This window comes from Peromyscus eremicus, chromosome 20 (assembly GCF_949786415.1).
Source record: "Peromyscus eremicus chromosome 20, PerEre_H2_v1, whole genome shotgun sequence".
Classification (NCBI taxonomy): Eukaryota; Metazoa; Chordata; class Mammalia; order Rodentia; family Cricetidae; genus Peromyscus; species Peromyscus eremicus.
This window is the reverse complement of record NC_081436.1, coordinates 46,374,471-46,446,559: the sequence shown is the minus strand read 5'-3', so window position 1 is coordinate 46,446,559 and position 72,089 is coordinate 46,374,471. Positions and strand designations below refer to the sequence as shown.

General features: G+C 41.8%; 1 protein-coding gene across 1 annotated transcript; it reads left to right on the top strand.

Moving 5' to 3' along the window:
- Nucleotides 1-14,288: 14,288 nt before the first annotated feature.
- On the top strand, nt 14,289-43,660 carry Mal2 (mal, T cell differentiation protein 2). The gene is made up of 4 exons (XM_059247395.1): nt 14,289-14,435; nt 30,221-30,391; nt 39,389-39,544; nt 41,577-43,660. Exons 1-4 carry the CDS (start codon nt 14,304-14,306, stop codon nt 41,646-41,648), a joined length of 531 nt encoding a protein of 176 aa, XP_059103378.1. The 5' UTR covers nt 14,289-14,303; the 3' UTR covers nt 41,649-43,660.
- The last annotated feature ends 28,429 nt before the right edge of the window (nt 43,661-72,089 follow it).

Genomic DNA, 72,089 nt, shown 5'->3' with positions numbered 1-72,089 from the left:
GAGTAAGTCTGCTCCCTCCAAATTTTGCAAATTTCCACTCTCTATGGTGCTTTCAGTATAGTGTCTTCAACATTCAAGTGACAATTTGTTCTTCACATGTGCATTGTACGTTCACTCTCTGATTAAAACTCATGCTGCCTTATTCTTAAGACATAATTCATGATCATCCGTATTGTGTAATGGAAGGTTCTAGGCAACCAGATCTCCACTTAACTCCTTGGTTTCATCACAGAGACAGAGGATTTCCCTCAGCTTCCACCACCAGGTTTTGGAACGCGCCCTTTCCTGTGTTGGTAGCAACCCTCCCCCTCTATCCTTCAAATTAGCTTCTATTTGTCTTTGGGTCTAAGTCATTTACTGATTAAAGGTTTTCCCAACTTCCCACGTTGAATGAAGATCCTCAGCTAAACATTTGTTTGCTCTCCACATAAAGAACATCTGCCTTTGTCTTCTTGGCAGCTCGGCACACAAACTGTTGATCTGGCCAGTTTTCCAATGTTTAAGCTACACTGAGCCATGAAGCCATTTCTCATTATGTAAGTCTGAAAGCAGAGACCGTGTTCCTCATTTTGCTTACACCTGGACGAGAGGTGCATAAACCAGCTTTAGCAAGTTGGGTAAACTGACTTCTGGCTTTGAATAAGAACCCATAATTCAATGAAGTACAGATGTGAGAGGATACATTGCCAGGTGGGGACAAGGGCTCCACAAACATCCAGTTAAGGAGACATGAGAGGCAAAGGGACTATGTGGATGGTGGATCAAGAACGTAGGTATGACAAGAGTGGAAGGCACGAATTTGGGTGATTAGTGTAGAAGATGGTGTCCTAGCTAGTGTGCTGGTTCACACTCCCAACTCCAGCTCTGAGGAGGCTGAGGCAGGAGGATAAGCTTGAGTTTGAGGCCAGCCTGATCTATCTAGTGAGTTCTAGGCCAGCCTGGTCTACCCAGTAAGTTCTAGGCCAGCCTGGTCTATCTAGTGAGTTCTAGGCCAGCCTGGTCTATCCATTGAGTTCTAGGCCAGCCTGGTCTATCTAGTGAGTTCTAGGCCAGCCTGGTCTATCCACTGAGTTCTAGGCCAACTTGAGCTACACAGACTGACTAATAAAAAAGAAAGAAGGAACTGTCATCAGCACTAGACTACCCCTGGAGTTGCATTTTGTGTGTGACTTTGTAACTGCAGCTAGCTATGTATCTGATCTTTTTTTCTGTAATTTTCTGAGTTTGGTTTTCCACTTTGCCTGCCAAGCCTGTGAATCCCTACAAGCCTTCTTAATAAAATGTATTTCTAGTTAAACCACCTACATTCAACTTCTGTTGCTTGCCAATTTAGAACCCTGACCAACGCCCTTTATAACACTTCCATAATTTAAAGTAAATATTTGTTTCACTGGTGTCTGCTCTCCTGCTAAACTAGAAGGTTGATGAAAAGTAGGCTTCTGTCAATCATATGTGCCAGTATCCCCAGTGCCTGGAGCAGATCGGTCACAAAACAAAATGAATCTGTGAAATAAAAGAACAACTTAAGCCAAACATGATGGTCCAGGCATATAATCTCAGCTACTAGAGAGGTCATGTCAGGAGAATTTCAGTTTCAAATGTGAGCAACAGAGTGAGTTCAAACCCAATCTTGAAAGTTAATGAGACCCTGTCTCAAAACAAAATGTAAAAGAAGAAGAAGAAGAAGAAGAAGAAGAAGAAGAAGAAGAAGAAGAAGAAGAAGAAGAAGAAGAAGAAGTCATTGTTGTGATCACTGGTAATTAGCTCAGTTGTAAAATGCTTCCTAGTGTACATGCAGCCTTATGCTCAATACCCAAACACTACCAATCAATTAATAAATAAATAAATACCCAAAAGAAACCAATACCATGCAAAACACTAGCACACAAAGGGCAATAATTATTATTGGATGGCTGCTATGTAAGACAGAATGTGGAAAGTGTTGGAAAGATGGAAAAGTTTAAATGGAGTCATTGTGGTTGTCAAGCCGGAAGCTAAAGAAGAGATCAAATTTGTATATGCAAAAGCCTAAGGAGGAACTACTCAAGGGAGAGAACAAATGGAGAGATTAATACAGATGTTGGGATGTGGAGGAGGGATGAGACAGTGCAACGTCTTCTATTTGCTGTTTGCATAGGATGTAATAGGCAGGCATCAGAAGCTAGTAAGAGAAAAATGAGGTGTCAAGGCCAGTTATGATGAAGCCAGAGTCACAGAATTATCTAAAATTTACCAGAGAATAGAAAGTGTAGATGACAAACATTGATATCTACAACTTTTAGTATGCATAATTCAAAGGAGCGGCAATAGAGCTTTGTTCTAAATAATGGAAATGAATGAATGGGTTCTATATGAAATACCAAAGGGGAAGGGTTGCAGGAACTTGAAAACTGCCTAGAAATAGGAAGTTCAATAGAACGAAGTGCTTTTTTTTTTTTTTAAGAGAAATTTGAAACCGAATAACTGGGATATAGTAATAGCAAGAGCAGTAGAAGAAACCAAAGGAAAGGTGAAGAGTTAGGAGGAAGTTTACTACAGAACATGCTGGGCTTCAGGCACAAGGTCATTCCAAAGACAGAAGCCTACATTTGAGAGAGACATCGGAGTTTGAGGCAATGAGGGAATGAAGGAACTGATGTCGTTGCACCCCAGGTCAATCCCTTCACACACCACTTTTCTGTCACTTTCTCAGCAGTACCCTAGGCTAAGTACCAGGAAGACAGCAAATGGTTTCATGTGCAGAGGGCTGTGAGAGGTGGCAGTTCACCTTTTCTTTCTTTTTTTTATTTTTTATTTTTTGGATTTAAAAAAAAATTATTCATTTTATATACCAACCACAGATCCCTCTCTCATCCCTCTTCCCGCTCCCCCACAGCTACCCCTTGACTCAACCCCCATCCCCTCCTCCAAAAGGGTAAGTCCTCCCATGAGGAGTCAGCAAAGTCTGGTACATTCAGTTGAGGCCAGACCAACCCCCTCCCTGCTGCATCAAGGCTGTGCAAGGTGTCCCACCATAGGTAATGGGCTCCAGAAAGCCAGCTCATGCACCAGGGATAGATCCTGATCCCACTGCCAAGGGGCTGTCAAACAGGGCAGTTCACCTTTTCAATGGCTGTCAGGTAAAGAGGTATTAACCAATTCAGGGAGCATAACCTATGCTCCAAGTCAAGTCTAGCCACCTTTCCTCAAAAATCCAATTTAAAAAAAAAAGTCAAATTAATAGTGAAAAGTAGAAAAAAGGAGATTCATCCAATTTGACCATATTGCAAAGTAAGGGAAAGACCCACTGAACCCCTCAAGTCTTTTGTTTGGGTCCTGAAGTGAAATTAGAGTTTAAATGGGGGGTCAGGGATAGGTACTTCTAAGCAGCCCCGTCAAGGTGTGGTTTGGACAACCATCAGCCCATTCTTGTCTGGACTTCAGTCTTATCCTGGAAAGTGTTGGAGCTGTGTGAAATCCCTTCCTGGAAAACAAACTACCCCTCTGGCTGGTGCCTTTTCCTTCTCCCAGCGTGGGATTCCTGGGGAAATTCACATTTCTTTGGGGTCCATTGTTTCCACAGTCTGATATCCAGACAGAGAGGCACAGGGGTCTCTTTAGAATTCCACTCCAGCTTTTCTTTGGCAGCTTCTGCCTGACTTTGGTTTAAGGTCACACACCCTTCCCTAGCCTCCTCAGTTTCCCTGACTGCCCTTTACTCACTTCTATTCCAGGCTTCCCTAGTGCCAGTCATGTATAAATTATTTGTGCAAAAATATACTTCTGCAGAGCCAGACATGTTGTTGGGTGGTGGTAATAAGTCTTCCATACTGTTTGTTGATCTTTCTGTTTTACCAATTATTAAGAGGGCAATGAGAACCTTCACTCCAGTTGTGGATTTCTGTACTTCTGTCTCCATTCATAAATACTAATTCTACATCATGTACTTTATAAATTATTATAAAGCAATAAAAATTTGGAAATTCGCAAATAATTCATACATGACTGGCACTCGGGAAGGCTGGAATAGAAGTGAGTAAAGGGCAGTCAGGGAAACTGAGGAGGCTAGGGAAGGGTGTGTGACCTTAAGCCATTTCACTGACTCATTTTAATATTGATAGCTTTCATGGCATTAAAAAATGTTTAGTCCAATAAAGGCGTCACCTGAGCTTTTTAAAATTATCTTCTCATGGTATACTACTTTATATCCTTTTAGTATATATATATATATGGAAAAAGAAAATGTGGCACATATACACAATTGAGTACTACTGAGCAGTTAAAAAAACAATGATATCATGAAATTTGCAGACAAATGGATGGAACTAGAAAATGTGATCCTGAGTGAGGTAACCCAGACTCAGAAGGACAAACATGGTATGTACTCACCATTCATAAGTGGATACTAGATTTAAAGCAAAGGATAACCAGACTGCAACCCACAGCTCCAGAGAAGCTAGCTAACAAGGAGAACCCTAAGAGGGATGCATGGATCACCCTGGGAAGGAGAAATAGATGAGAACTCCATGAACAAACTGGGGGTCAGAGGGGCAATGGAGGGTAGGGGATGGAAAATGAGAACATAAGGGAATGAGATGGTTGAGCTGGAACAGGGACAGAGTGAGAGAGCAAAGAAAGAGATACCATGATAGAGGGAGACATCATGGGAATAGGGAGAAACAGGGTGCTAGGGAAGTTCCCAGGAATCTACAAGGATGACCTCACCTTAGACTACTAACAATAGTGGAGAGGTGCTTGAACTGGCCTTCTCCTATAATCAGATTGGTGAATACCCTAATTCTCATCATACAACCTTTCTCCAGTAATTTATGGAAGCAGATGGAGAGATCCACAACCAAGCACCAGGCTGAGCTACAGGAGTCCAGTCAAAGAGAGGGAAGAGGGATTCTATGAGCAAGGGGCATCAAGATCATGATGAGGAAACATACAGAGACAACCAAATCAAATTAGTGGTAACTCATGAACTGTGGACCAATAGCTGTAGAGCTTCCATGGGACTGGACTAGGACCTCTGCATAGGCGAGACAGTTATTTAGCTTGATCTGCTTAGGGGGCTCCTGGCAGTGGGATCAGGATCCATCTCTGGTGCATGAGTGGGCTTTTGGAGCCTAGTGCCTATGGTGGGACACCTTGCACAGCCTTGGTACAGGGGGAAAGGCTTGGACCTGCCTCAACTGAATGTACCAGGATGGGAAGCCTTGCCTTTGGGGAGATGGGAATGAGGGGTGTGTTTGGGGGGAAAAATGGGGGGACAGGAGAAGGGAGGAGAGGGGATCTGTAGTTGGTATATAAAATGAATAGAAAATTTCTTAATAATGAAAAAAGAAAAAACTGAAAGAAAGAAGAAAAATATTTAATCCAATAAAGGCATCACCTGAGCTTTTTAACAATATCTTCTCATGGCATACTACTTTATACCCCTTATATGTGTGTGTGTGTGTGTGTGTGTGTGTGTGTGTGTGTACATATATACATATATGTGTGTGTGTTGTACACACTATATACATATATGTATATATATATATATATGTGTATATATACATACATACACACAATATGTAGAAGATTGATTTGGTTTTTTTAAAACAAGGCTTTTCTTTGTAGACCTGGCTGTCCCAGAACTCACTCTGTAGACCAGACTGGCTTCAAACTCAGAAATTCACCTGCTTCTGCCTGGGTGCTGAGATTAAAGATGTGCACCACCACTACCCAGCTTTTTAATATCTTTTTATCTTTGTGTTTAAAGTAAGATATTTGTTTGTTGGTTTCTTCTTTGTCTTTGTGTGACTTCTTTTGGACTAATCAAGCATGTTTTGTGAATTCTGTATGGTTCCTTTGCTTATCAGCTATAATTTCTTTCTTTTATGTTATTCCTTCAAAGTTCAGTTAAAGATGATTATCTTTAACTTTTCATAATTTAACTGCATGTACCAGTCAATCAGTCTAAGTGAAACAGAAGGACTTTTGGACACTATTAGTGGTATTTCCATCTCGGGACTTTTGTGATATCATATAGGTCCACTGTACTTCTTATAGCTACCATAAATCTTATAATGTACTATTGTCATGGTTTGATTTAAGCAATTATAAGAAAATACTCTTTAAATTTAAGATACCTTAAGGGAATGGTTCAGATATTTTATAAACTCAGATGAGAAAATGTTTTCCATATTAGCATAAAGACCAGAGCTTAAATCTGTACCATCCACATATGTGGTGGCACACACCTTTAATTCCAGTACTCAGAAGGCAGAAGTAGGCAGATCTCTGTGAGCTTGAGATCACACTGGTCTTCATTGTGAGCTCCAGGCCAGACAGGGCTATAGTGAGAGCCTGTCTCAAAACCAAATTAACAAAAATACAAAAGCAAAAATCTGAATATAGTGATGTGTGTTTATTAGCCATGTTAGAGAGGTGGGAACAGGCTAATCACTGGATTTCATCTGCTGGACAGCCTAGACAAATCAGTGAATCCCAGAAGAACGGAAAGGAGTACTGTGTGATGCTGTCTTCTGGATGTGATGTAGCACTTGTACTCATGAACTATAGAAGCTGTGGCTAGTTGGCTCAAGATTGGACCTATCAATAGTCCATCAAAATGGAAGAGAAGTTCGTGAGGCCCTATGTCTTCCTGAAAAGCTGTTGACAGTCAGTGGCTGCTGTCTTCAATAGTATAGCACTGGTAAGTTGCCCATGCTCCAGGAAGTAATTTCCTACCCATGATCATGCAAGAAGTCAGAGTTAAATTCAACTCAGTGGTCACAAATAATGAATTTAAAAATGAAAATGGAAGAGTAGAAGGGGGAACTGTTGGGAAGACCAGTGGGTATGAGAATGGAACAAGAGACAGTGTTGGGGATGAGTATGGTAAAGGTATATACGTGAATGAAACTATCAAAGAACACACTAAAGTATTTTTTTAATGTTGTCCAAGTTAATACAGAAAAAAAATAAAGTAAAATAAAGTAGAAAGTAATGTCGGAAGACATTTGACATCGGACTCTGGCCTTCACAGGTATTTCTGCATATATACACATACACTTACACATGAATACACACACACATGCACACACACACACACGCACACACACATGCCCCACCAACACACACAACTCAAGGTATCCTGTGTTCCCTCATATGTGCATCCTTTCTAGGCATTTCCTCTGTGTAGAATTAGATTTTTCAGGTGGCCTCAACTTTTTCTACTTGCAAGATTTCATATACCCTTTCTTGTAGTTCATTGCCTGCTCTTGATTATTTTCAATTGTTTCCATACATGAAAATAGCTTTGAAAACACTTGGTTTTAGTGTATAGACTTGTAGGGGAACAATGTTTAATGATGACATTCTGCTCTCTTCTTTCTCAAATTACTACCTATGTACAATCTTTTGCTGTTCTTGACTTTGTTGCTTCTGGATGCAAGGAGATTTCTTTTTTTTTCTTTTTCTTTCTTTCTTTCTTTCTTTCTTTCTTTCTTTCTTTCTTTCTTTTTTTTTTACTGGCTTGCTCCTCATGGCTTCACTCAGCCTGTTTTCTTTCCTTTTTTTTTTTTTTTATTTTGCAATACAGTTCAGTTCTACATATCAGCCATGGATTCCCTTGTTCTCCCCCCTCCTGCCCCCCTCACCTTCCCTTCAGCCCACCCCCCTCCTCTTCCCCACAGCCCACCCCCTATTCCCACCTCCTCCAGGGCAAAGCCTCCCCCGCGGACTGAGATCAACCTGGTAAACTCAGTCCAGGCAGGTCCAGTCCCCTCCTCCCAGGCCAAGCCAAGCGACCCTGCATAGGCCCCAGGTTTCAAACAGCTAACTCATGCAATGAGCACAGGACCCAGTCCCACTGCCTGGGTGCCTCCCAAACAGATCAGGCCAATCAACTGTCTCACCCATTCAGAGGGCCTGATCCAGTTGGGGACCCCTCAGCCATTGGTTCATAATTCATGTGTTTCCATTCGTTTGGCTATTTGTCTCTGTGCTTTATCCAACCTTGGTCTCAACAATTCTCGCTCATATAAACCCTCCTCATTCTCGCTAATTGGACTCCCAGAGCTCCACCCGGGGCCTAGCCATGGATCTCTGCATCCAGATCCCTCAGTCGTTGGATGGGGTTTCTAGCACGACAATTAGGGTGTTTGGCCATACCATCACCAGAGTAGGTCAGTTCGGGCTGTCTCGCGATCATTGCCAGCAGTCTGTTGTGGGGGTATCTTTGTGGATTTCTGTGGGCCTCGCAAGGAGTTTTTTTTCCTGGTTACTTTAAAGATTTTTATCATTGCTTTAAGCAAGTGGATTAGCATGTGACTTGGTTTAGATTTCTTCATGTTTCCAATTTCTCCAGTCTGTTGAGTTTGTTAAGATCTGTGAGTGTAAATTCTTTAAAAATTGGATATCTTTCAGCTATTGTTTCTTTAAATATTCCCCTTCTTCTCCCATCTTCTTTTGCGACCCTGATTACAAAAATATTAAAATGTTTCAACTATACCTTTCACAGAAATGTTGATCATTTTTTCAGTCACTTAGTTACTATGTATATAACATTAGTTTCTGCTTCTACACCTTCAAGTCAAATGATCTCATCTTCTGCAATAGTTAGCCTGCTGTTAATCCTCTACAGAATAGTTTTCATCTGTCCAGTTATAGTCTTCATATCTAATTCAATTTGATTAAATCTTTCTATTTAATGTGTTCCATTTTCTTTTTTAACACATGACATCCATTCATAATAACTATCCTAATGTTCTTCCCACTGGAAAAAATCTATGCTGATTTTTTACCTGTATATGATGGTTAATTATATCCTCATTATATTTCATTATTCCTGCTTCTTCATATGCCTGGCAATTTTTAAATGACTAATGTTCATTGTAAACTTTATCTTGCTGTTTGCTGGGTATTTTTGCATTTTTATAAAACTCCTAAGTGTTGTTCTGTACCACATTTGAGTAAGCTATCCCTTTCCAGGCATTTTTTAAAGGATTTGTGCCAGGTGTGTTGGCTCATACTTATAATCCCTGCACTTGGGAAACTGAGGCAGGAGGATCATGTCATGAGTTTTCTAGCTAACCAGAGCTAGAAAACCTTATCTCAAAAAATAAAGAAAGAAAAAGATTTGTGATGTTGGGCTACATCAGATATTGACCCAACTTAGAATTTGTTCTACTACTGAGGTAAAACTCTGGGTACCCCACCCAGTACTCCATTCATTGGTAATTTGCCCACTACAGAAGATGGAAACATAAACTTTTCTTGGCCCTGTATGAACTTTTGCTCCTTTGAAGTGTTTCTGCCCTGCTTTAAAGAGATATTTCATCTTCATGTGCTAATATGATTAATCTGTACTTCCCTGGATACTTCAGGGACCCCCTTTGTTGGGCCCCCAGTTTTGACTGGTATACAGCTTTTTATTTTTAATATCCCATGAACTCTAGCCCTGTTATTCCCTTAAATGCCAAGCTTCCGTCACCTAAACTCAAGGAGACTGCAGGTCTTTACTAAGAACAGTTCCCTCCTGCACTCTGAAAATCCTTCAAACTCAGAAAACCACAGGACTGCCATCATTACTCTCCTATCTAATCACAATCGTGCGACATGCAAAGCCTAAAACCCACAGTTTCACATAATTTTCTCTTTGATTTTAGTTGGTTCCTCTTTTTCAGCTTAGCAACTGTTGGTCCTCCTGTTTAGAGTAGAAATCAGATGTCGCTGGCTTCTGTAATCAGAAATCTGGAAACAGAGGGAAAGGTTTCAACAGAAGACGTTTATGCAGAAGACCGAGTGGAAAGTAGAAACTGGAAAGTCAAAAAAGAGAAAGGGAAAGTAAAAGATTAATTTTCAGAAGGAAATGTAAAGAAAGAAATGAAAAACTTAGATGGACTTCAAATTTGCCTATGAAAAGAAACAGGAAGCAAGAAAGTAGAGACAAAGAAGCAGAGAGAGAGAATTAAGTGCAGATTTCACTAGGTGGGCTGGCTGTACTTGAACTGGCATTATGCAAGGTGACTCAATGTTAACAACTTCCTGAAATTAGACAGAGAGAGTAGTGAAGAGAAAGGAAGCATGATCCTTCCACTTCTTCCCCAAATAGGGCTCTTTTCAAACCCTCTTACTCTTGAGATTTAAATATTCCTAGCAGAAGTGAGCAGTTCACAGATTGTCTAATGAGCTTGCCATCAACCCTGCTTTAAACTTCCAGCGGTCTGATACACAGGTCACCTTGATACCTGATACTCATCGTTTCCTGGTGCCCCCCACTGTACTTTTGAAATTAATATCCTGTTACACAACTCTAGTGAAGAGATAGGAGACAGTGAACAGCACCTTAGCTCAGCAAGGTAATGGTAAGAGTAAGCCCAATAAGTAATGGGAACACACACAAAGGGACAGGTCCTGTGAAACCTTGGACAGGGGAAAGCTGCCAGCAAGTGCTGCCCCTGTCACCAAAGGGATCTTCTAGGAAAGAGTTTATAGAATGTAGAAGCAGGACAAAAGAAAGGATCTTCTATTGGAAGGAAGAATGTGTGGGAAGGCTGGGGACAGGGCAGTTACTACAAGTGTAAGTGGGTTGGTAGAGCTGGGAGCCGAGAATGTCCATCAGAAGCCTTGTCACAGAGATACTTGCATGCCACGGCATTTGGAATTGGCCCAGAGAGAAGCATGGGGTTCTAGAGTGGTTATAAGTAGAGGGTTGACTGTGGTCAGTTTTGTGTTTGGAAATCATTTGGATGGCCGAATGCAGCACACAAGTGAGGAAGTTAAGACGGACAGGATGTTCAATGTGAGAAGGAGTGTCCTGTGAGGTAGAAAGAAACAGTGAGAACGAGAAGACATCAATACATCATCAGGAGTAAAATCCAGATCTGGTAGCCGTTGTCATTCAGGCCCATCCCTTGGGGACCCGCCCAGCATCTTGATGTCATCTTATGTAAAGCCTCCTTTAAGAGGAAAAAAATCCCCTCCCCCTCCTTCTTCCTCCTCTCTCCCTCTCTCCCTTCACAAGGCTGCATGCACCTCAGCTTTCCTTTCTCTCCTTTTCTCTCTCTCTCTCTCTCTCTCTCTCTCTCTCTCTCTCTCTCTCTCTCCCTCGTTCTCTCTATTCCCTCTACCCTCCCCCTTTAATAATAAAACTTTCCACGTGGATGCTGTGCCTGAGTGGTGTGAGTAACTTTCCACCATGTCCCCTTGGCTGTCGCCTGCATGGCATGTCTCCTTGGCTCAAACCCACCAAGGCCCCTCGCATGCCATTTCACAACAGTAGCTGAATAAAACTTTGGCATGAGAAGGAATTGTGAAGAGAAATACCCAGGTGTTTGTCCTGGATAACTGTATCAACGGCAGTGTTTTCAATGTTCTAGATGTCCCAAAACTCCTTGAACAATAAGAGAAGTCAGAAAGTTCTGAATGGTCTTGATTTGCTTTCATCCATTCAACACTGTTTACTTGTTCTAGGCACAAGGACTAGACCAGGAAAGAAGCCGGAAGCTGGGGAATAATAACCAAGAGAAATGGGGTGGGATAGAGGAATCCATAAGGCCCAACAAAGGCTAGTTACCACAAGTAGTCGCGGTTCCAAGGCCCTTTCAGTAACCCTGGGAAGTGCAATGATAACAGAGAGGGCAGATGGAGAAGTTAGACTGAACACAGGCTGAGAAACATGGAACAATGAAGAGAAAAGAAAAGAAAAAGACAAGGTAGAGAGCAGTGTGTGTAACTAATGCAAGCACTATCAAATTCCCTCCTAAAGGCGCAGGCTGGCTAGAGAAGCCGGAGATGCCAGAAATGGGCCAATCAGAGACTAGAGGCAGGAGAAACTGCTGGAAACCAAGGAATTGGTAAGGAAGGAGACATAGAGGAATAGGAGAGTCCATCAGAAAGTGTGGTGCTCCCCAATTCCTGGTGGCAAAATGACTCCATATGGAGTGGCTCTTTATAAAGACAGCAGAGTGCTGAGAAGCAGGACCGGCGCAGGTGTTACAGAGTGAACACTGAGTGGGGTGAGAAAGAGCATCCCTACAATTCCAGTTTTTTGAGCGGGTGAGGCGACAGTACATGGTTTGAGGCCAGCCTGGGCAAGTGAAGCAAGACTCAGCCACAAAATATTAAAAGAGGGCTAGTGGCAAATGATGAAAAGAAAAAGAAAAAAATAAATAAACATTAATGGTCAAATAAGTGGGGGGGGGCGTTCAGAGACAATCTTCGAGCAAAGTAAGATGTGCTGGGGGGTTGCAGAAATGGAAGAGAAGGGTGACACTATTAAGAAATCAGGGTCAATTTTTATGGAAAAGGAACTGGGAGTGAGGGGAGGGGAAGGATGCTAGAGGTATTGGCATCATGAAGAGGAAACTCTTCTCGATATGGGTAGATGTAGGTAGCAGTCATGAGAAGGGAACCTATTCTAGAAAAGCATTCATTTTTTGAGCAGATGTGCTGTAGTAGAAGGGAGGTGCACATCAGCCTCTCTCATCCTGCTCACCAAACTGGAAACCAAAGTAGATATGGGCAGGAAAAAACAACATGGCAAGGTATGTGCTGGAAAAGATGTAGTCGCAAGCTTTCTCTTCATTAACAACTTTAAAATAAACACATCTGAGACTTTAAATCACGAATGGGTCTGGAAACTTCAAGGTCATTTCAAGTTCATTCACCACAATACTTCCCATATCTTGTCACTGAGCATCTCCATAACGAAGTCTCTGAGGTGGCCCTCACATTTGAACGTAATCTAAGTGCTTCCTAGGCAGCAAATAAAAAATTTCTTGCCAATCAGGGTCTGGGCAGAGACAAGTTCATTGATCAAACAGACCAATGCAGAAAACTTGAGGTTTCCTATTAGACAAACAGCACACACAAAATGCCAGAAAGTGGTGACTAACAGGTGTGGGTGACAGGAGACGCATATAAAAGGTTTCATCCACACCCTCTTTTGTGGCTTTTACCCTGGTGCCACCACCACACCTATGAGTTTCGATCATTAAAATAATAAAGACATAGAGTAAAACCTGCTGACAATCCATGCAGGAAGCAATGCACAGTTCAAGAGCTAAACTTGGTAGCACAGAACAAGACTCAGTTTGGAGAATGTCTGATATTGTTGTGTGTGTGTGTGTGTGTGTGTGTGTGTGTACATATGTATATAGTAGACACACATCTCACATGCATATATTTGATTGTTGTTCTTGTTACTTGACAGGGTCTTCCTGGGTATCCCTAAATGTCCTATTACTGGTAATGCAGCCTATGCTGGCTTTAAACTCAGGGCAATCATCTGGCCTCATCCTATGACATGCTGGTATACCAGGCATGTGCTGCCATGCCCGGGTTAGCTATTGTTTTTTCCGCTTGATCTACGTGTGTGCTGATGTATGTAATTTAACTTATCTTCAGATGATCTTTGAGAAATGTCCCTTCCTTTATCCCACGTACAGAACGTTGACACTGTAATCCAAGAATATAATGGGGATGCACGGAGGTAAATTGAGACAGGGGACTTATACATAGCATCCTGTTTTGTTTTTTGTTTTTTAAATATCTGCGAAGTGTTAGAAGACAGTGGCAAAAGTCCGTGTCTGATGGTGAAATGAAGTGTCTATGTGGAAATCTAATGTGAGTAACATCGTACGTAGACAGAGCAATAATATAGATCTCAAAATTGGAAGAGTAGCTGCCGTCCTATAAGCTGCCTACAGTTTAAAGAGTGCTTCCTGTGCACTGAACTTTTCTGTCCATCATTGGTGGACATCCTCATGAGGGATTTTCCGGAATAGAGCAGGAAAGACTCAAAGCAGCTCTCGGGGGACCCAGTGCCTGGTGGCATGTTTAAAATCCCATTAGCGTCCCCTTTAAAACAGGCACCCCACTTTCCAGGTGTGCCTGGCGACTTGGAGTTCGCCTTCTGAGTCACAGCCTCTGTCTTCCTGCCCAACTGGGGAAAGTGGATGAGAACCGGCTGGGAGACTGGGGTGGGATGGGCCGGTGGGACTCGTTGAACCTTGAGCGCAGGGGCAGCAGGTGATCTGAAGAGCCGAGGAGAGCTGCGGATCTCGCGCCCCCGGAGCGCACCGCACCTGTCCGGGTGACCCTTGCGGGTGCCGGGGCGGAGGCGAGCTCACCTGCGCCCACGTGACGGGGCGGGGCTCTGTCGGCAGCGGGCCCGTGGCCACGCCCTCTCCGCGCTCGGCACGCCCGGGGCCCGCGGACCGGATCGGCGGCGGCGGCGGCGGCGGCGGCGGCGGCCAAGCCCGGGAGGCGGAGGCGGGACGCGCGCGGGAGGCGGTGGCGGCTGTACGCGGAGACGTAGCAGCGGCAGCATGTCGGCCGGTGGAGCGGCAGTCCCGCCGCCCCCGAACCCCGCTGTGTCCTTCCCGGCGCCCCGGGTCACCCTGCCCGCCGGCCCCGATATCCTGCGGACCTACTCGGGAGCCTTCGTCTGCCTGGAGATTGTAAGTGGGGTAGCGTGGAGCACGATCTAGCCCCGGGAGCAGGGACAGGCAGCATCCTTGCCCCCAGCCTGGTCTGGCCCCCTCGGCGCCCTCCTTCAGCCTCCTTCCTCTAGAAGTGGCCTTTTTCCTGCCGACGGTCTCGGGGTCCTCTCCACATTGTGCCGGGGCCTCTTGCCTGGCACCTGTTACGCGGACACCTGCTCGCCCGGCCTGGAATGGAAATGTCCCTTAGAGAGCGAGCCAGCAGGCAAAGGGCCCAAGATTAGGGACTTGGGCAGGAGAGGGGTGGTAGCGCTTGGAGAAGTCTTGGGGAACTCGGCTTTGGACAGGGTCTACGCTTGGCTAGAGGAGGAACCAGCGCCCTGGGCCCCTCCTGTCGCTAACCTGCCATTTTGTTGGGTGGTGCAAAGGTGGACTGATGACTGGGTGGCCAGGAAGCTGCTAGGATGTGGAAAGCCTGGGCGGGAGGCGCCAGGGAAAGGAGGAGAAGGAGGCTGAAACCTGGGTATGGTTTTCACCGGACTCACCCTTGCCGTCGTCAATGCCCTTTGGATTGGGGAAGAACAGGGCAGGGAGAAAAGTGAGATGATAAGTGCAGTTGGCAGTGTGTAATCAAGTGGGTGTGAGGACGGTAGGGGAAAGTGGAAATGCGGGGTGTCGCCTACAGCCCTCGCCTTTGCACCTTGCCCTTTTCCAGTTTACCTGAGAATCCCCAACCTTCCCCGAACACTTTCCTTGGCCCGAGTAAAGTTGGTGTCCCAGGCCTGCCCTGCAAACCTTGTTGAACTAGACACTTGAACTTAACAGCGAAAACAGCGAAAGGAATGCTGTGGAGTTGGGAGCTTTTGAAGCTCCTTGTGGACCAGGGGGGAATGTGTAAATATAAATTGGGCAACTGAGGTTGCATCATGCCCAGAGAATGTCAAATAGAAAGAAATGTTAGCAAGGCAGGGAGGGCCTTTCCTGCAGGCTGGTTTTGTTTGCTCCGTTTAGGGTTTTCATGTCACTCATCCTCTCCTGTGAGTTTGCATAACCTGGATCTGGGTCACTCTGGCTTCCCTTTTGTGCTGTGGAGCTGAAAACCTTGTGAGCGTTGGTTTTCTGCCCCATTATGCTTAGGTAGCCAAGCCACCTTAGGTTTAGCTCAGATTTGAATCTGAAAGAAGAGACCCAAGTGAGTCAGCTGTGGTCAGAGAGTAACTGTGAGGCTGGAAGACCCTGGTGTGGGTTCGGGTTCGAGCCCAGTTCAGCCGTGTAGGAATAAGACTGAGATGAGTCGCAGGCATCCATATAAGAGGAACGGGGAGAGATGGCATTGGACCAGCCTCCTGGCTGTGGATGGACACAACCTTTAACACAGGAAGCTTTGGCGAGAAAGAGTTCACAGATTGTGGGCTCCTTTCCTGCCATGTTCAAGTTCCACATGCTCACTTCCTCTTTCAGGAGTTCTTCCCACGTCTTCACTTACTTCCTACTTATCCTGAAATTTAAAGAAGATCCATATACAGAAACTCACTGCCTAACCTTTGGTTAGAAGTTAGCCCCATCCTCAGCAGCAGTATACATTTAATCTCAAATTTGATATGTTGGTTATATATTTATTCAAATATATTTATACAGTATAATTCGCATACATATACACATGGAATATATATATATACATACATACATGGAATGTATGCATAGAAGTCTTTCCCACCTGTTACCAAATCAAATGGGACTCAGGACCCACCTGTGGATGGGCCACACTTTATGGAACACTGTAGTTCTGAAGGTGAACTAAGAGTCACCAAAGAGGTGACTTATTGAACTCCTCCTAGCTCCCTATCTCCTTTTCCTATCTACCACAGTAGTTAGTTCTCAGCTCTCGCTGTACTTAATAACTTGGCAGCTTCGAAAAGTACTGTTGCCAGCCCAGGCTAATTAAACCAGAATCTCTAGGGGCGCACCCAGAGTCAGCTAATTTTTTTTTAAAGGTTCCCTGGAGATTCTAATACACAGAATAGCTGCAACCCACTGATACAGCCTTCGAGCCAGGCTCTGCCTAACAGAGAAATAAAGAGGTTTTTTTTCTCACAAATGTGAATGTTTTTGCTTGTTAGGATGGATAAGATGATTAGATCCTGGAAATGTGGGGAAGTATCCCACACACTTCAAATAGGCAATGATAGCTTGCTTCCTGCTTTCTCAAACTTCTGCTTCTCTGGCAACTTACTACCCCTGACATGTGCTCAGACTCTTATCAAAATAGAAGAGTCTCTTCCCGAAGCCATTTGGACTTGTACTTTTACGTGTGTGTGTGTGTGTGTGTGTGTGTGTGTGTGTGTGTGTGTGTACATGCATGTGCAGTTCATGTGGGGGTATGTGTGTCATGCCTGTATGTCCAAGTGCATATGTAGGCCAGAGGACAACCTGTCACTCCTCAGGAAACTGTCCACCATTTCTTTTTTTATATTTTGTTTGTTTGTTGAGGGAAGGGGAGGGCATGCTCACTCCACAGTGCTTGTCCAGAGGCTAGAGGATGACTTCCAGGAGTCAGTTCTCTACATCCAGGTGGGTTTCAGGGGTCAAATTCAGGTTCACAGGCCTGAGGTTAGGCCCTGTTCCCCACTGAACCATCTCACTGTCTTGTCAACTCTGTTTTGGCCGTGGAGATCAGGGTGAGAAAGATCTCTTATTGGCCTGTAACTTGCCAAGCAGAATAGGCTGGCTGGCCAGGGATCAGCTTGGCCCTGCCTGTCTAGCCCTGAGATCACACATCACCATACCCAGCTTTTCTTAGGTGAGGCCTGGGGGTTGAAGTCAGGCACTTTTGGAGTAAAGTGAAAAAGCTTTATTGAGTTCTTAGCCCCACATTTTAATTTTTATTTTTATGGCCAAACATCCTTCCAAGTTTAAGTCGGCAGTATCTTTTACCTCTTCCCCCAAACCTCCTGTTACCTCTCCCCATGGGGAGGATCAAAATGTACCAAGGAACCCAGTGACCTCGGGGAAATGAGAAGCCACTTTGAGCCCAAGCAACAGTTCCTTCTTGGCCCCTATCCTTCTGGAATGCTTCGTGATACTGGATCGTAGGATTAAGAAAGCAGCCAGCAGGCAGCCTTGGTGGTCTTCTGCCTAGAATGCCCACTCCAATGATGTGCAGAGAAGAGCTAAGTCCTTCATCTGAAGCACCTTCATCCCTAAGTTTCACAATTGCCCTAGGAATTTTGAGTCCTAAGTCACAGACTCCCACTTCAGAAATTATTCTCCCTGTAAATTAAATGTGAGGATTCCCTAGGCGCAGTCTCAAATACAAAGTGAACTCCAGCCTGGAACCAATTATTTTAGCTTCTGTTGATGTTTCTGGGTATCTCTAAACTCCTTTTTAATTTTGACCTTTCATTGAAATCCATTTATCTCCAAGATGTCTTCCTTCTGTGTCATGTCGTTCTCTGAAGCTATGCAAACTGTGTTCAGTGAGGATGGTTTCGTCTACCAGTAGGAACTTTGCTCAAAGAATTTAATCCCAGTCTCTGGTACTATATGCACTCATGACTCTCTGTTAATAGTGCCTGCCACCAGAACCAAGTAAGGCAGTTCACAACATCTGTTTCATAAGTGGGGACTATTCCAATTTTGCATTCATGATATGGTTTTTGGAGATAGGTATATTCTACCATTGGTTTCCTAACTTGGCAGCCCCTTGGTTTTGGCCCCAGCTATCCTTACCTGATGTATCCTTACCGTATTATCTGTATATAGAATTTAATACAAGGTTCATATTGCGAAACCAAGCATTTTAGCTCAGGCTGAAAACATTAACACCAAAAATTATCATTTTCAGGGTCCATGACAAAGGACCAATATTGGCGAAATTATTAAGGCCACTCCACGTAGTTAAAAGGGAGATTTATTTAATGGCATAACTTACAAATGAAGGTTGCAGGTTCTGTGAAAGACGCAGGGCAGTCCGGCGGTGTTCTCTGGAGAACTCTACTCCGTCTACCTCTAGCATCCCGGTCCAAGCAGGAAGAGAGGCAGTTTTGAATCTCGGGTCTTCAGGGTCCTCTCTTGGCCCCGCCTTGTAGGCGTGACAGTTACTGAAGCCTCAATGGGGATTGGAACTTCCAGATCAAAGCTGGAATGGCTACCCACTACAGACCAATGAGTAAAGGACTTGTTACAAAATTATGAGGACTTCTGTTCAAGTTCCCAGGACTCTTGTGAAGCTGCCCTCTATGGTAGTTTATGTTTGTAGTTACTCCGGTGTGTGATGGGATGCGAAGATAGTAGAATCCCTGGAACCTCGTGGGCCAGAGAACCTCACCTAGGCAGTAGTGAACAAGAAAACAGACCCTGTCTCCAACAGTGGGAACACTGGGGTCCGACACTCAAGGCTGTCCACACTAGCACAGCGCCATACAATGCCCACACTGATTTTCCTGAACAAAACGTTAGCATTTTCAAATTCTCTCAGTGTTTCTGGAGGGAATATTTATCACTACAGACTGTGTACAAAACTGTTTGGATGCCTCATCACCCGAAAGCCTACATAATCTTGTTAACAGGATATACAAAACAAAAAGTTACTTCTATTTGGGGAAGAAAAGCTGTCATGAAATTGAAATACAACCAAAGCATTTTCTGTCCAGGCCTAGCTGTAATAATATCAGGGTATCTCTACTCTTGGACTACACAAGATATTTAGGGTCCTGTTCTCAATGAAATTGTTTTATAAAATGTGTTAAGAAAGATCAAACACAATACCATTAACTGTGGAAAACAATAACGTTGATTTATTCAGTAAATCTCACAGCTTCAGTGTTTAAGAAAACACCTTCAAATTAGTTGTTTAGATTTCTCTTTATGAGAGGAATTCTAGAACACATTTTCCAACTAACTGTAGTGTTCCAGTGCCAGAATCATTTCCCTTTATTTAACATAATAACATATTAAGAAACATACTGTTTATTGAGCCTTCTCTTTATGCCCTGGGAATCTGATAACTAATATGTAGTGCTTGCCTTTAAAAGCAGTTGTGTAGGCCAGGCATGTTGCTGCATGCCTTTCATTTCCACACTCAGAAAGCAGAGGCAGGTGGATCTCTGTGAATCTGAAGCTGGTTGGTTTATGCAGTGAGTTCCAGGACAGCCAGGGAATACTTAAGTAGACCTTGTCTCAAAAAAAAAAAAAAAAAAAAAAGTGTTGCAGGATATAAAAGTCAAGAAGCACTTACAGTTTTGTGAAATGCTAAGGTCAGCTTCTGAAAATACTATCAGAAAGAGAACATTTGGCTACTAGTGAGCTAGGACAGGGAGCTTTAATGGGGTAGTAACATTTGAGGTTCGCCTAAAATGGTAAATGAGACAAAATTCCAGGTGGAAAAGAGAACATATACAAACCTCAGAGATTTAGAAAAGGAAGAAGAAAGAACTCAGTCCATACCATAAAATCTCTAGCAATTGTTAGCATTTGGGCATGACTGATGAGAAGATGGGGAAAAGAGGAAGAGGCTGCTGGCAAAACTGAAGCTGTGGTTGGCTGACAAATAGGTCAGGCTGTGACTCTGTTCTCCATGGAGCACTGCCGAGGACAGCATTAGAGGTGGTCAGACTTGTGTCTTAGACATCTTTCCTGAAATTGGTTTGTAAAACACAGAGATTAAAGTTAAAAGGCCAGGAGATCAGTGTGTGTGTGTGTGTGTGTGTGTGTGTGTGTGTGTGTGTGTGTGTCAGGGGGTCTTACTATTACTATAGTTTAGATAAGATGTGATAAGACCCAGAAATAAAAGCAAGGAAAAGAAGGCTAGAGAAAATAAAGGAGAAAAACCCGAGGCTTCGCCGGTCGACTGATATATGAACTTGGATGCTCTCTCAAGGGATACTAGACGAGGCTGAAGTATAAGATGTATCTGAGAGAAGCACAAGGGGAGGCTAATGGAAAGAGGGGAGGGGGTGGGGGCAAGTGCAGTCATGCAGGGGACTCTGGAAGTTATTTCCAGTTATTTTCAACCAATGTCTTTGAATATAGTATGACTAACATGTAAATGTTCTGGTATATAGCACTTTCTTTCCTTGGCCAGAAAATAGATTTTGATTGCAAAGAGACAGTTTGAAATAGACTGAGAAGGCCTAGCAGCCTATGTGTTTGCCTCTCTAGATGGGTTTTTATCCTGTACGCCTGTACAAAAGACTTTTTTTTCTCCCTCTGTGCCTATGGGTTAACAATCTCTAATCACAGGAAAAGAGCCTTTAACTTCCTGTAAGGGAATGTAAGCCAGTGCCCCTGCCAGAGTTCACTGTTCAGCATTCATGTTCCCTGACTCACAGCCCTGTAGGAAATATGAAATGAATGTAAAGACTTTGAACCAACTTTCTGAAAGGATTGACCTTGAGATGTAAAGGGAAAGGTCAAGGGGAGGAGATTTGGTTTATGCTGCTGTATAAAAATGTGCCTGGTAGTAAGAGCTGTGGACTTGACGTACCTGCTGGCGTGGGACTGAATTAAAAGGGCCTACAGTGATGAGGAACTGGTATCAGGCCAGTGTACTCTGGATGACACACATGCAGAAGTCAGCAAATGCTCTGCTATTGGCTTATAATACTAACGGTGTGTAAGAATATTCTAGAAGAACTGGCAAGTGGAGAGAAGCAGTTTGGAGGCAGAGATGCTCTTTACCACTGCAAATGCTAATATTTTTCCCAGTTACACAGTGTGGCCTGAATTCCTCATGAGCTTGTTTTATAGAAGAGGATTGGCTCCTTTCATAGCAACCCTGTCTGGCATTCTTAACTTATGTTTGAGGACATTCAGAAGGAAGACAGTCAAAAGAAAAGAAGGAGGTAGTGGTCTGTCCAGTTCTTGCCAGAACATTGGCATACAGGCATTTTTAATCTACAGGATAGGGAGTCACCTACATACATGGAAAGGACATTTCAGAAACCAAGGGGATTGACAAATACAAATGCAAAGAGGCCAGAACTTCGTTTCTCTTCTACACTATTTGCTTTCTATTTTAGGGTTTGCATTAGCTATTTAGAAAACTGACAAAGAAGTTTGAGTCAGATGAGGTGAAGGTATAATTTTCTAGCACTGACAAATGGAAGTCAAATGCAAAGTAGAAAGTCAAATTTATTTTGCAATTAACAGACTGTGTTCATAGACAAAGTCTACATAAGCCTTTTCTGCTGTTGCTTCCCAGAATTCATTCTTCCCTAATTCAAACAAAACAAATCTTACTTGCTTGAACTTCTAGATTAGTGCAATCTATAGCCTGTAGCCTGTACCTGGCTTAATCTAGAAGCAATCTGGATGGATGTCAGCACAGTTAGTGAGCAAGATGGCAGGTACCCAGAGGCTATCCTGGTCAAAAGTACTGTTTCAGTACTAATAGGGTGTCTGGGCAAATGGGGAGAAAGAAGAGTGAAAATTGGTGCTGGTGAGGTATGTCTGCAAGAGATGACTGCTTTTCCATTACCTTCTCCCCCAGCATCCAAAGATCTTATAGTAGGTGGTGCTCATTGCTACAGTCACCAGAAAATTGGGGAGGACATGCTTCTACTTGGTAGTCTCCTTACCTGTTTTTGACATCCATCACGTACCAGGAAATGGTCTGGACTTCAGACAGCCATGCATCCCTGGGATGTGAAGTTACACTTCTAGCACTTTGTTTCGAGCCATTCATTGCTCACTGATTGGTTTCTGTTGCTTTGTAGCAGGACACAACTGAACACCTTATGTAGAAAGTACACCCTGGGTTCCCAGTGTTCAGAAAGAAACATTTAAGGAAATGTCACCGTTTCTGACTTCACAGCCCAGTGAGTGATAGGCATGCGAATCTATGATTTCAATCTAGGTGTTGTAAATGGTCAAAAGGATATATGCATCAGTAACCACAGGAACACCGAGGATGGATTCCAGCCAGAGAATTCTGGAAGATGTGCTACCACAGGTGGGCTCTACAGCACTTTGTTGTATGCTAGGCAGATGTATGGACAAGTGCGCCTAGTTCTTTGTGTGTAGAGGATGAGATGATAGGCTAGAATGCAGAGAAAAGGGATTGGGAAAGAAGCATTTCCAGAAAAAAGGAAGTTTGAGGTGGGTAGGACCCAGAATCTCTAGTATGGCTACCACCAGGCACAGCTGTGTTATAAATGAACTTGCATTTTATGGTCTGTCTTGTCAAGGTGTCTACCAGCCAAAGATTGTATCTCTTAACATAAGTATGTTTCCAGTTTTAAAAAACAAAACAAAAAAAAAACCTTTCAGAATATAAATTGTATGTAACATGGAATTAATTATAGATTCTCTCATATGTAGGTGATAAATTCTGGGTATATTAAACATCTTTTATAACTATAATGTTGAACAGGTACCCAGTAAATAACCACCCCCAAAACAGAATCATTTAACAAGTAGGTGAGGGGTTCAGAAGTTCTGGATGAAACTTCACTATGTTACCATTTGGCCAGTTTTCCATGATTTGAAGCAGTCATTTGGAAAGCTGATAGAAATCTAAGTCTAGAATGAACACTACACACTTTAAAGAGGTAGAAAAGCAGCTGGAAGTTTCTCCAATCTTGCCCAGCCCTGAGTTCCCATAGCCATTTATAAAATAATCATTCAGAGGCTTATATTAATTACCAACTGTATGGCCTATGCGGGCTTTTTGCTACCTAGCGCCTTCATCTTAAATTAACCCATTTCTATTAATCAATAATCGCCACGTGTTCCATGGTGTTACCTGCGTCCCGTTACGTGTTGTTCCTTGGATGGTGGTTTGGTATCTCCCCTTACTCTCCTTTCTCCTTCCATTATCTCTCCTGGATTTTCACGCCTGGCTCCATCCTACCCTGCCATAGACCAATGCAGCTTTATTTATTAACCAATCAGAGCAACACATATTCACAGCGTACAGAAAGACATCCCACAGCACTTCCCTTTTTCTGTCTAATAAAAAAGGAAGGTTTTAACTTTAACACATTAAAATTACATATAATAGAACAGTTATCAAGCAAGAGTTACCATTATAATAGCTAGTCTATATTTGGCAAAATTAGGAAATATTCTATAATCTATCCTATTTTTGTGAGTCTAAAGTTATATATCTAATTTATCTTTTATCATGACTAAGGAATATTATAACTATCTAGTCTTCAACTCCATCAAAGACCCCAGAAGGATGTAATATTACCTGAGTAAACAGGAATTACATTGCAAGCAACTTCCATAATTCTAGAAATGGTAGAGACAGCTGGCTGCTTGGACAGTCACCCAAAGTTTTTCTGCAACGTTGCTTGGGTGGGACTAGAGAAACTTCCAGCTACAGAAAAAAGCATATGCTCTGGAACCCAGTGCCAAGTCCAAATCCCACGTCTAACATTTGTTAACTGTGTGACTTTGGCAAAGTTACTAAGAGTTCTTCTGCCCCTCAACTAACTTCCCTGTAAGAGGGGGCTCATAATATCTCTCAGGCTCTGTGAGGATTAAGTTGATAAAAATAAAATTCTTAGAAAAGACTTGGCCATAAAAACCCAATAAATGTTAGCTAATATTTCTGTTATTGTATTGCCTTTGACTTCATATTCAAACTCTGTAAGTCACACTTGGAGACTGTTATTTCCCCACCCCCAAGCTTGTTGGTTCAGTCTTCCTGCAGAAGAGAGATGGCATGGCCAGTTATTTTGATAATCGGATAACACAGAAAATTCTAAATAATTAAGTAGTTTTCTCTGAGAGATATTAGGTCTGGTAATTTGTCTCTTAAGATTGATGTCCTCCTCTGATAAAGTGGGGAGGGGCTTGGTCTTGCCTCAACTGAATGTACCAGGCTTAGCTGTCTGCCCATGGGAGAACTTACCCTGTTGGAGGAGGGGAGGAAGGAAGGAGGGGTGGGGGACAGAGGCAGGAGGGGGGAAGGAGCAGGAGGAGGGATGAGAGTGGGATCTGTGGTTGGTATGTACAATGAATAAAAAAAATTAAAAGAAAAAAGATTGGTGTCTTCTTCTCTATTCTCCTTCCCAACATTAGTGAAAGTCAGTTGTCATAGAAATTAGCCCATTTACTTAAGACAATAGTATGTATGCAAAAATGGAGCTATCAAGTAGGTTGGAAAGTTATTAGTTAAAATGTCAGAGCATGTGTTTAAAAAAAAAAAAAGCTCGTCAGGAAATCAGTGTCTTTTGAAAAGAAAAGAGATATTTGTTGAAATGACTTCGTTGGGAGTGTAGGAGAATCATCCAAATAGGAGATGGGTTGAGATGTCTGTAATCCACACAGCCAGAATTACAAATGTTGTGTCCTTGCCAGGACCATGTTTTCTTGTGGGGCTGTGTGTTTTTACCAGCTGATGGTTTCTAGGGAAAACATGCTTCAACTTCAACTGTGAGGCTTCAGGGTGCTGTGATCTGTAGCTGAATATCCACCCCCTTGGTTTTCTTATGGGAAGAGGGCTCTAGTCAAGCCATAACCTTCTAGTTTACATAGGCCAAATGTAATAGACAAACATTTTCAACCACAGAAATATCTGTTGTTTTAGAAATGAGTAGTGTATTAATTTCTTTTCCCATAGCAGTGATAATAGAATACCTCACTAATGAAACTTAAAGGAGAGAGAATTTACTTTGGCAAAGTTTGAGAGGGTACAGTTCATCATGTCAGGGAAAGCATAGTGGAGTTCACGGCCATGGACGTGTATAACAGGGATTCCTCATATCTCTTCTAACCAGGTAATAGAAGGAGAGCTCAAGTCAGGAAGGGGACTAGGCTATGACCCTCAAAGCATGACCTGTAGTGGCCCACTTCTTCCAGCTAGGCTCCACCTCTAAAAGATTCCACATCCACCCAAGACAGCCTGCAGAACATTGCACATTCAAAGCATAACAAGTAACAAATTAATAACTTCACCTCAGAACGTAATTGAGCACCTGTGCCAGGTAACTATAAAGTTGGGCCAAGAAGATGAGGACAGCCAACTACAAGGAAGCTGACGAATGCTTCTAGAAGGTTTTCTGCTTTATGTTACCTGGGTGTGGAGAAGCCTTTTGTTAGAGTTTGAGGCTTGAAATCTGTGAGCCCTGATGTAGTTGCTTACAGAAATTTTAAGTGGAAGCACATTTTACACATAATTATCATGCTTTTCAGAACACCAGGGAGCCCCAGCGGACAGAGGTAGACATGAGGTCAGAATGTGGACTCAGATCCAAGATGAGAACGTGGGTGCACCGTGGCATTTTTAATACCTTTCTTTGCAGTATGCACACTTGTTGTTGCCAGGATACTTTATCAGTTCGTCTCCCTCAGATTTTAACTGTTTCAGTGGTCCGCTGTTCACTCCTAAGAGCATGAATGACTCTCTCCACTAAACAGGGGCACTGGTGATTATCACTTATTTGGGAAATGTTCCAAGCTTACTGAAGCCCAGAATTGGAATCCAGTATTCCAAGCGCAGGCAGTCTCACCTGAAGCCCTTTTATTAATGTTGAAGCCAGGTTAAGACACTTAGAAGGAAAGGTAACTGCTGTGGGATGGTCTGTATGTCAAGTGTGTTGCTGATTGGTCAGTAAATGAATCACTGATTGGCCATTGGCTAGGCAGAAAGTATAGGCGGGACAAGGAGAAGAATTCTGGGAAGTGGAAGGCGGAGAGAGAGACACTGCCAGCCGCCATCAGGACAAGGAAGATGTAAGGTACCAGTAAGCCATGAGCCATGTGGCAAAGTAAAGATTAATAGAAATGGGCTAAATATAAGAGTAAGAGCTAGACAATAACAGGCCTGAGCTAATGGCCAAGCAGTTTAAATAATGTAAGAGTCTGTGTGTTTATTTTATAAGTGGGCTCTGAGACTGGCGGGACTTGGTGGTGGGAGCTGGAGAGAAATTCTCCAGCAACAGGTAACTTTCATCGAAAGGAAATGGTGAAGAAGGGAAGAGATGCTTGAGTCAAAGCCAGAGTGAACACTACAGCAGCAAGCTATTCTTTTTGTATATGTGAGAAGGGGGGGGGGGGTGTCGAACCCAGGGCTTTGTAGGTGCCAATCAGTGATACTCTTGAAGTGGGGAAAATGGCTATCTAACATGAGTTTAATTGTGCCATCCGCTCATTCACTTAAATGGGAGCTGAATTGCACTCATCCACTGTCATTCAAAGCTAGCCCATGAGCAGAACAAACACATGATGCCTAGGATTGGTGTGTGGGTGGGGTTAATTGAGAAAGAAAGAACCAGCACTCATTCCCTCCTCTCCCTCCCGTTGCCATGCCGCCCACACACCACAGATGAGGCCAATCAGATCACTTCTTCTCTAAGTACCGAGTTTCCTTTTCCAAGCTCCAGGTGCGGGAAAGGCTATAATTTTGAGTTTGACAGAGCAGTTAACCCGTACTCTTTCTTGTACATGTTAGCTGCCCTGCCTAAGCCTGACTTCAAATCTGCCTTGCTGCCCACCTTTCGGGATCCCTCCTGTTACATTACTGTTCCCCTCTCCCACCCCACGGAACTCACTGTGCTCAGCTCTTTTTATAGCACTTGCCACAGTCTGTTCCCGAATCAGATTTAATGGTGTGTATTTCTCCCTTAGTGAGAGCTCTGAAAGCTGGGATCTCACCTGTTTGCTTTTCTTCTTGAATGTTCTTGCTCGGTGTCTAGCAGTAGGTTCAGGGCCCGTCTTTCTGAATTCGGGTTTATTAAATCCTGCTTTTATTCCAAAGGATTATTTAGAGATGTGAACTTACCACAATGCCTGAGTAATATGACTGTGCTTGTCTGTTCAGTTTGCCTGTTCTAATGAATGATGACCAAGTGTTCTTTATTTTTCATTACCCTTGCACAGAGTTGCTCAATAAGTGATGCTTGAATTAATTGATTGTAATGATTTACAATTCATTAGCTGTATTTAAGGTAATATAAGTTATTTGTAGGTAGCAAATAAAAAAAGGCTACTAGAAAGGAGACCCAAGCAAGCAAGAAAAGATCGATGTATTAGAGATATTCTTATTGCCTTCAAATATGCATTAAATGATATAAGAGAGGAGATAATTTGAGGAACAAATTTATTCTAACTCTCATGATCACTGATAAAGCAGCAGTTTTAAATTAACACGCATTAATATTCATTATTTAAATTTATTGTATAAAACATTGGGGGTTGTTAATTTTTTATTTGAAACCAATAGGAATTGAGATATAATACCACAACTATTAGGATACCTGAACTATCATTACACAAGCAGTAATGTATTATGTTTATAGAGTGTTTTTTCTAAGTACATCAAAATATATGGCTGAGCCCTTTGTCTTAAAACTTGAATGTTTTTTTTAATCTTTTGTGATTTGTTCAACTTGGATATTACCTAAGTATATATGAAGCCACATGCCGATGCCTGTTGGCCTTTCAGGTTTGGAGCTCAAACAGCTCTCATATAAGCACTACTCTGTTTGTTCACTAAACAAATACTGAGAACATCCTGTGTTGGGCGGGGGAGGGGGTGGGGGGTGCTCCTACCTGCCTGAGGTATCTTTGAGGCAAGGATGTGAGCAAAGTTTTTGTGTTGCCAAATCTAGCTTAGTCTCTAACTGATAGGAAAGCATTACCATGGAATTAATAAATGACTTGGCTGCAGAAATATAAGTAGTATAGCACCAAGAAGATGTGTTAGTGAAGACAGAGCAAAGCCAAGTTATTCAGTTCCCCTGTATGTCCAGTATGTAACAAATCCCTCCTGGGGTGGGTGTCAGGGGAGAGGGTAGCTGAGAGTGGGTAGAACTTGGCAGAGATTTTTTTTTTTTAAGTTCAAGATAAGATATGAGTTAATGACTCAAGCATACTCCAGTGACGTCCTGGGCCAGTAATGCCAGCCACTCAGACGTGAAAGAGCTTTGTTTTTGAGCTGTGGATTTTTTTTTCCATAATAAAAAAAAATGTGAAGGGCTTGGTGGCATAAGGAAAGGATAAAATGGACTAGTCAGATCACAAAAGGCTACTACTGTGTCCTGCAAAGGCCATGACACTTTTCTTGCTTTCATGGTAAGATGGAGAAAACTGATTACCTTTGCCCCTGTTTCTCCTCCTGTGCTTGGCTTTCTCATGCCATCCTAATTCCCTGTGCCAGAAATCAGGGGATTGCCCTTACTCCCCTTACCTGTCATGTCCTAGGCGGTCAAGTACAGTCATCATCTACTTATGAGTTTCTATCTGACCCGTTACCTCTCTCTGTTCCCCATACCATCATGATGCTGTGCTGTAGCCTTGAGTCCTGCATCCTTCCCTCTCCAGTCCATTCTCACATTCTTGCCAGAAAAACTTCTAAGTGTAGATCTTGAAGCTGCTACTTTCTGTTCAAGTTGAGCATGGCCACCACTGTGGTTGCATGAACTGAATCTCCTTGACTGTCTTCAAGACCCTCCAACCTATTACCACTTGGCTCAGGTGCTCATATCCTGCTGATCTGTGTTCTTTGCCTGTGCTAGGTGCTATCCTGTCTCCTACCTGATCACTACCGAGTCATCTCCTGCTTAGGTTTTTTTCTAAATCATCCCAGCCCAGTCCTGAGGCTTATGACTTCTGGGATAAGTTTCCTGACTGTTCAGATCTGTATCTGGAACGTTTACTTTGTGGAAATATAGAACCCAGTTTCTCCCCCAGCTCTGGCATTGGTTCAGCAGTATTTTCATCACTTGCTTAGCTGTCCGTCTCCTATAATAGACTGGGTTTCATGATGACAGAGGCCAGTGCAGCTTGATTCTATTCATAGCACCTAGCACAGTGTGTGGATAGTTATCGACTATGACATGAATCTAAGGTACAAATTTGATTTCCAGAGCATGGTACATCGTAAATGCTGGTGCCTTGATATTGCTTGCTCTCTTGAACGGCAGTTGCAGCTATGATTGTATGGGTAGGAACTGATGTACAAGTAGACTGTGGTGAAGACAGAACAATGTACACTGTACATGAGAAATTAGAGTGTTACAGCTGTTCTTCTCTCAGAAACTCCCTAGCAAGCAATGAGAGCAGAAAGAGAGGAAATGAAGACCAGGCAGTGTGTATGATGTTGACTGGAATGAAAACCCATCAACAGGGTGGCAGTTAAAGAGGCAGCAGGATTACTGGAGGGTATATGTTAATGGCTGGAGGATACTGCGAGTGTGAGTAAATGTCTGGAGAACATGGCAGTTATGTGTGTATGGGTGAAGAATACTGCAGGTGTATGAGGATGGCTGGAGGATGCTGCAGGTGTGTGAGGTTGGCTGGAGAATACTGCAGGTGTGTGAGGATGACTGGAGGATGCTGCAGGTGTGTGAGGATGACTGGAGGATGCTGCAGGTGTGTGAGGATGGCTGGAGGATACTGCAGGTGTGTGAGGATGACTGGAGGATACTGCAGGTGTGTGAGAATGGCTGGGAAATCCTGCAGCTGGATGTATGTGGCTGGAGAATGCTGCAGGTGTGTGAAGATAGCTGAGGAACCCTGCAGGTGTGTGCAGATGCCTGGAAACCCTGTATTGTGTGCAGATGGCTTGGGAACCCTTCAGGTGTATATAGATAACTAGATAAGATTTGGATGAGGAAGAGAATCCAACATGAAAATCCAGGTTGACCCAAGCTCTCGGTAGAGCTGGTCTTGAGCGGGAAGAACACATCTTGTGTAATAATATGGAAACAATGGTAAATGGGGTAGCAGGGATGAGTACAGGGGCCTAGGGTGGGAAGCGGGAGAGCAAGTTGATGCAAATGTGTTTAACTCAGTGGCACGAAAGTGCTCCAAAGCAAAGCTACTACCCTGTGTTGTTATTGTTTTTCTTTCAGGTGCTTGGGGGACTTGTCTGGATTTTGGTGGCTTCCTCCAATGTTCCTCTACCTCTGCTCCAAGGATGGGTCATGTTTGTGTCTGTGACAGCTTTCTTCTTCTCCCTTCTCTTCCTGGGCTTGTTCCTCTCTGGTATGGTGACTCAGATTGATGCCAACTGGAACTTCCTGGTAAGAGATTTTTATTGTAAGTCTATTGCAAGAAAATGTAAGAAACTTGCAAATATCTCATTGTGTTCAGAAATACCCGAGTCTCTGTTCTTTTTGTTGCTACAAAAAAGAAAAAATAGGGCAGCATGAGGGGCACACTGTGGTGCCCAGGTGTGGTTTGGGAGGACGATGGGACCTCAGTTTGTAAAATTTCCACATTGATAGATCTGAAAAATCACACTGTTACTTTTGTGATTTAGATCATTTTTATTCAAAAAGGATTTCATATCATGCAACAAATGAGTTGCATTATAATTTAACAATAGAACAGATGTCTTTGGAACTGACTCACTGGTGTCTTAAAAATTTCCATTCATTTCTTCTTCTGATGTTTAAATGGGTTTAGTCATACCTTAGTAATAGGGGCATTGATTGCATGACATACCCTCAAACCTGGAGTACTAGCATCTATAGATTCTCAAGTCGTATATGTTTGAATATATGTAAGTAGATATATTTAATTAAATATGCAGATTTAATTTCCATATTACCTACATGCATTGTACTATACAGTTTAAGTCATTTGCAGGTTACTTAGAACACATAAAACAATGTAAATACTGTGCTCATAGTTTGTTTTTTTTAAAGACTTATTCATTTTATTTTATGTGTGAATGTCTTACCTGCATTGTGTGTCTGTGTACTACTGTGTTCATTCCTGGTGTTCCTAGAGGTCAGAAGATGGTTGAGAACCATGAACCATGATGTAGGTGCTGGGAATTGAACCCAGGTCCTCTGCCAGAGCAACAAGTGCTCTTAACCACTGAGCCATCTCTCCAGCCTCTGCACATAGTTTTTATACTGTATTGTTTGGAAAAATGAAGATAAGAGAAGAACATATGCACATGTTTAGTACAGACACATTTTTTTCCTGAATATTTTCAATGTGTGGTTGATTGAATTCACACACAGGGACTGACAGACACAGAGGGCAGACTAGGGACTGACAGACATAGAAGGACAGACACAGGAGGGTGGACTAGGAAATGTACAGACGTAGATGAGGGAGGACTGTCCAAGTTTTTCAGAAAACAAGTACAGCTCCATATTGTTTTCCTAATGTTTTGAAAGAGAATTTTGATAATCAGTTCTTCTCCAAAATGAATTAAAACAGTGAGTCTTGAAGGTATATTGACAACACAGTATTAAACTCGATGTTTACAATAAGGTACCATTCACTGCGATTCACTGACCATATTTTCCCGTGTGTTGTATGGAGACTCACTTCAAAGCCATTCATTATCTGGGACAAATTAGAAAAGGCCCGTGGGGTTGATTCCAATCTATGGTGGACAGGGCTTTATCGACGCTCATAAGGAACCCCCTTCAGGTTCTGAATTATACTTGGGTGTTTTGAAACTTAAGTAGACCGTCATTTGATCTTTATATATTCCTCTTGAGTAAATAGCAACTTCAGGACAAACGTTAAAGGGAAATGTTTTATTCACAAAGCATAAGGAGAGCTATAATTACAAATGTTTACAGCGGTAATAATAAGTGCCTGACCAGATGCCGTTAAAGAATAATGGGGACAATGAGTTTCATCATGCCTAGCTTTGTGTCTGGGTTATAATCACCAAGCAACCATCTTTCCAATTCCTTCAAGACACTGAGGCTTGTAATTCAGAACTTTAATGTTCTGATTCTAGGAGGTTTGCAGAGATAGTGTCTTCCTGCATTTTCTCTAATTTCAATATTTGTTACTCCACCATGTGATAAAGATCCAAGGTCCCCAATTAGAATATTCATCTCCTCTTTCTGAATGCCTGGCTTTCTCATAAGAAGGTCTACCCAGGGGCTGGAGAGATGGCTCAGAGGTTAAGAGCACTGACTGCTCTTCCAGAGGTCCTGAGTTCAATTCCCAGCAACCACATGGTGGCTCACAACCATCTGTAATGAGATCTGGTGCCCTCTTCTGGACTGAAGTCATACATGCTGTATACATAATAAATAAATAAATCTTTAAAAAAAAAAAAAAAGAGTGGATTTTTTAAAAAAAAAAAAAAAAAAAAGAAGGTCTACCCAAGGAATCAGTTGATCCCCAAAGTTACCAATGGAAAACAGGTCTTTAAATATCAGACTCAAAGATGTTATGAGGCGAGTTTGTCCCACTCTGCCCATACTGGTACTTCATGATTCTTTACAGTCACAGCCCATGTTGCTGGCTCTTGCGAAGAGCTGTATCACACACCACCAAACCCTTCTGCTAGGACTTCTGAATCTCCCAATTGATTGCCTAACAACTGAAGTGTTCAATCCTGCAGCAATCAATATTCTTTCTAATTGATTGATATATGTACGTTTTAAATGCTTAAATACTTTTTGGATGTCATTCCTGGTCTTGTGAGACAGATTCTATACTGTATCCCACCCTCCCCCAACCCTGCTTGTATTGAATCGTGGTTTTTGGTACTAAAATGGCCTTATTGGTTTTCCCAACTTTGCATCCCCCCCCACTTGTAGCATTATGTGTGATGATCAAACAATAAGCCATAAGTGTTCTCGTTCTTTTCTTTGTACCACTATATCAAAGTGACTGTTGGAAGGCAGGGCCTGAGGGTGCAAATTCATAACTCAGCACTCCGTAGCGTGAGGCAGGAAGGACTCAAGTCCAAGGCCACTTTGGGCTAACAAAGTAAGACCCCATCTCAAAAAAAAAAAAAAAAAGAGAGACCTTTAATGATTTGTCCCATAGATTATCTGGGAAGATCATCCTGTGTCATTTGTCCATTTGTCAGTTAAGGAAAAGAAATAGGCACAGGCTGAGGAAGTGCTTAGAAACAAAAGTGTCTCAAATTTGTAGATGTTTTAATATTTGGAATATTTGCACAAACTTTACTACTCAAAATCTTTCAACATTTGGAACATTTCACATGTCATAGTTTCAAGTTAATGTTGCCTACCATGGAATAGCTGTGCACAGCGTATGATATTGTGGTTGCCATGGCACAGGTTCATTACATGGTGGGCAGACCTCCCAAGAGCCAGCTCCTTCCTGCCATCATAGAGTTTAGTAAATGCTGTTTAGGTTTAGAATAGATTTCCTTTCCTCATTTTATAAGGCTTTCTTCACGTGGATCCATGTTTTGATCAGGTACCTAGCCTGACGTGGGTTGTAAGGCTCGCTGGGCACTCCCAGGCCAGGAGAGTTTTTGAGTCACGCACATCATGGAGTTATCCTCAGATTGGTACAAGTTCTAATTGTTGCATTCTGGAATTGTTAGACATTAACTGCTAAAAGAAAAAAAAAGACTAATTTTTCCCCTGTGAATAAGTTAATGCTACCCCTGTGCTCCGATTGAGAGAAATAGGAGTACATTTTAGAAATAATATACTCTCTACAAGTATTTGTTGTAGAATACAAGTGTTGACAGTTTTTTTTTTCATTTTTTCCATATTCATTGTATGTGCACGTGGTATGGATGTATGGACACATGTGGGTCCACATGCATATATGTGCCTATGCCTGTGAACCCAAGGTTGATGCCAGGAATCATCCTCGATAACTCTTCCACATTATTCTTTGAGGCAGGGTCTCATTCAAACCAGGGCTCACTGACTGAAGGGCAGGTCTGGGTGCCAGCTTGCTCTACGAATCCCTAGACATCCACCTTCTGGATCTGGGATTATGGGTGGGGCCACCACACCCAACTGGCATTTAAGTAGGATCTTGGGAACCCAAACACTGGTTCTCTTGCTTACCCAGCAAGCTCTTCAAACTCCTAAGCCGTTTCCCCAGCACTTTTTCTAGTTTTTATTAATTGTGATCAAATCCACATTCATAGTACAAGATACATTTGGAATTTTTTCACAGGCTTCCTACATGGGGTATAATTGATATGATGAAAATGTTGAATATAGTACTGTTTCTCCATTATAATCTGAAGAAAGGCGAGAACCTTGTTGAATTTGTGTGGTGCTGGAGATTGACCCTCAGGCCTTCTGCATGCTAGGCAAACTTTCCATCCCTAAGCTACATCTCCAGCCCTTTTTCACTTCTCATCCTGAGGCGGGGCCTTGCTTGCCCAGGCAAGCACTGAACTCGCTTTTGCCTCTGCCTCCCAAGCGGCTAGGATCACAGCGCTGCACCACCTGCCCCGATAGGAAGTCAGTTTTGATTTTGAAATAGCTATGGGGGTGTGGCTTTCTCCTTTCCCCGTATGTGAGAATAACACCACTTTGGTATAACTTTAAAGAAGAAAGTCTATATTTGTGCTTTTTAGAGTAAATATGCTAAGGAAGGATACTGCTTAGAAGAAATAGATTTTTAAATCTCATACAATTAAATAAGTCTGCTTTTACTTTCCACGAGTCTAGTGGGCATACATTTAATCAGATTCCTACTATGAGCATCACTTAATAATTTAATGTCCTGGGCTATATTCCATGCCACTTTGACCTGGATTGTTTTTCCTCCTTTGAGACAGTCTCGCTACATATATAGAGAGCAGACTGTAGCCCAAATTGGTGATCCTCCTTGCTCAGCCTCTGGGTGCTGGTTAGAGTGTGCACTACCAGTACTAAAGCTCAAGCTTTAGTGGCTGTCTTCACTTCTCTGTGCTGCTGTATAACCAGAGTTATAACCATATATATATATATATATATATATATATATATATATATATAAACACATATATAACCATATATATAACCATATATATAACCATATATATAACCATATATATAACCATATATATAACCACATATATAACCAGGGCTCCCCATCGGTGGTACAACAGTTTTCTTTTCTTTTCTTTTCTTTCTTTCTTTCTTTCTTTCTTTTTTTCTTTCTTTCCTTCTTCCTTCCTTTCTTCCTTTCTTCCTTTTTTCCTTCCTGTCTTCCTCCCTCCCTCCCTCCCTCCCTCCCTCCCTTCCTTCCTTCCTCTTGTTCTCCTTTCTCCCTCCTTCTGTCCATCCATCCATCCCCTGCCTCTCTCTCGCTTTCCTTCCTTCCTTTCTTTCTTTCATCCTCCTTCCTCCCTTCTTCCCTCCCTCCCTTCCTTCCTTCCTTCCTTCCTTCCTTCCTTCCTATTCAGTGAATGTTCAGTCATGAGCGAAAGAGTGGAGCACTGGTTCAAGATTAGAATTTTGAAAATGGTCGTGTGGTTTGGTTGAAAAAAAAATTCCAAGCAATGTTTGGGGTTGGAGTTGTCTGATAAAAAACGTGGAGAGGCAGAGCTCTGGGTGCGTCAGTGCTGGCAGGATGTGTTAGGAGAAAGAGCATGTGAGGAGGACTCAGGACAGGGCTGGACCTACCTTGATGAAGCACTGTCAAGGATGGTGGTTTAAAAGGTAGTCCCCAACCAAGGCAGCAGCATTACATGGACTCCTGTCAGAAACAGTCTCAGCCGACCCTCCCCAGACTGCTGACTCCAAAGCTGGGGGATGGAGCTTATTTGTCTGTGCTTGAACACGTTCTTTACATGGTTCTGCTGCATTCCAGAATTTGAGAACCTCCAGTGCAGGGCAAGTGTTCCAAACCATGAGTGAGCCTGTGGAAGACCTTTCATGTGGCTCCCATGTATAACTGGAATTGGAATAACACAACCAGGGTGGCCAGTGTCAATGTGTAGCTCTCTAGTGGTCAGGATGCACAGGCCTGTGCAAAATGGTCAAGAAGTGGAAACATTAAAAGAAACTGAAGTAATCTCAAATAACAGGCTCTAAGAAGGATCTAGAAAAGGATATTTTGTTGTTGTTGGTTGGTTGGCTTTTTTGTTCTTTGCTGGTTTTTTGGTTTTGTTTGTTTGTTTGTTTGTTTTGTTTTTTGGGTTTTTTATTGTAGTGTGTGTGTGTGTGTGTGTGTGTGTGTGTGTGTGTGTGTGTGTATGTGTCTTTTATGGGGAGGAAAGAAGAAAGACCTGTATTAGATAATGCAGAAGGAAGTAAACTAAATAAGCCAAGTCTCATATGTGTCGTGGCGTTGGCCAAGTCCATGAGAAGCTCCACAGCGCAGCCTGCCTACTGAGATCCTGTATTGGGCACAGTGATTAGGCTCAGTCCAAATGTACTATGACTCCCTGAGAGCCACCCAAGAAGAATGTGTCTCTGGCTCAGACACATAAACATGCCCCAAGTCTATTGAAACCTAAGAAACAAAGTCCTCTAAGAACCGAAGTCCAGTCACAGGAACTGAGGACATGGGGTCATGCAAAAGACAAGCAATAAATTTCCAGTGGTTGCAAGTCCTATCACTCAACTTTATCCTTGCCTTTCTGTGTGAAAGGTGCCAGGGGTATGTGTAGCTATGTACACATGTTCAGGTGTTTGCACATGTCTGTAGGGCCTTGGGTGTTTTTTAGACAGAATCCTTCACTGGGATCTGGAACTCACCTAGACTAGCTGTCCATCAAACCCCAGGGATCTGCTGTCTGTCTCCAGCTCCCCAATGCTGAGATTAAAATAGCATGCCACCATTCCAGGCTTTTTAACATGAGAGTCAGGTTTAGAATCCAGGTTCTCCGGTTTGTATGGCAAGGACTTTACTGACTGAGCTGTCTTCCCAGCCCCTAGCTTGGCCTTTTAAGATAAAACAAAAACAAAACATTTCTGAGAATCTTTAGTAAATTAAATGAGTGACTAATAATCAATCTCAATAGACTTTCTCAATTTTTATAGCTATTAATAATTAATAACCCAATCAGGTATATTTAATTCATGAATGCACTGACGTTCCAATTTGGATATTGATCTTTGTCAGTGAACATTTATTGAGTAACCACATGACCCCATGTATCTGAGCATTGGTTATGGCTTAGAGATGTGGTAAGTATGTGGCTCAATTAGTAATGACAGGTGTTTCACAGAAAGGATTTTTACATTGTACCTTATGTGTCTTACCCTGATCAAATTTGATGTAGAAGAACAATGTGGGTGTAAGAAGAGCAATTCTATGAACAACACTGTTGAATGGTCATTTACAGAGGCAATGCAACACTCCCTTTTGTAATTTTGTTAGTAATACTATTTGAGAGGGGAAAAGTGGACTTTGAAGAGATCTCTCAAACCCTGTTGGTAGGAATATAAATTAGTACCATTACTGTGGAATATGGTATGAAATCTCCTCTAAAACTTAACAATAGAAATACCATATGAGCTATGAATCTTACTATATGTATACCCAAAGGTAATGAGGTCAGTGTTTCAGAGAGCTGCCTGAGCCCACATGTTCTTTGCAGAATTATTTATACTAACCATCATATGGAACCAGCTTTCATCTTCATCGGTATGTAGTGGGTAGAATGTAGTGTGTATACCCAATGCTATTTGGCTTTTTAGAAATGAAGAAAATCCTTTATTTATGGTCAGAAGTATTTAGAGTCAGATAGGTGAACGTGGAGGTTTTGTTATACGAATGAGCTGGACACCACAATATAATGACATACACAATATAATTTCACTAATAGGTGTAGGTGAAAAAGATGAACTCACAGAAGTGGAGAGCAAAGTGGTGGTTATAAGGGTTGTTGGAGACAGGGGGTTGGAAAGGCATTTGCCAAAGAGTGTATCCCAGCAAGAAAGTGTACCTCCAAAGGCTCTGTAGTATAGACGCTAGTTAAAGGCAATGTGTACTGGAAAATTGATGAGTAGCTTTTGATTGTTCTCACCATTAAAAAGGTGAGTATGTGAAAGAATACATGTGTTAAGTAGTTCAACTTAGCTATTTCATAATGTATGCATATTTAAAAACATATACACAATAAATAGATAATTTCAAATTGTCAGTTAAGATTATTCATAATTTTAACTTTTTTAATGAAACAAAGTTGACTTTGGAAGCAGAGAAGCATGGTGCTGACCTTACTCCTAAAAGTTAACCTTTGTGTGAAAAGAAAGACAAAATTTTGTTTGTAAAGCAGATAACAAATGATAACTGATAACTGTAAGGATGAGAAGTTATGCAGACTAAGTCACTGCAATGTGGCAGCTGTAAATACAAAATAACATGTGGATGATATATCAATTCAAGTGAAACTGGATTATGAAAGATTATGCTTCACATTAATCCCAGGAATGCACAAAATAACCTAAACAATTACTGTTTTTCAGAACTATATTTTCTTTGTTTTTAATGAAATGTAAGGTTGTATGCCACTGAATTCTATCACTAAGTCTATCTTGCAGAATATAGGATAATATATAATTTTACTTGAACTTTAAAGATGGCATTTACCTTAGTTTTAAATTTAAAGACCTTTTATCTTATTTTAATTAATATTGATATCTCTGTATATTAATCTAAAGTGATATATTTTATTATAAAACTCAATATACAAGAAACTTTGCTATTGAACCAAATAAAATAGATCAGCCAATATTTTTTTAATTTATTTATTTTATGTGCATTGGTGTTTTTGCCATGGGTGTCGGGTCCCCTGAATCTGGCATTACAGACAGTTGTGAGCCGCCATGTGGGTGCTGGGAATTGAACCCTGGTCCTCTGAAAGAACAGTCAATGCTCTTAACCTCTGAGCCATCTATCCAGCTCCAGCTGATATTTTTTGTTCTTTGAGAGTTTGCAGCTTCTCATATGGCATGTTTTGGTCATAGTCACCCAAGCACCCACTCTGTAGCTCCTTTGATTTTTGGTTTCTTGAGACAGGGTTTCTCTACATAGCTTTGGAGGGCTCCTTTTTTAAAACATGCTTCAAGATCAGTTTGTGTTCCACAAATGTTTTTGAACATGTGGTCTTCCTTTGGCGCATGCTCAACTTATCCCTCCCTCTCCCAGCAGCTAACAGTTGGCGTCCCTCCACAGTTAGGGGTGGGCTTATTTAGATTCCAATGGCCTGGTTTTGCTAAAGCACTCAAAATCAACAACGAATCTACTTAAGACAATTTGATTACACGTTCTGAGCTTTCCTACCTAAAACTTCATTTGAAATAAAGAACAGGAAAACATCTTACAATTCTTACCTACAAATGCCTTTTTTTTTTTTTTTTTTTTGCCTCTTTCAGGATTTTGTCTACCACTTTGTAGTGTTCGTCTTCTACTTTGGAGCCTTCTTACTAGAAGCCGCAGCCACCTCCCTGCACGACCTGCAATGCAACACCACCGCGATTGTGCAGCCGCTCCTGGATGATAACCAGTACAACATCAACGTGGCCGCCACAGTAAGTGCTCCCTGAGGAAAGCGCTGTCCTTCCATGGCCAAGCATCCGGGAGAGTCCTCGGGCAGCAGTACTCTTTTAATAGTGGCCTTTAGAATTAAACACGTAAGCCAGGAAGTGCTGATGCACACCTTCCATCCCGGCACTCAGGAGGCAGAGGCAGGTGGAGCTCTGTGAGTTCGAGGCCAGCTTGGTCTACAGAGCTAGTTACAGGACAACCAGAGCTACAACAGAGAAACCCTGCCTCGAAAAATAAACAAACAAAAAATTAAACATGTAATAGCTATTTATGTGTCCAGTGATCCTATGAGCAAAGTACTGTCATGCCCTGCCTTGTACGGTGTGACTCAACTGCAACCCAAAGATGTTGACATTCTCTGAGATGATAATGAGTCCACAGTACTTGACTTTGTAAGAATTCACTGTAGTCTTCTCCCTCTCTGAATTTTCAGACCCAGTGAGGGAGGTCTGTTTCTAGCCTTGCTCTTTTCTCCTTTGTACCCATTTTTAATTGGGTTTATTGGTTGTATATTTACCTTGGGCCTGCCATGTAGAAGGGAGTTGTGGGGGGTGCGGCTGACATGAATAAGTTTCAGTTCTTATTTTTGGGGTCAGTGTCAGTGAGTGGGAAGGCAAATTCACTAGCCATTATAACAGATGCGATACAGGAGGAAGCCTTCCATGGGGACTTTAAACCATTTTTTCCTCTTTCCTTCATACACTGTAGTGAACTTGACATTTTGTATTGAATAATGCAAAGAAATACTGTTTTTTTCTTTTCATTGATAATTTTTAAAACTATAACGAAATGAAATTACTTTCTGAAATGAAATGTCTTGATTGATATTTAATAGTTTTAGTGCATTAGTGAACCTAGCGTCTTTTCCTCTTTAGCCCTTGCCCCCTAAAGGGCCCAACTTTTAGAGTTCTCTGGAGTGTTCTTTTCTGGACGTGCCTCTTCTGGAGACCTGTCTCTTCCTCCCTCTGCTAGAGTGAAGCCACCTCCATGTGTGGACCAATGCTTCCAGCCTTTTGAGATGTTCCATTTTATCCACCCACTCTGGTCCAGTCAGGACTCTAGCTCCTGAGTTTTCAGCAGCTAAACTTGATCTGTCGTTCATGTGTGACATTGGGTTAAAACTCTGGCTTTTCTTTTTCACTCAGTATAGTTGAGAATGAGGGACTTTCCTTCTCACTGATAATTGCTTCTCCCAAAGCAATTATTCTCACTCAGAGGACATTGTCTACATTAGAAACACATTACAGAAACAAGCAGAATGGGAAGGGTTAATTAACTGTGACAAATTTCTGTGGCGGGATCTGCCCCCCTTTCTCAGGTGGCAGTTTTCTGGTTAAGAGTCTCTACCCGAGATAGTGATATTTTATCATTCTGAATTGGATTGTCTTGTAATCTCCTTTCCATCACAAGCCTCTAAGTGTCACGTGAGAACAAGGTGGACTATTTGCTTGTCCACACTAAGTGCAATGATGTATGCACAGTTGGGGTTAATGAAGCCCTCAGTGACACCAAGGAAGCAGCTCAGAGCAGGGCTTGGGCTTCTGTGTGAGGACTGGGTCCCACATGAGAAAGAGCCAGACTCCTGATTCATTCCTGTGGGTTTTGTATACTGAGTTCGAAAACTCACAGAAATGATTGAATGTGTCTCTGGGGTTTGCCAGTGACTGTCTTCTTAGCTGTGAAACTATTGGATGATTAGATAACTCAGACTAAATTTCTTAATACAGTACCTGGGGTTCCAACAATACTTATCAAGTGAACCTGATATGTGAGCAAATGATGTTAGGCTGACGGCAGATTTGAAAATTAAGGGCTATAGGGTACAAAGGGAAGCTCAGTTCTATGGGGGGATGAAACAAAATCATCAAAACATAGATCAGTGTGAAATATTCTTCTGTATTGGAGCATCTTTAAGTCAGTTGGTGAGTGTTCATTCAGTGGTCTCTTTGGGATACATTTTCTAAAAGTCCATATTGTGAATCTGATAGCAGTTTTTTTTTCTTTTTCTTTTCTTAGGTTTTTACCTTTATGACGACAGCCTGTTATGGTTGCAGTTTGGGTCTGGCTTTGCGAAGATGGCGACCATAACACTCCTTGGAAACTGACAGTTGTGTGCTGGTTTCATTTGTCTGCTTTGTGTGTCCGATCACTTGGGTACCATTTGTCCCAATATAACATTCCAAACATCGTTTGCTTTGTACAGGGAGAACCTAAGTGAAAGCTGTGGTTCATTACCTTGGTAGGGCTTTAATTTTATTCTGACATTAGAGAAGTATTCTTTCATTTTCATCTTTCTTTTCTTTTTTAAATACATTTCCCCTGCATATTCTTAAAATATACAGACACTGTTCACGAAACAGTAGTATTCCTTTTGTTTCTTAAGTCACCAGAACCTTAATAATAGTAAATAACTAAAACAATATATCCCAAGCAAGCTTCTCATTCAATTCTTTAATATAAAACAGAGAATGATACACATTTTTTTTTACAAAGGGTCAGTAGCACATATGTAGGGCATATGGTTTCTGTGGCAATTGTTCTATCCTGTAGTAACATAAAAGCAGCTATAGATGGCATGTAAATAAATGAGTATGTATATATCCTAATAAAGCTTTATTTACAAAAAGGGAGCAAGACAGGATTTGGTCCACAGACCACAATTCTGTCAACTACTGCCGTATATTGAACTAATCATGAAAGTTTATCAACCTCATTAGACAAGCCACATAATATATTTTATTTTGTTATGCAATAATCACATTGCCTTTTGTTAACAGTCAAATTCTTACCCTTGGAAGGGTATATAGATTCTCAAGCAAACCCCAACAGAGCCTTGGGTGTAGAGAAAAATAAGGTATGAAATAAACTCCAAACTAATGATTTCCTAAGAGCTCAGCCAGATTTCACATGAGAGTGCTTAAGACAAGATCCCCAGAGGCAATTAATCGCTACTGGAACTGGTATCTTGCACTGATGTCTTACTTTGGTTTATTTATGCCATGGAATGTGGATGTTTGCCCTGTGCATGAATATATAAATATTTATGTATGTAAAGCCTTTCCAAATAGCTCTCTGAAGAGTTGAATTTTTACTTCTGATTGTTTTTGCATTATTTTCTGAGTTAAATTTGAGTAGAATGTTAACTATAACATAAAGCTATAGATTCTTACATGCTTTGATAATAGCCCAGATATCTATGTTGTATTTCCATTGATGTCAGACAAACAAAGTCAGTTTAACACAAAAGCTAGCTCTGGCTTAATAGTAGAGAAAACAATCCTAATCCACCTGTTGACATCATGGGCTTGGCAACATACCACAAGTGGCTTAAATAGAGAATAAATTAGAGCTAGGCCACAGTTCCCACCATATTCTCATACAAGCTACTTGCCTGTTGCTTTAATGGGGCTGCCTCTGGATAAGGAGGCTTGAGGATTGCTTTCTAGCTGACACATCACCTAAGAGTGCCATGCAGTTGGAGTATTGGATTCCATGGAACATAGAGAAAAACGTGAATGAACAACATAATCAATGCTCAATAGCATAACCAGTGGCCAAGTGCTGTTTATCTAATACTCTCCTAGAAGAAGAAGATATTGGGGACTCGCTTTGTGATACAGCTAAAGAAGAGACATGTTTCTGTATGTAGCTTGAAGGAATCAGTCTCACAGCCTTACAAGTCTTACCTCTTCTATAATGTCCTGCTTCCTTCATTTTTTCCAGCTCCAGACCAGACACCAAAAACCTGTATTATGAATTATATATTACAAAGTCATAAATGTGCCATAAAGATACAATGTACGTTGTACTTGGAATCACTAAAACGTAGTACACCAGAATTTAGTTGAGATTTTTTTCCCCAAGGTGTAACAGGCCATGCTTTGTGTGGTATTAACTTAAATGAATTCATTCAGATGTATCGGTACTTTTGTAAATGGATTGCTTCTAGATTAGTAAAACCCAAACCCAAAGCTCACTAACTGTGAACACTTAGATCTATAGATGGATTGCATTTTAGATTTGTGAGCTGAGTGACAAGCACTTGAACAAAGACAATGGCGTTGAAGAATCTCTTTACATGTCTTAGCTGTAAAAAAAAAAAAAAACGAGAAAGTGTTGGTTGATCTTTAAAATCTGATAAATTTATTTTATAAGTGTTATGACTCTAATAAAGTGTTCATTTGATAATCTTGTGGGTCACTTTTTCTCTTTTGACATTCCGTTAACTGTTCGGTAGAAACTAGATTGAAGTTCCAGACCCATGAATGAGCTGTGTTTCAGGTAGTTCTGTGTAAAAGGGAGTCTTTCAGAAAATGTCAGTAAATCTTTTTCTGGGGTGAACATGAGGAGATAAAACTTGGGGAAGTAACATTAGAGGGAAATTAAAATGAGAAGTGCACCCCACTTTATTTAGAAGGCATCTGGCCTGTGTGTCTATGTCAGGTGGTGTTTTTGAAGCATTTAAAAAATATTACCCACCTAATCCTTATCATAACTACTGGAAGACCTGGATACTGTTATTTTAAATATTAGGGAACTGAAACATTTAGGAAGACAACCAGGATCCTCCACTTATCATGAGAAAGCTAGGTTTAGAGCCTTGAAGTTTGTCTCAAAAGTCCAAGCTCTTAATTTCTCTGTATGCCTCCATTCTTCCATGTTTTGACTTTCTTTCCCCTTAAAAAAGTATTTAGCAAAATGTTTAACCCCAAAATCATATCCCCTCTTAGACTATTTTTGTCTTAAATAAGAAAATGGCGCCGGGCGGTGGTGGCGCACGCCTTTAATCCCAGCACTCGGGAGGCAGAGCCAGGCGGATCTCTGTGAGTTCGAGGCCAGCCTGGTCTCCAAAGCGAGTTCCAGGAAAGGCGCAAAGCTACACAGAGAAACCCTGTCTCGAAAAACCCAAAAAAAAAAAAAAAAAAAAAAAAAAGAAAATGGTTTTCACTAAACTAATTTAGGCCAACCTGGGGGATAGGGATGTAGCTCAGTTGGTAGAGTCTTTGCCTTGCATGCATAGCTCTGGTTTTGATGCCCAGAATCATAGACTATGGTAGCATGTGTCTGTAATCCCACCACTCAAGAAGTAGAGGCAGAAGTATCAGGAATTTAAGGAGTGCAAGGCTAGCCTGGAATATGTAAATACCTTGTCTCAAAAAATAAAAACTAATTTAGGCCAAGGCTACATGGAGAAGGTGATATTAGGAAGCTATAGTCTGTACAGACCCGGAATTTCTTGTCTGCCTTACTCTCTAATTTGTTGGTTAAAGGTAGCAGGGCACACTTCTGTGAACTTCATTACCCCCTGTTGAGTCAGCTATTTTCCAAATTGTCCTGGTTGCATAGTGATCCCTAAAAATTTTAACAGACCTTTCTAGTGTGTAATGTCCAACATGCAAAGTCAGAAAAGTGGACTGATGTCCTATGCCTGTTTGATGGAGGCTGAGGGCAAGAAAATCAAGTGAAATGCTTTGATTTTCCAAAAGAGATGATAGTTACTCCAGTTTTTTTAGAGTGTCAAAGTTATTTAAATCCCTCATACTTATTTGTATGGAGCAAATACAATCTCAATAAATAAGCGTGACTCTATACTCTTTCCTAATGCAATATATTTTACTTTTTGTTGTGTATCTTTACCTTAAAAGCTATATTTTTGGAAAATTTGGAAATTTCTCACATCGCATGGGCATAGTTTTCTAGTTATATTCACTTTGAGAGACATTCAAGAAGAGAAAAATATTTCTGTCAATGGCAGTATGACAAAGGCAAGTTACTTATTCATCCTCCCGTATCCCCCACTAGTGATCACTCAAGTCCCTGAACAGGTCGCCTGGGAGGAGGAGCCAGGATGAAGTTAGAACAACATGCTTTTGGAGGTAATGACTATGAGAAATGAGCATAAATCAGAAAGTTTCCTGCTCCATGTGCAGGGATAGCTCTTGTGAAGGCAGAGGGGAAGTGGAATTAGGAAGGAAGAGCCTCAGCCTAAGCTCTCCTGAGAAAGTGTTACTAAAAGCTAGCCATGAGCTCCAGCATCCAGATTGCCCATAGGAAAGTCCCAGATACTTAACCCTATCCCATCGTCATGACCTATCATTCGATTACTCAAAGATTATGCAACCTCAGTTTATTGGTTCAAAACACTACAAAGATCTATAGCAAGCTTTCTTGGACCGCCAGCCCCCAAATCATGACATGGAGACTTATTAGTTATGAATGTTGTGCCTTAGTTTAGGCTTGTCCTTCTAGCTCTTATAACTTATGTTAACCTGTTTCTCTCCATCTATGTTTGACATCAGGGCTTTTTACCTTTCTTTCATTCTGTATGTCCTACTTTCCTACTTCCTCAATGTCTAGCTGGCTGGTGGCTGCCTGGCTAGCTGGCCACTGTGTCAAAGCAGCTGTCTTCTTTACCAATATGTACTAATTACCCACAAAACAGTGCAATGCATTCTTATGCACTGATTAAGGGTCCGGAATGCTTCACTATCAGCCAGTACTGACAAATCATTGTTCTGTTCCCTAAAAAGAGTGAACCCAAAATTTCAAAGACAGAATGTTGTAGAATATTTGATCACTCTGTGAATCCTGAGATTGCATTATTTAAATAAAATCAACAATAGGTCAAGAGGCAGATCAAGCAACCAGTTGACTAAAAGTAACCATAGAGAGTGAAGGGAAGTCAAGAGGTCACAGAGGGAGAGAGGGAGAGGGGGGGGGCACAGGAAGTAGAAGGGAGGGACATCTGGTTGGAGGAGTTTTATTTCAGAAGAGATTCCTCTTTCTGGGACAACGGTGGAGGAAGAAGCAGCTGGCTGCTTTCTCTGCCTCTCTGAGCTAGCAGGTTTTCATGCTAGCATCTGGCTCCTGAGTCTTTATTGGTAAAATAAAAAAATACTTAGTCAAAAACAGTATTTGCCTCCATAAGTGGAGGTGGCGGAGGCAGTGTGGCCAATGGAAAGTCATTGGTGGTGTCAGTCAATGGAGTGACTTCTATTTCCACGTCTTTTTTCCCCCAACCTTATGGCTTCTTCACTTTGAAGACATTACCTTATAGAAATCTCAATTCAGTGGGTATACCATATCCAGAAACATCACTTGAACTTTATAGTCTGTACAGTGTCACCCGTTCTCAGTGGACCACTCTAACGCGCAGGCAGCTGCTTCTGGGAGGTATATTATATGGTGTGATGGTGACAAAATTCATGAGGATATCACCCTGGTTCGATGCTGAGTTGAGTCTGATGCAGGTCATACATTTTAGAAGCCCACTGTGTTATAAATGTATATATTCTCACTTGGGGATGTTTTTCTTCCACAAATGGTGCATAAGATAAAATTCAAGGAAAAGAAAGAGAAATCAATCCTTATGACCTTGCAAATGACTTAGATTCTCCCATATCCTATTGTAGCTAGAGTTTTCCTGCCTGGCCCACAGTCAGGACAAATCTCTGTCACCCGCCAGTTCCACAGCCACTCAGACCCGACCAAGTAAACACAGAGACTTACATTGCTTACAGACTGTATGGCCGTGGCAGGCTTCTTGCTAACTGTTCTTACAGCTTAAATTAATCCATTTCCATTCATCTATGCCTTGCCACATGGCTCGTGGCTTACCTGCATCTTCACATGCTGTTTGTCATCGTGGCGGCTGGCAGTGTCTCTCTGACTCAGACTTCCACTTCCCAGCTTTATTCTCCTTCTTGTCCTGCCTATACTTCCTGCCTAGCCAATGGCCAATCAATGTTTTATTTATTGACTAATTAGCAACACATTTGCCATACAGAACATCCCACAGCATCCTTTGTAACATTGAAAGGACACTGAAAGCAACAGAAAAAGAAATGGATTTTAAAATTAAAACAGACAAACAAACAAAACCATGGTTGTATATCAGAGAGCACTGTAACAATGTGAAAAGATAACTTACAGAATGGGAAAAATCATCTCTTAAAGGTATGGTATAAAGGCATTTTTATAACTCAAACAGACAACTCAATTTAAAACAGTCAAAGGATTTATATGAAACTACTCCAAAGCAGAGCCAAGAATGCCAGCCAACAAGTCACATGACTAGATGTCAGAATCTATAGCCATCAGTAATCAAACCAAAGCCACAATGAGATATCATTTGACAATAGTGGGATCGAGGACCACATTTTTTAAGGAAAGTGATTATATTGGAACCTCCCATATTACAGGTGAACTTATAAAATGCGAGTTACTGTAGAGTAAGGATTTGGGACGTTCTTCAAAACATTTAGAGGGTAAACAGAATTATAGTTCATGATAATCACTGAACCCCATCATTCAAATGCCCCATCCCATGTCTCAGGGCTCCACTAGGGCACTGAGTTTAGGGTTACATATTTTCTTTAGTAACACATACCATTTTTAAGCATCAATAAATTTGTAGGATCTTGGATTTGTTTCCTACCTGTGTGGCTTTTGTACTCCAAAAGCCAGGATCCTCTTTATAAAACAGGCTGACATATTTGGTTTTCATGGTTGATCCTCAGTTTCCCATTAGCCTTCTCTAGGACATCAATTAAACTGGTCACCAGCTTTGGTTTGTCACTCAGTGTATCCTTCTCTCTGTACCTTCCAAGGTCTGGATCATGACACTCATAGGAGTTCTCACTCTCACATCACTAGTATCTCTACAATGGTTATATTTATCCAATAAGATATTTGGGCTTTTTAAATTTTATCTTGTCTCATTAATAATACCAAAAAAAATTAAGTGTGCTTACTGTTAACAGTCAGACCCACCCCTTGGGGTACTTGCCAATACACAGACAACACCTTGGCCAACTCAGTGCCCTGACAACATCATCCTACATAGCCCATTTGTGTATGCACTAAGCCCACTTTAAGAGGTGGGCTCCACCCATCTTTCTCTTTCTCTCTCTCTTTCTATCCCTATGAGATCAAGTTTGCACCTCCTCTCTCCCTCCTTTCCCATCTCTTTCTCTCGTCTTCTCTTCCTCTTCTCTTTCTCTCCTTAGCCTCTGCCCATTTTCTCTCTCTTCCCTTCTCCTTTCCCTCACTTAATAAAACTCTCCACATGAGCACCATCTGCATGGTGTGAGTGACTTTCCACTATGCCCCTTGGCTCCACCCGCCAAAACTGCCACTCCATTTTTAAAATAGAATGTTGGTGTCATGACTCGGGTTTGAACCAAGGTTGCTGCAGCCACAATGCAGAGTACTAACCACTATATGATCACAGCAAGCCAATACTAAGGTTAAAAAAAATACATTTAGTCCTAATGACCTCTCTGTTCATTTTATCTCCTTCTAAAGTAAGGAAGCAATAAGCCTCAAATATTTTGGATTGGTATGGGTTTTTTGTATGATGATAGAAATGCAGAGCTATATTTGATTCAACTCTGGTTTATAATATACTCTATATGTTAATAGAAATTTAAAGTTATAATGATCTATTCAGATTAACAAAAGCTAACAGAAATTTACACCCATGTCTTTGCCAAATGTTCAACACCAAGCTTCTAGAGAATTTAAATAAATGATGGCATAGATTTGATTAAATCAGGTATTTCATAAACAAGATATATATACTACAATGGAGTTTCTGGTCCCCTGAAAGGGTCCTTTTCTCAGAATTGGGCCACACCCCAATTCACAAGCCCCTTTTCTTCGTCTTATGAAAGCTGCTAACATATTGAAGACTGTTAGGGAACACAAGTTGGTAGTCATTAATACCTAATAGACAGACAGTCCTCAAATGCTCAGAGATCTGCAGAATATGGCATTTAAAATGTTTAATTGAAAAGCTTTTTTGTGATAGAGAGACACACCAGCTCCTGGCAGCACCCTTATTTCCTCCAAAGAAGATGGATGGGCACAGAAAAACCTCTACCCATAAATTGCTCCAGAATGGCAATGCCAGTCACTGAGCAAAACTGCCTTTTGCCTCGATGGCTGCCAGGGCCTTCTTCAGACTGTGAACAACAGGACTCTGGGGAATCCATTGCCTCACTTTTGCCTAGACAAGGTAGGCTGGTCCTCCCCACAAGTTCCTACCCCACAACTGTTAGATCTTCTGAGGCCTGACAGCCAAAGACTGAGATCTCTGCCTTCATTGACCAGGGAGGACTCTGGGGTGGCTGTCTAGATAGCCAGCAAGTATGTCTCTGTCACTTTCAATCACTAACGCAGGTAAAATTTATCCTTCTCAGATCTCTGATGCTGTTTGGTGACTCTTCTGCTCATTTACTTATCCTTCTCAGATCTGATGATGTTTGATGGTCAGGGACCTTTAGATTTACCAATTAACAGCTCTCCCCCCACTCTTCACATTAGAGAAGGTATGGAAGCATCCCAGCCTTTTGCTATGACATCAAGATATGAATCGGTTCCAGTTGTTTTACAGACACTTGCACGTTCCTGCACAGGTCCAGCCCTCCTGCCAGACTCCAAGTGCAGGATGTCCTCCAGATACATCAGCCCCTGTACCAGCTCTGAGGATGTTAACTGGGCAGATACTGGCAGGTTAGCTTCACCCACATGCCAACTCATAAAAACTCCATTATCCCCTAACTTGTTAACTCTTTTTGGGATGGATAGATGTGTTTCCCACCTCCAGAGACACAGCAGATGTGATGGCTCAGGTACTCCTGAAGAACACATCATCCCTCAACTTGGCATGCCCCAAGCTCCCGCAACTTCACCACTGGTATCACCTCTCCAGGCTCAAGTGGGCACCTACCCAGTAACCGGAACCTTGTATTCCAAGATGTCCCAATGAAGGGCATATCTGCTCTCACGTCTCACTCATTCACCCTTGCCTCTTCTGTACAACCAGGGCACTTCTCTGTTCCATTCTTTCTGGCAGTTATCACTTTTCCCATGATTAGCACCATTCGCAGGGCCACTGATGAAAATCTATTTTTTCTCCTAGCAATCTGCCTTCTCAGCTCCCTCAAGGAACAGGTGCCTGAGGTCTCCACGATGGCAGCTAACTGAATGCTCCTTCACTCACACCTCCCGCTGTGCGTGACCCCAACTCAACCTAACCTTCCCCTCCCCTCTTCATCCCAAGTCAGCAGGAAGAAGTCTTCAGAATTTGGCACCCCTCATTCCCACCCTGCTTGCCATCCATAACTCACCCTTTTTATAATGATCAAAAGGGAGGAGTGTTAGCATTCAGACCCGCCCCTTGGGGACCTGGCCACTGCACAGGCAACACCTTGGCTGGCTCAGGGTCCTGACAATGTCATTCCACAGAGCCCATGTGTGCATGCACTAAGCCTGTAAGAGGTGGGCTCCACTCATCTTTCTCTCTCTCTATCCCCATGAGGTCGAGTCTGCACCTCCTCTCTCCCCACTTTCCCATCTCTTTCTGTCTTCTCTTCCTCTCCTTCTTTTTCTCTTCTCAGCCCCCATCTGCTTTCTCACTCTTCCCTTCTCCCTTCCCCCCTTTAATAAAACTCTGCATGTGAGCATTGTCTGCATGGTGTGAGTGACCTTCGGCTATGCCCCTTGGCTCTACCCACCAAGGCTGCTGCCATGACATTTTTAAAACACAACACTTACCATTAACCAAAGAAATATCATTTTATCTAGAGCCATTCCCAACCTTCCTAATGCTGCTACCCTTTAATACAGTTCCTCATGTTGTGGTGATTCCCCAACCATAAAATTATTTTGTTGCTACTTCATAACTGTTATTTTGCTACTGTTAGGGATCATAATGTAAGTATCTGATATGTAAACCCCAATGGGGTCACAACCCACATGTTGAGATTCTTCTTCTTCCTCTTCTTCTTCTTCTTCTTCTTCTTCTCCTCCTCCTCCTCCTCCTCCTCCTCCTCCTCCTTCCTCCTCCTCCTCCTCCTTCTCCTTCTCCTCTTCTTCTTCCTCCTCCTCTTCTTCTTCATCTTTTGTCTGAAGGGATTTGAGTCGATTTGCCTTTCCAATATAGAAAAGTAAATCAGATAGCTAAGCTAAAACAGAGTACAGGAATATTGTCAGGGATTCCCACAAATTAGCATGGATGGCTCTACTCAAGCTAGCCCGTGATCTTCATTCATTCCTGTTTACTTATACTGTATGTTCATTTGATGTCTTAGTAGTTGTCTTAGTCAGGATTTCTATTGCTGTAAAGAGACACCATGACCATAGCAACTCATATAATGGAAAACATTTAATTGGAGCTGACTTATCATGTCAACATGGCAGCATACAGGCAGACACGGTCCTGGAGAGGCAGCTGAGAGTTCCATATCTGGATCCATGGGGAGCAGGAAGAGAAAGTGACACTGGGCCTGGTTTGAGCACTTGAAACCTCAAAGCTCACCCCCAGTGACACACTTCCTCAAATGAGGCCACACCTACTCCAACCAAACTACATCCCCGAATAGTGCCACTCCTTATGAGCCTAGGAGGCCATTTTCATTCAAACTACCACAAGAGTGAACACTTAAGCCTCAAATATCTAGAAATCCTGTTCCTGCTTCTGGCTCTTCTACTTTTGAATTTATTGTTCATTTCAAGTAAATAAGAAATTAAATTGCTAAAGAAGTTCAACTCAGATTATTGGGAGATGCAAATTAGTTGCTGAATTGACTATACTTGCTTTTTTAATTGCGGAATTCAGACATTTATTTGGAACTATACTTGTTTTCGATGAAAAACTCAGAAGACTTAGTTCTCCCATTCATACACAGATTCAACAAATATTTACTGAACTCTTATATACGCCCTATGTGTGCTAGACATGAAGAAAATTATGTGCCCATCTTATGGGGCTTTCATTTAAGGGCAAGGAGGCACCAAATACATGCAAAACACAGTTGTTCTTCTGTAGATTGAGACTCTGTATATCTTCAGGTTCGACTGACCATGAATAGAAAATATTAAGGAAATCAATTAAGTCTGAATTAAACATGTGCAAACTTATCCTTGCTATTATTCTTTATGCCATATGGCACAGCAACTATTCACATAGCATTTAATGCATAAGTAATGTTGAGATGATTTATGGCATATGGGAAGATGTGTATAGGTTATATGCAAATACCACTATTTTATATTCAAGACTTAAGCATCCAAAGATTTGTTTCCACAGAATGTCCAGGGGCCATTTCCCATTGATACTGAGAGATGGCTATTGTGTATGAAGAGGTAAATGTTCATGAGTGCTAAGGATAAAAATCAAAATAAGTAAAGAGTATAGGAGTTTTCACTAACCTCTGAGGGAAGAGAATACAGAATAAGTAATAAGAATCCTTGAGCTGAAGGAGAGGGTCATAACCTGGTCTGGAGTAAAGGTGTACAGGACATCTTATGAAGGACTGTATAGAAACCATCTGGTGTGACCAAGCTTCAGCAAGAAAAGGTGGTGTATCCAGGGAGTCAGGAGTATAAAGACTGAGTGACCTAAGGTTAAAAACTAGTGTGGGAGTTCAGCTCCTAGAAAGAAGTTCTCATTGAATTCAAGAACTCTTTCTGTATTGGCAGGGAAGCCATTGAGGAATGATGTGGTCTGACTTACTAATAAGATAATATTGGGCAGGGAATATACTCAGTGGCTCAGGAGTAGAGTGACTACCTAGTATGTGTAAGGCCCTGGGTTCAACCCCCAATATGTGTGTGTGTGTGTGTGTGTGTGTGTGTGTGTGTGTGTGTGTGTGAGAGAGAGAGAGGGGGGGGGTTGACTGCTATAGAAAGTAAATGGCAAAAAGCAAGATTCTCCTAGAGACTATGGAAATCACCCAGGAGCTGGATGTGATGCGTTCCTCCACTGCGGCATCAGTGGAAGTGGGGCACAGGTAAAAGTAAAGCCAATAAAATAAATCAATGGATTGGCTGCACGGCGTGAGCAAAAGAAGAGAACCAAAATTAAGATCAAGGGTGAAGAAAGTACTTACTGCTCTGTGAGAGGAGACGGTTTGGAAGATGAACAGGATTAGACTGTGAGCATTATAGCCATGTTCTAAAGCTATAGTAACAGACTACTACAAAGTTGTGGTTAAAACAGCACAAACACAGTTCTGTGTGGTGGAAATGGAAAATCATGGCTCAGAGGAGCCAGGCTCCCTCTGACACCTACAGCATCTTTCCTTGCATCTCCATAGCTTCTAGTGGTGACCAGAAGTCCTTGGCATTCTTGGATGGCAGCTTACTTTCGACTCTCTCCCTAAGTGAAAATTCTAAAAGGGAAAGAGTTCTGCTTTGTTAAGTGACTTAATAATCTTCAGAGCTTTGGCATTCTTTAGATAATGCCCAAAGAGTGGCTTGACCAGGAAGGTGCTGTATCAACTTGGAACTGGAAGCTCTGCATGATTTCCAGTGAAACTGAGGAAGTCTTAATCACCGAGAACAACTAATGACAACCATTGTAGGTCAGGTGCTGTCCAAGAGGTGGAGTATGATGGTGGAGAAAACATCCATGAAACAGCTTTCTATGAAGAGAGAGGCATAAATGTAACCATGCACTAGCACAGAACTCGTTAATCCTGGAGAGATGCTGTGAAGCTACTGGTAAAGGTAACTAATCTAGTCTGAAAAGGAAGAGGATCAGAATGCTTCTTGGTAGAAGTGACAAATGGGAGATCTGAAAAATCAGTCAGGAAAAGGGGAGCAGTTATAGGGTGAGGGATACCCACTTGTAAAGACTCAGCAGAAGAGAAGGCACTCAGAGAGGCATAGTTCTGCTCCACTGTGCATAGAGGAGAAGGTGCTTTTTTGCCTATAGGACTCAGGCTGCCATGATTAGTAGAGGCTAACCATCCAGGTCAGGCTAAGGAATTGTGCTTTGTGTAAGAGCCTCCATCTCACTCCCATAATCCCCTGAGTGACGGTGTTCTGTGAACTGACATTCAAATATGACAACTCTCTGGCTTACAGCGGATTCTTTTCTGAAATGAAAAGCCTGAAGTCCCTCTTACTTTTCAATTTTTGCTCATCTCACATGTGACATAATCAAGTGCACAGTCTTCTGTAGTCACAACCGCTGGATTGATGAAAGATGAAAGGAAGCAAATGTAGAATGGCTTTCTGAAGTGAGGGAAGCTGCTGCGGTATTAATTATTGCTGGACTACTTTGAATTCATGTTTTTCCTTCAGTTTGAATAATGAAGCTTTCTTCCCATATCCATCATAGGGGTTTTTATTATGCCTTCCTCAAAATTTCCCATTAACCTATAAAATTCAAATCAGTTCTGACATTTCGGAGCTGTCTATTAGAGACTTGATCTGAAGGCATTTAAATAAAGAATTTACTTCAGAGAGTAGAATAGTGCTTGCCAGAGGCAGGGAAAGCAGAGGGAAGATTGGGAGAAGGTAGTCAGTGGGTATAAAGCTGGGCACAACCAAAGTTGCGATGTTCTCATGCACAGTGGGAGTCTACAGTTAACAATAATAAATTATATATTTCAAAATAGGTAAAGATAGGTTGTTTTATACGTGGGGTAATTTCCCTGCTGCAATTATCAGGCCTTGTGTGTGTATGTGTGTATGTGTGTGTGTATGCTGTGGATATCGCTCTGTATGCTGTGAATGTGTTGCTCTGATTGGTTAATAAATAAAGTGCTGATTGGCCGGTAGCCAGGCAGGAAGTATAGGTGGGACAAAGGGAGAGGAGAATTCTGGGAACAAGAAGTCTGAGTCAGGAGTCACCAGCCAGACACAGAGGAAACAAGATGTAAAGATACCGGTAAGCCACGAGACACGTGGCAAGGTATAGATTTATAGAAATGAATTAATTTAAGTGTAAGATCTAGCTAGCAAGAAGCCTGAGCCATTAAGCCAAATAATTTTAATTAATATAAGCATCTGTGTGTTTATTTGGGTCTGGGCAGCTGCAGGCCTGGGCGGGACTGGAGAAAACTCCAGCTACACACACACACACACACACACACACACACACACACACACACACACACATATATATACATATATATACATAATATATCATATTATGGGTATAGTTACATGAAAAAAGGGTATAGTTACATAAAAAAATAATAAAACCTAAAAAAGAATTTAACCTGTTTTACAAAACAAATCTACATTCATATGTTGTGTGCATACTGGGAAGAATTAGGCAGATCAGAACATATCTTTAAATCACTATACTTCTACTGTCATACATGTTGACTGCAAAAGGCAATTCTGTGTTTCCTTTACTGAAGAGAACTTTGAACAAGTGAGTGATCCCCCTCTTTTGGCTACAGAATAACATTAGCAGATAGCATTTATTGAGCATACATTTTTGTGAAAGTCACTAATTGAAGAATTTTGCATACATCAAATGTAATCTTCATAATTACAAGGATATTCTGTCATGGTCATCGTTTGACCAACGTGGAAACAAGTCTCACAGAAGCTAGGAGAGTCATGTAAAGTAATTATGGAACAGTTTCTTGATTAGTGATTGACCTAGGAGAGCCCAGTCTGCTTTGGGTGGTGCCAGCCCTGGGCAAATGGTCTTGAGTTATGCAAGAAAGCAGACTGAACAAACCATGAAGAGCAATCCAGTAAGCAGCATTCCTCCGTGGTTTCTGCTTCAGTTCCTGCCTCCAGGTTCCTGCCCTGACTTCCTCCAATGATAGATGGTGATGTGGAAGTATAAGATGAAATAAATCCTTTTCTCCCCAAGTCAACTAGGAATATGTCAATCTCATGAAGCATGCCAGAGCCAGCAAGCAGTGGTACCCATAGCCTTTGAAAGGTAGCAGTTCTGAACCAGTGACAAGTAGATAAGCAGACAGATTTTCTAATCTTCACAAACCATGAATCTGATGAAGGAATGGCAGAGTGTTTCACAATGAAAAAGAGGACCTTTCCCTGGATGTCTGTCTACCTCTGTTCTCATAGCCCAGCCTGATAAGCTCTGCATTCTTCCTTGAAGTACTCTAACAGTTCGTGAGCTACCAAGGGAATAAATGAATTCTTTAAAATGTGACATTGCATCCTAAACTTCCACTGGGTTTTGTTTTTACAATTTATGAAGCTTAGTCAACTCTACATAAACTTAAATGAGTTCTGGTCACTCATAGTAACTGTCTGTGGTTAGTTGATCAAGCCTACTGACGAAATGTCCCCAAACAAGACAGGCCAACACGAGAATACTTTCTCATGGAACCCATTAGGCAGGGTTTATGTTTGCATGGCAAAGCCACAGGTGAGAATTCTTCTTAGGCCTCACGGTTTGTCTCTTTCAGTCACCGGATAATTTCCATTTCTATTCAGATCGGTCAAAGAACAAACAGCTAAGTCTCGATAGATGACTGTTCCTTAAGCTATGCTTCCCTACAGCCAGAAGAGGGCGCTCAGGACACGTTTTAGAGATTTCCTAGGCAGCTGCTCAAGGGTGGGAAACTTCAGCAATATTTTCCATTCTGAGTCTCTTTCCTCGGGGTAACATGAAAATCCAAACTTTAAGGCAGTGTGTAACATGCTGCTCTGAGTGAGAGCCAAGAACCTTGGCCCCGCTTAGGGCACTAACCAGAACTTAAGGCTGAAAAGTGACGGACAACAGGACTACAGTTAGAGCGCCAGTTTTCACAGCACAGTGAAGGGGAGTGGTAAGGGTGGAGGCAGAGGTTTGGAGGCTGAAGATACCAGTGTTTCCTATGCTCTTGGACATGCCACACGTCACCATGAAGAGTTAGCAACACCTTCCAGTATCATTCACTGTGACCCCAGATACCATTTGGAAAGCATACGCTGGGCTCCCTTTGCAAAGCAAGTCGTCTCCTTCTGCTACTCTTCCTCACTTTGCTGAAAACCTTCAGTGCTCAAATTACTAACAACACACTCGGAAAGGCATTCCACAAAAGGAGTACATGCAGAAGAAAAGGTGCTGCGCTCCAGAGTAAACATCCTTTCTCTCTGTCACTAAAATCAGCTCTTCTCTGGGTAGTTCTGTCTGTCCGTGCTGGAAAAGGAACATGGATTCGGGTGTCAGCTAGAACACATTCCACTTTGGCTCAGGGATGTGATTTGGGACAGATCTCCTAATTTTTAGTTCAGTTTTCTCTGCAGTCTTAGATAATGAGTCTTGCCCTGATCTGAATGGGCTGTAAGAACCACAGCTGTTTGACTCTGTGATTGAGCCAACCAGCCTGGCGTTAACCAGTGACTCCCTCCAAAGATATCTGGGCCTTGCCTTGTTCGGCTGATGCTAACATTGCCCAGAGAGTTCTGGTTTCTAAGGTGGAAAAGTCAATTTTTCCTCTCATTCTCCCCTAAAACTGCAGTACACGTCAAATTCCCTCTTTCATATAAATTCTCTTTCTTCTTGAGGAGCTCTGTCTTCCATGTAAAACACGGTGTTTGCCACATTTTGTTTTGCTTTTCTTCTGCTTTGTTGTGTGTGTGTGTGTGTGTGTGTGTGTGTGTGTGTGTGTGTGTGTGTGTGCTATGTACATGTGTATGCTTCTGTGTATACACATGTGTGTTCAAGGAGGCCAGGGGTTAATATCAGATTTTCCTTTGCTTTCTCAACCTTGTTTGTTTGTTGGGGTAGGGTCAACACAGGGTTTCTCTGTGTAGCCTTGGCCGTCCTGAAACTCACTTTGTAGACTAGGCTGGCCTTGAACTCAGAGATCCACCTGCCTCTGCCTCCCAAGTGCGGGATCAAAGGTGTGAACCACCATCACCCAGCCTCAACTTTGCTTTTTGAAACTGAGTCTCTCATCAAACCTGGAGCTCATTGCTTGGCTTGACTAGCTGGCCAGCCAGCCCCCCAAGTTTTTATCTCCCCTATCCCACTGGAACTAGAGACATGCCCCATGTCCCTTGGCCTTTTTCATAGGTACTGGCCATCCAAATTCAGGTCTTCATGTTACTGAATGAGGTCTGTGCCCAAGCACCCCTCCCCAAACCTGCATGTCAGAGCAGTTGTGATCACCCATCGATAAGCTCTTACAATCGGATCCCTTTTGGAAGCAGGAGAGGGCTCCCAAAGCCACTTACCATGCACAGGAGGCTCTGGCCCTCCCAAAGGATGTGTAAGCAGTTAACTTAAGCAGTCGACTCTTCCTGGTGGCATAGCCACCATGTGAGTAACCCTTCACCCATTATCCTTGAGAAATCCCAGTTAAACTCACTGAGTCACAAAGCTAGATTTGAGTAGGGCCATCTCTTTGGTCTGTCAATGCCTTCCCTATCTAGGGTGAATAAAGAGTCCTCAATAAAAGCAACACAGCACTTCCACATGGCCCCCTCCATGTTTGGAAGGCTAACTCCAATAATAATAAGAAGGAAAAAAAGTAAATTTTAAAAAATTAACTTCGGCAACAGTTGGAGCTGAGTGGTGTCTTAGAAAGGGACCTAATGTGGTTCTTAAATAATATTTTGGGCCAGCAAGAAGGCTCAGAGAGGACAGGCGCTTGCCATCAAGCCTGACAAACTGAGTTCACTCCCCAAGACCCAATTCCTCCAAGTTATTCTCCGAACTATACAAAAGTCCTATGGCCCACATATGCGCGCGCACACACACACACACACACACACACACACACTCCTGCACACAAAACAAATAAAATCTAATTTAAAAATGTTTTAAAGAGACAAGATTTTCAGTAAATAAATACTACAAATATGCTAAAAGTTTGTCTTCAGGAATATTGCGTATTGCATTACATATGTGTAAAATATCTGCAGAAGTGAAACTTTCAGTTTAAATACAAACTTTATTGCAAACATATGCTATTTGCAACAGTCATTAAAGGAGGTAGATATTATTTACTGAGATGCTAACTAAACCTCAGAGCCAGGTTTTTAGAACTTCCTAGTTCATTTCTTTATACAACCTAACATCGTTTTTATAGGCCCATTACAAGCTATTAAGTCTGAGTGCATTTATAAAAGAGAGGCAAATGTGAGACCCTTTTCCTCAGCAAGTGTGCCAGAATGTGGTGTGATACCTTCGGCCATTCTTGGTTTTAGAAACGCGACAGATTTAAACTGATTCTGACTGCCTCACCAAGAGGCAACCAAAGGTTTTGACAATTCTTGTGAGGAAAAGGTAGACTGCAGTAGTCCCGTGTGGAGAGGCTGGCAGCTCCTAAGACAGGTTCTTCCATCTTTTAGCTAATAGGCCCTCGGAGAAGCTGCTTCATACTTGACTGTCACAGTAAAACTTAGCAAAACTAAAGACTCTAAGGGCCTGTCACCATATGAAGGATAAGAAATGGAGGCATTCATTGCAAGTAACCGAGCTCTGGCTATTCATCAAGCATCCCAGTGCTCAGCATTTGTATACCCGTGGCTATTCATCGAACATCCCAGTACTCAGCATGTGTATACCGGTTATTAAACTCTCTCTTCTCAACAAATCCTAGGGAATGAGCGATGACACGGGCATCTTGTGTGGATGCTGACAATATGAAATGCAAAGAAAAGTGTCAGAAACATGTGATTTGTGTTCTTAACACTACAACACAATAACACAAAGGGCAGGCTGGGTGTTGTGTCTATGTGACAGGGGCTTTTCAAATATTGCTTCATTCGGTCATTAAACAACCTTCAGAAATAGTGGTTGTCCACATTATATGAGGAGAGATAAGGAAGAAAAAGCTCCTGGAGCATCTAATGCATGATCCAAAGGCTTTCACGGGAAGATAGTAACAAAATAATGTCACAACGGAGTTGGGAAACATTGGGTAGCAGGCACTGGGTGATAAGCTATAGGTCTCTTCTTTAATTCTGTGAGCTTTTGAGATGTGTGATAACCCAAAGAATAATCTCAGTGGGACTCTTCCAGGTGCCATGTATCAAGTGCAGGAAAGAGAAAAACAGAGCAGCAGCAAGCCTTGCCACCATCCAGACTAAAGAGGTGATGGTGCAGGAGTGAGAGAAGGCAGAGGTGGGAAGGAGTCCTGTGAAGGTCGGGGAGGTGCTAGCTGTGGGGCGTGGCGGGGTGGGGTGGGGTGGGGTGGGGGACTGGAAGTTAAGATTGAAAGTCTCAGAAGGTGATTGGAAGGATACAGAGACTGAATAGCAGGTACCAAAATCACAGGACATAAGAACAACACTCAGTGGGGTGACTATATTTCCGAAAATCTGTTATGCATCTTAAGAATAACTAGAAGATAATGGCTCAAGTATCCAAACACAAAATAAAGATAAGGAGATGGAGAACCTTATTCTTTGCCCTGGTTTATTAATGCCCACTACTCATGTGCTCAAATATCACACCATACTCATTTAATGAGAACAATTACTACACGTTGATCAACTTCGAAGCTGCGGTAGGGAATGGAGACACCTACTCTCCTGGTCACAGCACACTGTACACATGCATTGCATCTGCACATCTTACCCAACAAATGTATTAATTCAATCATCTTATAAAATCATTAGAAGATTCAAAGAATTAAGGCTTCACAATGCTAATACAGTCACACTAATAAGTCACACTGATGCAGAAATTTTTTTGAAACTCAACATATGAGGAAGATTAAACTGTACTTTTTCTCATTAATGTGAATCCCTGTATATATATATAAACTCTTCATTTCTTTTTTTTGTTTGTTTTTTTTTTTTTTTTTTTTTTTTTTTTTTTTTTTTTTTTTTTTTTTTTTTTTTTCGAGACAGGGTTTCTCTGTGTAGCTTTGCGCCTTTCCTGGAACTCACTTGGTAGCCCAGGCTGGCTTCGAACTCACAGAGATCCGCCTGGCTCTGCCTCCCGAGTGTTGGGATTAAAGGCGTGCGCCCCCACCGCTCGGCCTAAACTCTTCATTTCTAAAACCCCGCTGATAGGCAAATATTACAGATGTTTCATAATTCTAGACACAAGCTAGGTTTACCCTGCTGGGGGCCATGTAATAAGATGAGGCTACATGACATCTGAGATTAGGAATTGTCACAACAGCATAACCCACCTATCCTGAACAGTAACTAGTCATTTGAATTATGAAAAATTGAAATATCATTTTCTAGAATGAATCGTCCAGTCCAAACACAGTGAATGGGTCTGGAGAGATGGCTCAGAGGTTAAGAGCACAGGCTACTCTTCCAGACGTGCGGAGTTCAATTCTCAGCAACCACATGGTGACTCACAACCATCTATAATGAGATCTGGTGCCCTCTTCTGGCATGCAGGCAACATGCAGGCAGAACACTGTATAGATAATAAATAAATTAATCTTTAAAAACATTTCTAAAAGGAAAAAAAATTAAAAAAAACATATTGAATGTTTTAGCGAAGGCTTAATATGTGAGTGGTCTGTGTACTTGTGTGCAGGCACATGTACAGGCTTATTTGTTCCATTATTCAACCCAAGTTTAATGAGAAAAAATGACAGGTCTCAGCAATGAGGAAATGAACTTCCTGGCCTTTGCACACCAATCTAGAATCTAGTAAAAGAAAATGGATGTTATAAACTGTGAAATAGTAGTATCATAAACACAGTTGTGTGGGTATGTGGAGGAGGTACTGCTCCTGCATATTGAGCTAGAACTTAGTGAGGGGGTTTGGTTTGTTCTTAATTAACTGGGCATGATCAGAAAAGCTTCCTGGAGGAGCAGCTGTCTAAGCGGAATTTGAATCATACATGGGAATTAATTATTTGAGAGGATGAGTATTTTAGAAAATGAGAATAACAGCTGTAAAAAGAACAGGGAAAGTGAGGCTTGCGTTTGGAGAACCATAAATGGCTCCTGTGACTGGCCTACATAGTGGGAAGGAGAAGGAGAAATTTGGAGCATGGTAGCCTGAAGCATAGCATCACCTCAGTCCTGAGGAGCAGGACATCACACACTGCAGCTGAGCACTGGCTTGATCACATCTTGAGAGCGACATGAACAGCAATGGCAAGAATGGATGATAGAGAGGGTATTGAGTCCAGGGAAGGGAGTTAGGAGGCTGCTGAGTGGTGTAGGTAGACAAACCAGTAACAAATTAAGATAATGGTAAAGTAAATGATAAAGAAAAGAAGTGTATAGGAAAGATAAAACTAAGTATAATTGTAGACCTGAATGCAGGAGTCTCTCTTGAGTACTTGGATGGATGTTTATTAGTAAGTAACTGTGTGCTCATGTGCTTATGTGGCTGGCTGTCTTTCTGTCCATCTGTTTTTCTGTCTGTGTCTGTATCTGTGTGTTTCTGTATCTGGGGTGGTGGATAAGAGGGTGGAAGGGCAGGAAGAGGGAGGAAATAATAAATTAGATTTAAACTCATTAGTACAGCTGAAGATCCTGATCATATCTGTACAAGTCAGAAATGCAAGCTGGGGATATGAGAAGACAACTAGAAAGAGGCCATAGTTTGGATTTTGAGTGTCTCCAAAAGACCCATACATTGAAGATTTAGTCCTCAGCTTGTGGTGATATTTGGAGCTGGTAAAATATGGGGTAGAGTGGAAGGAACTGTAGTTATTGGGGACATGCTTTTAAAGGGAGTTTGGGGACCTTAATCCCCACTTGCTTCCCAGCCACCATAGATTTCCTATATTAAGTGCCAATAGAGGAAAGACCAACAGGAACAGGTCAAACAACCCCAACCATTGACCAAAAATCTCTCAAATTGTGAACCAAAATAAATTCTTTTTAAGTTGATAATATCGGGTATTTTGTTATAGTAATAGAACGCCAGTAAACTCAGTAGGCAATCCACTAACTCACCAATGAAAATAGACACAACAAGAGAAAATGAACACCAATACAGAGAAGATAGATGAACAATAGACCAACAAAAAAAAAAAAGACCATGCAAAGAGAGTCAACATGCCTTGAGTAAAATTAGTAAAAAGCCAAGGAGAATGCTCAGTGCACCAAATGCTGGAGAACCATTCACAGACTGATGGGAGCCATTCAGTGGGAGGCTAAGACGTGAGATGGGAACACAGGCAGTGTGCCAGAAGGGACAGAACCTGCTCATTTTCAGCACCATCAAGCCACACAGAGGAAAAAGATGGGGTGCCAAAATCAGTGTATCTTGACATAATAGAGAAAAGCAGTTATTTGTTCAAAGACTTCCAGATTCGATCTCTCTCCTATCTTACCTTACCTGATATGATATCAGTTACCTGGGGTATGTAAGGCCCATAGATATTGCTACTTGAAACCTTTATCTCTCAATGAGATAAGCAATTGCACATTTTACTGGAGAAATAATTATATATATATATATATATGTATATATGCATATTATGCACAGCATGCTCATATGTGATACATGCCTGCTTTTTAGCATCCACACAAAATTTCAATTTCAAAAATACATATTATTTCAAGGATTCAACATTAGAATATGGGCATGTCAAATTAGTGTATTTTCTTTTTTGTAGTGATGTTTTATTTGTATTTGTAGATGTGTCTGTCTGAGTGTATGCTACATGTGTGGAGATGTATATATTCAGGGAGGTCAGAAGATGATGTCTGAGAAAGCCAGAAGAGGATATTGGGTCCCCTGAAACTGGAGGCACAATCAGTTGTGAGCCTCTTAACATGGGTACTGGGAATCAAAGTCAGATTCTCTGGAAGAGCAGTGAGTGCTCCTAAGCACAATGCCATCTCTCAAGCCCCCAAATTATTATATTTCTAACACCTCAGAAAGTACACTGTATATGTTTTTCTTTCTGGATTAAGCACCACTGATGGAAGCCATATATAATATTTATTTTGAGTGTGAGAAGCCTTCTGGCAGAATTCGAGTTACTGGACCAAACAACCCAAACAACAGTCTATTTGTCCCTCTCTATGGCAACTCTCAACACTGCTCCAGTGCGCTCATTCCACCAAGCCCCAAGGAGCCTGGAGGGTGCTCCTTGGCTCATGAAGATGTCCTGTCCTGAAGTTGACCTCGTTCCCCTGAGCATCCTGCTTGCTTCCTTCACTTTATGGCCCAGGGGCTGCTGGCTCCCTTCTCTGTCCTGCACCTGGGCCCGCTTCCGTTTTCTTTTCCATGAAATCCTAGGCCAGGAGAATCTTCCTAGTCCCCTTTGGCAAGCTGGGGATCATTACCATTTCAGAGCCAGCCGAGGGGGAAAAACTTGGAGGGAACATTGAGTTCAAGCCCTTCCTTTTAGAAATAAGGATACCGAGGCGCAGAGAAGTAAAAAGGACTTGGCTGTATCGACTTGGTAATTTATGACCAAGTGGGGACTTCAATCCAAACGGCTGTCCCACTTTCTCCATCAAGATTCAAACATCAGATGAATGGGTACAATATGGACATTTATATAACTATTTAATTATTTATGACTATTTAAGGATGGATGTTTTCATTACGTTTTGTTGGATAACTTGTTACCCAACAAATATTTGGGTAATAAATCTCTTCTTCTAGAAACAATGCCTTGTTTCTAGAAGGAAACAATGTTTCCTATCTACTGTCCCTTCTCTATCTCCTTTCTGATGAGTGAAGTAAGGCTCACTGAATCCACCATTTCCCTATGCAGAACATGGCTGAGGATACAAGTATCTACACTTTTAGTATAGTGCTTGGTTTAGGAATGTCCCCTGGCCAGGTCTGAGATCTGGAGATTCTCAAATTACAGAGAGATTACCATGGCACATGTCCTTGTAGTCCCTCACTGGAACCTGGCAGCATCTAGCCTGAAGTTACTTGAACCATTTTGCCATCACATGAGGGCATTCAGCAATGCTGTTAGCATCTCTAAATTTGAGACTCTTGTTTGAGCTTCGATGTCTCTTATTCTTGCATTTCATCCTACCTGTGAGCTTTGGAGTCACATAAACCAATAAAGATTTTTTTTTAAGCTCAGTTCTTGCAACCCAAAATGCTTTAACCAATGAAATGACCCTTTACAAAGTCTATTCACATGTCAGTGTGACTAAAATTGTGACTTGACTGTCTTCCTTTACAGGTCAGATACTTCAGGAATCTCTGAAGTATAACAGTCTAGCATTGAGACACAGAGAGGAAACACAGAGGACAAACCGTGTCACTGGGATGTGCTCCAGTTTACAAAAGTGATATCCATTTGCTTGTGGGATCAAAGCTGGTTTTCTTATGTCGTGGATCTGTGAAGTCTATTTGGTTCATTTAAGACTTACACAAGCATCACAAACCATTATGCTGCCAACTGAACTCTGGGCTTAGGATTTTTCATTTATTTGTGTTTATGAAATCAAAATTTCCTGCTCTTAAGACAAAAAAAAGTTAAAAGGGGCTTTTAAAGTTAAATAGGGTTTTTGTTTAAATAAATAAGTCCCAAGAGATTTCTTTACTTCTACCCACTGTAAAAGAATAACATGGTAATAAGTTAAATGCAGATGAGTCAGAAGCACCAGACTCTTTGCCTTCAACTCCACATGAGTTTATAAACCAAAGGGAGAGCTTTGATTTGTTTAAAAAAAAAAAAAAAAGACCCTGAGGGAAAACTGGCTAGTGACATGTCCATCTTCACACATCTGGCACTTAGATGGGTAATTACCTGACTTGCATATGGAAAGAACCTTCTCAGAGTCTCCAGAGTGGGGGGGGGGGGAACTGTCCAGGAGTATCTGAGTTAGGTAAATCCTCTGGTGTGCCACTGCCAAAATGAGGCAAACCACAGGCTACCATGTAGTTTCAGGTTTAGGAGAAAAGGACAAAAGATTTCTAAAGATATCAATAGTAATTGATGGAGACCATCATCTATTGAAAACCAAGTTCACTTCTTTTATTACATTTCCGAATTATCCACCTGCTCACTTCTGTTTTTGTTTCTATTTTTTTTTTTAGTTATTGATTAATTTTTTCTTTGGCAATTTTATATATCCATACAATGTCTTCCAATAATTTTCTCCCTCCTATCCTTGCTTATCTCTCTCGCATCTCTACCAGTCACTTTTCCAGACACATGACTTGACTTTCTTCTATGACCCATTTCTAGTGACCAGTGTCATCTCTGAGACCGAATCAGGACTATCCATTAGTGTCTGGAGAGGTCATGAGTGGGTACGCAATGGAAGGTAATGATTCCCTTTCTCCCTAGATATATTAGTAGCAGACAGTTCTTCAGTGAGAGGTAGGACCCTCATGAGCTGCTTCCTTATTCTTGCCCAACTCTTGAGCTGTTCAGTCTCAGCCAGCCCCAGAGAAAGCATCTGGAGCTGCTCTCAGTTCATGATTGTAGTGTGTTTGTCTTACCCACAGAGGTGGCATTTCGTGGCCCTTCTCTCCATCTTCAGGCTTTTACACTCTCTCCATCACCCCTTCGGCAGTATTCCCGGAGCCTTAAAGCACATGGTATGAATGTCTTTTTTGAGGCTGAGAACTCATTCATTCATCCATGTTGAGGCTGAGAATTCAAATATTCAAGTCATTCATACTTGGGGATACTGGCATCAGTAAGTATCTTATGTAGCCACAAGTCTCTGCATTCATCATTATTCACTGGAAAGAGAGGTTTCTCTGGTTAAGGCTGAAAACATAAACTTAAATACTTATCTACTGCTTCTCTGACTCTCCTTTTTCTTACTCTGATTTACCTATACCATATCCCTTTCCATGGCTTTAACTTGTCAAACTCTTTATAGCTCAGGGCCTTTGTACAAGTCTTTTCTGTTCTTAGAAAGATCTTTGATGACTCTGGAAATTGGCCAAAAGGATATTCTTGAAAAGATGTTCCTTGATACTCTGATATCCTGTAGTTTCTACTAATAGGTTTTCTGTACCCCAATATTAGGTTTATCCACTGACACATAAGCCAGATCAAGATGAATTAAAAGATAAAAGACCAGGCATTTTTGAGCAAAGCACTTCCAGGTGACTGTCCAGCCCCCAGAGACTGGGGGGGGGGGTTGGATAGGAGAGAAATCACATGGCCATTCTAAAGGATGGGGCTTAAATACCCTGTGGGTGTGGGACAATGACTCATCCTTCACAAGCTGGATTTGTGCCCAATTCTGGAGCTTCCTACTATCACCGAGAATTCGGAACTGGGTTTTTTTGGTGGTTCTCTGAGAGGGTGGGGTTTGGAGAGAACAAACTGGGGCTGAGTTGGCAATTCCAGCCAAACATATACATTATTGTTCTTTCTCATAGCACAGCACTCTGATAAATTCCTTTACATCTCTTATAATGATCATATACATCTTATTTATTTACTTTTGTCTATCATTTCCTTTTATTAAAGAACCTAAACTGTTTTTTTTTGTTGTTGTTGTTCACTGAGATATATCCAGGACCTTGACCAGTGCCTGCTGAACAAATATTTAGTACTTGAAAAAGCAGGAGAATACCTGCGAAATGTATAGAAGGGTGAAGGAATGAATATACTCCAGGCTGTTGCCAGAGATTCCGTTGTTCTCTGCATATGTTTTCATATTGCTTTTAACAGCCCATACTATGATCGCCTATTTTAACTTTTTGTAACTCTATTCATGTATTTATTGTGAGGGGATATGTGCATGCCATAGTGTCCATGTGGAGGTCAGGGGAAAGCTGTGTAAAGTTGCTCCTCTTCTTGCCCCACGATTGTGTGTTTCTCTAATATATGATCATGAACCCCTAACACACAGTGATGTGTAGTTATATAAAATCTGTCATGCCACTGTAATTCTAACATACAGCAAAAATTTAAAGAGATTTAGTGAACACACTGATAAGTAGCCAACAATGAAATGATGAATAAATAAAATTATATTTTCCAAGCATATATATGTATCGCTAGTATAATTCCATTTCCACATTCTTCAAGGTGACAAGTTCCAAACCTACCTACATGGATTAATCCAATATCAGATATTGGTTTATCACTAAATTGGAATATCAGATATTGGAACAAAATAATCTGTATTTTGACCAAGGTTGCTAGTTGCTTTTTACACAAAGCTGATTTGGTTATCCTGAATTTTTTTTTTAAAAAAAAAAATCACTTCTACAGTGATTTCTTTAACTCCTATATACTTTGCTCTCGTTGAGAGGAATGTTGTCTTTATTTAAAAGTAAAGAGGGATTTTCTTTAGAGTTATTAGGTTGAAATAGCTACAGTCTGGCGAAAACAAGACAAGAACAGAATCCTTGGTGCACTGAGCTCTTAGAAGGATTCCATATGCCAACAGATCTGAAAATAACAAAGGTAGTCTACCCACATGTGCAACCCAGAAATGCTTATCCGAGTCTTCCGTCTGGATAGCTTCCATAGACCCGCTCCTTGAGTCCTCCTTGTTAAGATAAGGATTCCACATCTCAGAGAAAACAAGAGTCTTCCTTAGGGACTACATTATGAATTTTTTTAAATTTTCCACATTTTCTATCTTTAGCATTTGAAAAATATTGACTGTACTCACAAGGTTTAGATTTATGACAGTGACTAGGGAGTTTTTCAGCGTCGTCTGATCCAACTGCTGCCTTTGAAGTAGCGCCTCCGCTATAATGTACTTCACCCAAAAGAGAGAGAAGAAAAATTGGGCTGTCTCCTTGAGAACAGGAACAAATGAGCTGCAAACATGTTTTGTAAGCCACTTGCAGGGTAGAGGAACTGGCTGCAGGCTGAGTGACCGGCAGACCCGTAAGCTATTTACAGCCCTCACTCAGCTGCACCTAGGAGGCAACAGAGAGCCAAGACTTCTATCTATGACTTCCCGGTCATCCAACTCTGCACTATCAATCTGCCAATGGAAAAAAAAAAAAGGTCTCAAAAAAGGGAAAGCGGTTTTAACTCTCAAAAAAATGTAGGAAAAATAGAGGTCAGAAGACCGACTCCACAGAAGGTCCTAAGGCCAGTTTATTGTAAGTGTTGGATGAATTACCCAAGCTCAGGGCTCAACATTTTATCCCTTCATAAAAATAAGCTCAACAGTATTTGTCCAAAGTGCCAAGTCTAATTACCACAATTCATCATCATAAAATACTTTGCATTCCTTCATGAAAGCTGCCATAGAAAAGGTCAACATACCAGCCTAGGCTGGTTTTGCTCTTGGGGAGTTTGTTGTAGACGTGGAGAATTGTAGACTTATTATTCTTAAGCCTCACATTCTCAACTAAAGATAGGAAAGTATCTATGGCTCAGATGATATAACTTAGGGGTACTTGGGTACATCGTGGGGTGAGAATTATGTCAGGCTTCATATATTGTTGTTGTTGTTTATTCTTTTTTGTTTTTACAGCCCAACCAAAGTTTCCCCTTCCTTCCCATTTCCCAGTTCATCCCCACCACCTCCCCTCCCCTCCACCCCCCCCATCCCACCCCACTCCAACCCATTTATTCCCCCTCCACTGCTTCTCTTCACATACAGGCAAACATCCCATGATGTTTGCTTCATATATTCTGAAGGCTGGGAATTGGTTGTACATTAACCAGAGTGTCTCTCTGTAGAGTATAAGTTAGACAGTAGTTGAAAACTGAGTAAGTTCTAGTTCAAGGTTGGAAAGAACTTGATTGAAAAGCAGAAAAGGATGAGTATCCTTAAGTAGAAAAATTTAGAACAGGGAAAGGGAAAACTTGTTTACACAGCTTGAAAGAATACATGTGTAACAATAGTCAAGGAAAAACAGGCTATAGTGGGAATTGGGAGAGGTTGGAAGGAGGAAAGGGAAGTAATATAATTATATTTTAATTTGAAATGTAAAATATAAATTAATTTTTAAAAGAAGTTACCAAAAATTGTTGAACAGAAAGTTCTCAGAAGAAATATAAGAAGTCAACAACTATTTGGAAAAAAAACATTCAATATCCTTACCAACTAAGATTACACCTAATCCAGTTCAAAATGGCCACCATCAGAAAACACATAACAAATACCAGTGAAGATGCAGGGAAACAGGAACCGTAACACACAGCTGGCAGAGGCACACACTAGTACAGCCACTGTGGAAGTCAGCATGGAAGGTCTCCAAAGAACTAAAGACAGAGAGGGCCGGAGAGAGGGCTCAGCAGCTAAGAGTACTCCTTGCTTTTGCAGAGGACCCAGGTTCAATCCCCAGCACTCCCGTGGTAGCTCACAACTGTCCTTAACTCCATTTCCAGGGGATTTGGTGCCCTCTTCTGGCTTTGTGGGTGCTAGGAACACACACATATACACGCAGGTGAAGCATGCATATATATATATAAAAGTAAAAAATATATATATATATATCAGATTAAAAGGACAATCTGCTTCTAAACAATCTTTAAAGTTTTTAACCTGGAAATAGAGCTGTCTTATAGTTATACCATCCCCCACTCCTCTGTGTGTGTGTGTGTGTGTGTGTATGTGTGCTTGTGTGTGTGTGTTTAGTGTTCCACAGACATACCTGAACTTCTATGTTTATTGCTGCATGTTCACAATAGCCTAGTTGTAGAATCTGCTTACACATCCACACCAATGTTCATTATTGAAGGATGTCAGGGCAGGAACTCATGCAGGGCAAGAATCCAGAGGTAGGAGCTGATGCAGAGGCCAAGAAGGAGTACTTCTTAATGGTTTGCTCCTCATGACTTGCTCATACTACTTTCTTACAGAACCCAGGACCAGCAGCACAGAGATCCCACCACCCACCATGGGCTGGGGGCTTCCCCATCAACCACTAATTAAGAAAACACTCTACAGGCTCATCTGCATCTTGATCTTACGGAGGCATTTTTTCCATTGAGGTTCCCTCCTCTCAGATGACTTTAGTTGTGTCAAGTTAATAGAAAACGATCTAGCACAACCTTCCTCTGGTGGAACCCAGCTGGAGAGAGTAGACCACTGAGGTGCATTCTTGGATACATTGTCCCTGGCTTCTTCTCAGCATAATCTCTCTGCTTCCTGATCTGCTGAGAACTGGGGAACTGCTGACTCATACTGCTTCCACTGGGCACAGAGCATCCTGAGCCAACATGCCATCCCTGCCCCGGGCACATCTCTTACTGACCTGGGCATGGATCATAGGCTTAATGAAGTCTGTGGTCATGGTGACAGTGTAGTTCCTGTGTCTGGGAGTGCCAGTCTCAAGCATTAGTTGGTTGAGTTAGTTTTGTACAATGACTGGTGTTAGAGTAGGTTACAGTATTGAGCATGGTGGCAAGATGTGGCCGGAGGTTCTGCCTTTAGGATCAGCCTGGAGGCTTGCTCAATGCTGAGTTTCACTGAGATGGCGTCAGCCTGAGGGTTATGACATCCCTGCTCCCAGGCAGAGGGTGCATTTCCTGTGGTACCTGTGCTAAGAGGAGAAGTAACACAAGAAGTTCAAAACTCTCCTTCCTACACTCATCGGTGCTGCTCTTCTTACTCCTGCTCTGTCTGTAAGTGCTGTAGCCTCCCCATCAACAAAAGCCAATGGGATAAGGCCACAGCTAACATATTAAATGATGGAAAGTTCAAAGTTATTTTGCTAATATCGGAAAAGACTGACTGTTCTTGCCAGTTACAATCAATATAGTGCTAGATGTCCTAGTTAGAACTTTTAGGCAGGAGAAAGAAATGAGGAACAGGAAAAGTATAAAGGGAGGAATAAATTATCTTGATAGAGCACATGTTTTCACACACCAGAAACCCTGAAGACTCCTCTCTCTCTCTCTCTCTCTCTCTCTCTCTCTCTCTCTCTCTCTCTCCTCTCTCTCTGTTCCTCCCTATAACCATCTCTCTCATTTTCATTCTCAACTACTAAATAATCACAACAAAATTATTATACAG

Bases quoted from the DNA above. Each gene is read 5' to 3' on its own strand.
- Mal2 (XM_059247395.1), top strand. From the start codon at position 14,304: ATGTCGGCCGGTGGAGCGGCAGTCCCGCCGCCCCCGAACCCCGCTGTG. The intron at 30,392-39,388 runs GTAAGAGATTTT...TGCCTCTTTCAG, and splicing joins ATGCCAACTGGAACTTCCTG to GATTTTGTCTACCACTTTGT. The intron at 39,545-41,576 runs GTAAGTGCTCCC...TTCTTTTCTTAG, and splicing joins ACATCAACGTGGCCGCCACA to GTTTTTACCTTTATGACGAC.